General features: G+C 36.5%; 2 protein-coding genes and 1 long non-coding RNA gene across 3 annotated transcripts; all 3 read right to left on the minus strand.

Moving 5' to 3' along the window:
* Nucleotides 1-4,929: 4,929 nt before the first annotated feature.
* LOC147556441 (uncharacterized) lies at nucleotides 4,930-7,978 on the minus strand. Its single transcript, XM_086664337.1, has 3 exons — nucleotides 7,294-7,978; nucleotides 6,300-6,508; nucleotides 4,930-5,897 (listed from the first exon to the last, which is right to left on the minus strand). The coding sequence occupies exons 2-3, from the start codon at nucleotides 6,504-6,506 to the stop codon at nucleotides 5,226-5,228; spliced, it is 879 nt and encodes a 292-aa protein (XP_086520463.1). The 5' UTR covers nucleotides 6,507-6,508; nucleotides 7,294-7,978; the 3' UTR covers nucleotides 4,930-5,225.
* A 15,061-nt stretch (nucleotides 7,979-23,039) lies between these two features.
* Nucleotides 23,040-41,855, minus strand: LOC147556442 (uncharacterized). Its single transcript, XM_086658642.1, has 6 exons — nucleotides 41,628-41,855; nucleotides 41,400-41,522; nucleotides 41,081-41,318; nucleotides 40,717-40,955; nucleotides 24,129-24,365; nucleotides 23,040-24,011 (listed from the first exon to the last, which is right to left on the minus strand). The coding sequence occupies exons 1-6, from the start codon at nucleotides 41,853-41,855 to the stop codon at nucleotides 23,040-23,042; spliced, it is 2,037 nt and encodes a 678-aa protein (XP_086514768.1).
* Nucleotides 41,856-70,385: 28,530 nt separating this feature from the next.
* LOC147556443 (uncharacterized) lies at nucleotides 70,386-71,639 on the minus strand. The gene is made up of 2 exons (XR_015235075.1): nucleotides 71,580-71,639; nucleotides 70,386-70,780 (listed from the first exon to the last, which is right to left on the minus strand). It is a non-coding gene; the product is annotated as an uncharacterized LOC147556443 (long non-coding RNA).
* Between the last annotated feature and the right edge of the window lie 450 nt (nucleotides 71,640-72,089).

Here is a 72,089-nt window from a genome sequence, read left to right on the forward strand (position 1 = left end):
TTGAATTCCGTTTTCACCGTCGGACTCGTCATTAACTCCTCTTGTCATTTGATTTGGTTGAAGTCTTTTTCTCTCGTTTTCGACACATGAAATGATAGTGACAATTCGTTCCCTTTATTCCGATTTACATGTTTAACTCCAAAATAGGTACCTAACATGAAAAACACATAAAATATTATTTATAATACTCAAAACGAACTAACTAGGCTTAGTTAGGCTCTCCAAATGTGACATTTTCGTGTCACATCAGTAATCAGAAGTGTATAGTTAAGGATAAGTAACACAGTGATTCGAGTTTTCAAATATTAAGACTACAATCAAGGCACATTAATTGGTTTACCAAGAATGTTCTGTTGCATGTTTCTTTAGTGTTGCATTTTCATTTAGAAAATGCAATGTAAATTTTTACTTGCATTAAACTCAGAATCCTCTCTGATGCTCAAACATGCAAAGGTGTTATTGCAGTTAAGGTAATGAATATTGAGTGATCTAAGTTCAAGAATTGGACATCTGATTGATGGAATTCATTATTGATATCGTAGTTGTGGTTGTGCTTTGTTCATGGAAAGTTCATTACCTTCTTGTTTGGTTGACTGCGTCGAGCGACTGAGATGAGGCGGCTAAAATGAGACGGTTGAGATCCACCATCTTAGATTAAAACAACTATTTCATGGTCTTGAGATATTAGGATTATTCTTTCGTAGTATCTCGTTTAGTTTGATAAATGCAAGGTCCCTTATTCAAGGATATTTATTATTTTGGCTGGATCGAGTTTCCAATCTTTTTTTGTTTGGAAATTGACTACGATCAACGACAGTCATTACATTTGGCATTCATACATCAAAGATGTGAGAAGCTCGATAACCGCCCATTCAAACTGTTACAAAATCGAGCCTACAACCCAACTAAATTATGGCCTAAAGCCTAACTACATTATTTATACCCTTATAATCAAATAACCAAAGATTCCACCTTCTCTAGGATTCGAACCTGGGACCTCCAGGGCTTTTTGGAGTTTCTCAACACCTTGGAACAACTTGGGTTACCAACTATTGACAAATCGAGTTTTCAATTGCATTCATGTTGTGGGAAAAGTTTCCTCCCGCGAGACTCTTGTATCCCGAGTTATTTGAATACCTAACATCCTCGCTAATTGAGATCTTAGATAGGATCCGGGATCAGGGGCTTACCCACGTCGGGACCTGTGGAGGCACGTGCCCCCATGACCCAAAGTTAAACTCTAATACCGAATCGGAGTAAATAATATATAAAGTTGAAAACCAGTATGTAATATGCAATAAGGTTCGGGCGGGATGATGGGCTGAGACAGAGATGTTCGTGCGTAAGACCCATGTTCAAATTCCGACGTTCTCATTTTTTTTGTTAGTTTCTTTCATTTTCATTAAGTTTCTTTGGTTAAATTCGACTATGATCCTTCTTTTGTTATCAATTATTGTTCATCCCTTTTACTTTTTCCTTTCAACCCCTACTTATAAATCAGTTATTCTTAAAAAAAATCTCTGTATTAATTCGATGTTGACTCTCATTAACTTTGTAGAGTCATTTTTCTATATATTGTTACGTCTTCTTTTTTATTTCATTTTCGTATATATTTTGACTATTTTTTTCTAGATTCCATCTATTGTCTCTCTCTTTTTTTTTTCTACATTTTCACAAAGATAAGATGCGGTGATAATTATTCAAGACATAAAAGATTATCTTTTTTTTCAAATAAAATTGACACATTATATTTTTTTTAATTCGAATGGGTATAAAATTAATTCTTTATATTGAAACTATAGTAAATGCAACTCACAAGTTAACAGTAGTCGAGTTGGTCGGCAGCATAGTTATAAGATATAAAAAGCACTCGCTTGAACATTACATCTAGATATTTGGATAATTTAATTTTTTTTGTTATAACTAAAAGTGCCCCTACAATATAAATTCCTGAGCCCGCACTATCCCAGATTAAGTCAGTAAAGCATTAGGTATATATCTATCACCCCATATTTCGAGATTGAGGTACAACCTTACTTAAGCAGACACCTTTGTCTTCTCTGAAATCTCAAGACATACCTGGTTGTATTTGAACCAAAGCAGGGTTTAGGCGCCTAAGAGACTCGTAATGTCCCCCTGTTCTGGGCTTTAGTGGTATATCTCTTTCGACTTCTACCTCCTTGTTGATTTGTTACGGGTCGACCCGTTGGGCTCTCGATATGTCCTTGACTTATTGCCCTTAATCAACTTATGTCTATTTTCTGGACCATGATTCATTTATAACTCAAATTTATGGGCATTATATAACAAAACCATTATTAGTTTGTATGTGGATATAGATCGTGAATATCTGACTGAATCACATTAAATATCTGTGTTCATTACTTTTTGTTTATCTCTGCAATTATTACATAATCGTGAAATTTACCACTTCTTTATAGATTGTGAGACATACCATTCAAAAATCTAACTCTTTTAAAGTAAAATCCTACACTTCAACCCCGACAGAAAAGATAGAAGTGTCCAATTGGCGATAATAAAAACTGTGGTCTGATTTATTTGACTGCCTACTTAAACATAAAAGCTTGTTTTTTCTTACTAATGTTGTAGCATTATGCCTCGTATGGATCCAAATATGATTAAAAAAAAAAAATCATTTTACACTTCTTTACTAAACATGGTACCACCATCTTTTAAGGGATGCTTTAAAGGTGCCTCTTGACAGTGTTATTACCGCCCCTACACCCCTTTTGACTTGGTAAATCTAATTTGACTATATTTCATCAAAGGCCCCTCAAAATCAGTGGACTTCGGCCGAATTTGATCACAAGCTTTGGCCAAGGTCCACTTCATTCAACTCCGATTTTCTAGGGTGGAAATAGGTGGACTTGTGCCAAAACTTGTTAAAAATTTGGTCGGGATTCTCCAATTTGAGTTGTATTAAGTAGTGGTGGTATGGTTCAACCACATTATCGGTTCAAACCCCATCGAATTTGTTGACTTGAGTCGATTTTGTTACCAAACGCCTCAAGTCCACTGATTTGAAGTCAAAGAGAAATGGGGGAGTGCCTGTTTTGGCATGGGGACTTGTAACCATTTTTTAGAATATGGAGGGAGCCACTAACGGAGAGACGCCAATACCACAATTGGAAGGCGCAACTTTCCTCTTCTTTGCGCTTGTTTACTTTACATGGTACAAGTGTACAACCATCTTCTTAGGGAAAGTTTTAAAGTTGCCTCTAGCTAGATAGTGTTATTGTCACCCCCGCACCTCGTTTGACTTGGCGATCTAGTTTGACTGTATTTCGTTAAAAGCACCTCGAAATCAGTAGAGTGCGGTTCAAGGTCCATTGCACAATACTTATTACAAAATTAGGTTAGTAACAACAAAAGATTAGAGTGGATCTCTTATTTTTCTGAAAGAGAAAAAAAGGCACTATTAACTTGATTGTACAATCTCATCAAAAAACTTGATTGTACAGTATTTCTTATATGCAGTCTCATATTTGGGCATCAAAAAGACCATCGCTAAGCCCATAAAAAAGACCCAAGGTATCCATTATATTTATGGGCCATCGTAAATGTCACTGTTCTTCTAGGGTTATTCACTGACCAAGACAGTACAGCAAGTATTTGGGCGTCCCTTTCCAAATTTATTTTCAACCCACATACACAAACCTTCTTTTTTTTTTTGGAATTCGACTACGATCTACGTATGTCGTTACATTTGGCATTGATACATCAAAGATGTGATACGCTCAATAACTGCCCATTCAAACTGAAACCAGACCGGGCCTATAGCCCAACATGACAATGGCCTAAAGCCCAACTACATTATTTACACCCTAATAATCCCAAATCAAATAACCAAAGATTCCACCTTCTCTGGGATTCGAACCTGAGACCTCCAGGGATTTCTGGAGTTTATGTCAACACCTTGAAACCACTTGGGCTACCAACTGTTGACTACACAAACCTTCTAGTATATAGAGAAACAAGACTGGTTATGCATCGGTGTAATAATGTCATAAGCCGTGTGAGAGCTTCCAAAGCCTGGGCTATATGCCTATGACGGGCTTGTGGAGTTTTAGGCGGGAAATAAAATCTTGTATCATAGACTTAGATCTGGGTGTCAAAAGCAAAAAAGAAGATCGATAATTGTTAAGATTTAAGACATTACAATTAATACACAGTGCTGTTTGGCCCGAAAGTGGCCTAGATGCTCCAATATGACAATGGGTGATTTGAATAATTCCATTGTTTCATATTCTATAGTGCTATGCCATTTTTGTAGGGAGATGATACCATAGATCTCTTCTTCGATATGGATTATTATTATTATGATCTTTTTTTCAGTGGTTAAATATTTTGTATCAAATATGAAAGGTAAGGGTGCTACATTGTATTGATGTGTTTAAAGCATGAAATTTTAGAAGTCTCAAAACGAAAGTTGAAATCCTTTTTGACAACGTCAAGATTCGAGTCTTAATCTCTCCTGTGAATATATGTAACCACTCAACTAATGTTAGTTAACCAATACCAAATGCATGGATAGTAGCCCGAAAGATTGAACTCGCATACTTATATAACATGTTATCAAGATGATAGAGGAAGAAGAAGAAAATTCTAAACAAATTTCGTACATATGGTTATAGAGAGCTGGTTACATTGCTGGCCTAACAAGATTCCACACAATTTAGCAAGTTTGGTTATTGTAGTGGGTTTTCCGTAGGTTGGTTTGTGCATATGGTCAACTGTGATAACCATTACAAAGTAAAAAGAGATTAACGACCGTTAGTTTTTCATCGTTAAATCTTACTCTCATGCATCTAAGAGTTGAAATTTATCGAGATCTCTAAATATATGAAGTGCTGAAAACTAAGGAAAATAAGCATAGTATCTAGAGATACTCAGAAATTCCTAACTAAATTTAACACTTTAAACCATTTAATTCATATATTTCCAATGAAGTGAAAATAGTACCCAAAGAAAGGGATTGAATATCTAAATATGTACTTGAGTTGCAGAGAGCAGTGCATATAAATATTATGCTTAATCAAAATAACCGATGTATGTAACTTATTTTTCTAACCTTAAACATCAATGTATAACCCAATTTTCGCACGGAAAGTCAACAAAAAAGTTAAGTCAAAAGTCAACTCATGTTGTATAAGTAATTTTGATCTAGCATTTTGCAGGACACAAAATGGTTTACCTGAAAATTTTCAGATCTTTTTGGAGTTCAATACTGGAAGAAGCCAATGCGGTATTTGTATATTTCCACCCTTTAGCGTTGTACTGCCATTTCCCGATGCACTACTTCCTTCTCCACCACCTCTGTCCGATACAGATGAACCCATTTCTTGACTGCGGCGTGATTCTAGAGGAAAATTGGGCCCATTGCTTCTCATTTTCTTGTTACTACTAGTACTAGCAAACCCATTGCCTAATTTCAACTCTACATCAGTCTGTCCGTTAGTAAACGGACGTTGACCATTAGAGCTTGGAATACTCCTTTTATCTTTTGAAGATCTTACAGAGATTAAACCTACTTGGTCTTCCATGGGTCTGCGAAGATCAAAACCCTCAGGCATTAGGCTGTTGTGCCTTGAATAGTTAATGTCGGTCCGTTCTTGTGACCTCAAATCGGTTCTTAGACAATAGGGTAGTTCCCGATTATGGCCAGAGTAATTCTGGTTGGATTGGTTCCTGTTACCAAAAAGCGGAGAGGTGTTAGTTTCTAAGGCTATTCCTGTACCATGTGACCCGGTTCCGTTGCCCATCGCAACGGGTGCCTGGAGACTTGGATTGTTCATTTGGTGTAGCTCCGGTCTGTTGATTCTAAGCTCATCCATCAACACTTTCTGAACCCCGTATAGCCGGTGAAATTCCTGTACCTACATCATACAATTGGTACTCTTCTTGGATTAGGTTCATCCGTGATCGGATTAGTTTAGGATGATCTTAACAATATAATTCAGGATTATCAATGAAAGATTGGAAAAAGAAGTCCATCATAGAAATTTAAAATTATAGTAAATGCAGAGTATCTTTTTACAATCTAAAATCAACATGACAATTAGAAGGGTTTGAAATATCCTAATGCCTTCATTGATTGGATTTTAACGAAAGAAATCGGTGTTCCTATGAAGAATTAAAACTGAAAATCGAGAATTCGTCAAAGATATTTCAATCTCCTAGTATATCATTTGCATTGAAACAAAAATGAATATCACAGTCCTTCTAAAATAGACGAAAAAGTCGAATCGGAAACAAAAATAAACAACCTTATATCATACCTGTTTCTGGAAGATCTTATCTTGTCTTAGCATTGTTGTCCTTATTAATTCTTTGTCATTGCTGTTCAAGAATCTGTCCATTGAGTGATGTAGCAACTTCTGCTTGCAAATATCCCAAGATCTTGATTTTCTTATACCATCCCAAGTACTAACCCTTCCGGCGGAGTTTGCTAAGATATCAACTACGAATTCAAGTTTTGTTCCCATGCCTGTATAAATGGAAAAGAAGAAAATCTTTGCAATTAATGACCTACCGAAAATCATAATTGTGATAACAAGTGGAATAAGCACTAAATTTTTGAAGTTTATCGTTTGGGTGTTAGCGAATTTACGACACTTAAGACTTCCGAATGGAGATGTTTCGAAACAAAATTTGAAAGAATATTGACCAAAACAAAGATGTGAAAAAAGGAAATCTATTACTCACTTTTCAAATCATAAGAACTTCATCAACTTATGAATGGAAATGAGCTTCAATTCCTACCTTAATTAAGTGATAAATTTCAGTATAGAACGTAAAAAAGGCAAACCCGACTAACATAAAACTAGAAAAAGAAAAATCATAATTAGAAAAGAACTAACAAATTGGAGGTCGAGCAATGAAAATCGTTAACCCGAATAATATAATTGAGATCATTAAGATGCTACAAATTCATCAGGCCTAGTTTCTAGCTGTTCTTAACTTTAACAAATGAACTTGCTTTATTACAATTCAAAATCCACAGTTAGCTAAAATTGGTCCAAGTATGAAAAAAGTAAGAACAATTGAAGTACCCCAAAATAGAAAATCAAAACAAGCACAAAGCTATGGGAAATTCAAACAAATAAAGAAAAACTAACCAAATGATGTAAGTACAAAAAAAAGCAATCAAATAAGAAAAAAAAAAAAAACTGAACACCCCAATTGGAACAAGAACTCAAAATGATCAAAACACACAAAAAAGCAAGATTTCAAAGAGATGTAGCTAAACTGCACGAAATAACGGCCGGGTACCTTACTAATGTTGGGTTGTTCATACACCATCTTCTTCTTGTTCATCTTCTTTTTCTTCCTCCCTGTTCAAGCTGTCACCATCCATTCGAAGAACCCGAAAACAATTTACAACCAAAAGGTCTAAAATGATCAAATATATCATAATTTGTACTCATAACTCATCTTTTTTTACTAGAAAGTAGGCTTCATAAATGGAGCAATCCAAGCAATGGATATTGGTGATGAGTTTGATGTGAAGTTGAGTAATCTATTATCACTTAGAGAAGAAAGAAAGAAAAGGACTAATGGAAGGAAGTCTTTGAACTTGACTTTCCTTGGATAAACACCAATGAAGTGAAGGCTTAGAAGAGGGAGAAACTAATAATAATTTAAGCTTGACAGGCTGTTAAAATTGAAGAAGAGAAGCAAGAAAAGGTGGAGGAGAAGCTTATGGTGTTTTTTGTCTACAGAGAGAAAGATCAGAAGGGGACCCAAAAATGAAAAACAAAAACATGAAAAATTCAAAAAACAAATCTCTCTCTCTCTCTCTCTCTCTCTCTCTCTCTCTCTCTCTCTCTATACATCCAAATCTGTGAACAAGATATTCCAGACAGGTCTTCAAGGACATCAAGAAACAAAACACATGTTCAATCTTTTTATTTTATTTTTTTCTCTTACAGATTTTATCAAGTTAAATTCTACCCAATAAATTATGAGTTAATTCCTATATGGCCCCCTACTTTGTGACCAGCTTCCTTTATGGCCCCCTTTTTTTCGTAAATTCAAATATGGCCCCCTTTTTAGATGTAATTGTCCTAACTACCCTTCTAAATTCTAAATTTAAAACATTTAAAAAAACTTATTTCCACCTCACCCCTCTCTCTCTCTCCACCTCATCTCTCTCTACAACTCACCCCTCTCTCTCTCTCCAACTCACCTCTCTCTCTCTCCAACTCACCCCTCTCTCTCTCCAACTCACCTTCATCTTCTCCGATTGAAGTCGCCGGCCGGAGATTTTTCCGGCCGGCGACTTCCCAAAAAAAAAAAAAAAAATTTTCTCTCATCTCTCTCTCTCTCTAAAAATCCGGCGAAGGGGGTTTCCCTTCGCCGGAAGCCGTGAACAGACCGATCTGGTCTGTTCACGGCAGACCTTCAAAGGTCTGGCCGTGAACAGACCTTTGAAGGTCTGCCGTGAACAGACCAGATCGGTCTGTTCACGGCTTCCGGCGAAGGGAAACCCCCTTCGCCGGATTTTTAGAGAGAGAGAGAGATGAGAGAAAAAAAATTTTTTTTTTTTTAGGAAGTCGCCGGCCGGAAAAATCTCCGGCCGGCGACTTCAATCGGAGAAGATGAAGGTGAGTTGGAGAGAGAGAGGGGTGAGTTGGAGAGAGAGAGAGGTGAGTTGGAGAGAGAGAGAGGGGTGAGTTGTAGAGAGAGATGAGGTGGAGAGAGAGGGGTGAGGTGGAAATAAGTTTTTTTAAATGTTTTAAATTTAGAATTAAGAAGGGTAGTTAGGACAATTACATCAAAAAAGGGGGCCATATTTGAATTTACGAAAAAAAGGGGGCCATAAAAGAAGCTGGTCACAAAGTAGGGGGCCATATAGGAATTAACTCATAAATTATTCCAACTGTCCCATAAAAAGTGTTCAATGGAAAAAAATAGTACTCATCTTATCTCAGGTGGAAGATGATCTGTAATTTGTTGAAAAATAGGTTACTTCTTTTTTAAATTATTCAATGTTATTGGACTGAATGAAACTTTCAATTCAGGACCCTTTTCTTTTCATTCAACTTGAAAAGATAATGTTCAGGCAGTTCAGCTATATACAGAGAGAAGAGAGAGACTTGTTTTGAAATCCCAGCTTTACCCTTCAGTTATTGGTAAGAAATCTGTAATGTTGTTAAAAGGGCCTCCACTTTGTGTTATAGGCGCCTCTCCCACCCTTTGACTAAGAGCAACTCCAACCTAAGAGGGGCTTGGGCCTAAAATTTTTGCTTCTGCCGAACACGTGTGTGGGTTTTTTGTGGGTGTGGGAGAAATTAGCATTTCTGACATCCACTTGTTGTGTGTCGTCAAAATTTTGTAAACATGTTCAAATCTAAAGGCTTTCCCTTTGTTGTTTTTTTTAAACGCCAAAAGTGCTCTTTTGATCAGAAAGAAACAAAACTTATAAGTTTATATTATGAAGTAAAAAGTACAAATAAAGAAACTAAAAGTTTGAATAATTACCCAATCATAATCGTTTTTCCCGTTTTTCTGTACTTTATTTACTAGCCTCAAAATAGAATTAAAACTTCGACATTTAGAATTTACATCGCTGAAACGAGATTTACAAGTCCTTAATGTACGCTCTCGGACCGCCTTTGCATTATATTCATCGATTTTTTTTCCCAAAATACTTTATATTTTTTATTTCTTCGGTCACCGCATCATATGTGAGTTTCAAAAAACAATTAACAAGTAAAATATCTTCATCTTGTGCATGCAGTATCCTTGGAGCTTTTTTTTCAAATGTTGAGGGAATGTGTGATGTTTCTTCGGTATCATCATTCCCTAATTCAACATACGAGAAATTAGGAGACATTAATTCCATAAACCTTTCGGCGGACATTAGTTGGACATCTTAGGGATCCATTATATGAAGAGATAGATAAAATAAAAGAGAATGGAAAAATTATCGGAGAGATAAAAAGAAATTGCGGGAGAACGAAAAAAAATTAGGAGAATTGAGGGTGTGAGATTTTTGTCATTGGATGTGCTCTAACGGTCGAATATCCAGAGTGGACTGGCCACATGATCGTTCGAGCCCCCAACGATCATGTGACCAGGGCTTCAGTCGACTCTTGTTTAAGACTGGCCATAAGGTGGGTTTCGGGTTGAGCCTCAGCTCTGCCCCAAGCGATTGGGATTGGATTAGTTGGGTTGAGGCCCAATATTTGGGCTCTTAGAGCAACTCCAATTCTGGAGGGGCTGAGGCCCAATATTTGGGCTCTTAGAGCAACTCAAATTTTGGAGGGGCTTAGGCCCAAAAGCCACTTTTTCTTTAATATTATTAAATCAAAGGGTTCTAACTCAAAAATCATACCTACCCTTGAAGGAGCTTACGCAAAAAAAAATTTGCATATGGTAAAAACGTGAGTCGGTTTTTTGTTGGTGTGCGAAAAACGCGTGTGATCTTCTGTATGTGCAAAACACGTGTATGAACTAATTTCAATTTATTTTTTTTTAAATTCAAGTTTTTTGTTTTAAATTCAATTTTTTTAATTTATTTTTGAAATTATGGGTCAAATCCCTTTATATACGGAACCAACCCAATTTGGGTGGTTGGAGCTAATCCAACAACCATAGGACTTCCCACACATATGTAAGGAGTTTAACTGTATCAAGTAGTGGTGGTAGCGTTTTATCAATTTTACGAACCAAAATTGGTTCTAACCCAACGAATTTTTTAAGAATAAAAGTCTGAACCTATTGTATATTCCTAACCGATCATTATACAAACACTTACTCAAAATCATTAAAACTTGCCATCGTTATTGAATTTGGGTTATTAAAAGTATAAATAATGAAATAAGTTTGTCGCGTTGGACTTTAGGCCTCTTTACTTACTGATTTAACTTAGACAGATATCAATACCTTGTAATGACTAACGTAGATCCTAGTCGATTTCTCGAAAAAAAAAACACTAACTTGTTCCGATCAAGACCTCCAATAAGAACCATAGAGGGACATTTTTAGCCCATTCAAAATTGGTTCGAGTCCACCGGGATTGAGACAATTAAAAAATGGGGAGTGCCTCATTTGAGATGGGATGCTTTTAACAATTTTTCTAGAAATTAGTGGACATTTAACCGGGAGGCTAAGATAAAATGGGGGCGCCTAAACTTCCCACTCTAAAAAGAAATCAAAAAATAAAACCACCCAAAACTATCATTGGATTTCGGTTTCACAAGTCGAAAGACGATTTCCATCCCAAATAGGAGATAAAACTTTAAAATGAGAAGTAGGTCCAAAATCGTCTTTCTTTCCTCCCATGCCTAACTTAAAGTTTCATTATCTCCATTTTGCCCCTTGATATAGAAAACCTGCCTCCCTAAAAATCTTAAGGCCACGTTTGGCACGCGGAAATATTGTGGAAATGGAAAGTGATTCTTGGGAATCACAATCCACATAGTGTTTCGCTTGCGAAAATTGAGGGGGAATTGTGTTCCTCCGGGAATGAGCTATAACCCTAAAGAGGGTAATAGCAAACTCAGGGAGGGGTGGGTTTATTCCCATTTTCGGGAACAATTTGTTTAAATATATATGGACAAAATTATCCTTAATAAAATATTAGAATGACTCGTATTAAAATCGTCCTTAATATAATATCACAACAAAAAAATATTAAAAATTTAGGGTTTCAGCTATGGCCACCACCATAACAGCGCTCTCTATCCCTCTTACTCAAAGGTAACTCTAGGGGTGGCAATTTGGTCCGAACCGGTTGGTTTTTACCCGAACCCGCCCCTTATGGAACGGGTTTTACCGTCCCGTTTATTAAATGGGTTGGTAATGGTATGAAGATAAAACTATATACCGGATTCGGAGCGGGTTTGGGATTAGGTAGTAAAACCCGCTCCGCCCCGATTAAATATGTTATGTATTATATATACAATAGGTTTCTAAATCTTTTTATCTTATATCATAAATTTAACTATTTTATATTTTATATTATGTTATAAGTTGTAGTTTTTTTTTTTTTTTTTTTTGAATTAAACCTTGCATTCAAAAATAAAGTTACAACACCAGTCCACAAAAGTTTAAAAGAGGACTGAAATACCAGTCCACAAAAGTTTGAAAGAGGACTGAAAAGTAAAAGATGTTAACTAAAGGCTATAACAAGCATTTTGCTAATTATATGTACTTGATGATGTGGCCAAGGCATGGGCCAATTCATTGCATGATTTGTTACAAAATTTCACCCACACATGGCTCCGCATAATCCTCTCACGTGTATCCAGGATGGTGTCAAGCATTCTTCAAGGAGCCGAATCCAAACCGTCCGTATGTTGTAGTGTTTATAGTTAATAAAATCGAATTGTTATAAAATTTTGTTTATAATATCTATATTTTTTTTAATAATACTTATTTAAAATAAAAATATAAAATTTATATTTAAATCCGACCCGCTCCGCGCCGTTTCATGTTAAACGGGATGGACCGGTCGGTAATGGTTAAGTAATTTTTAATCGGGGCGGGTATGGTAATTAAATACCCGCCCCGATTAACTATTGGGGCGGGAACGGTAAAACTCATTTACTAACCGGGCGGGCTTGGGAAAGAGGTAGCCCGTCCCAAACCCGCCCCGTTGACATCCGTAGGTAAAATTCTCTATCTCCTTATCTCGGTGTCTTGCTCTAGTTATTTTTCTTTTCCCTCTCATTCTTTATTCATTCCAATCGATTTCACACCGTTTAAAAAGAAATATTTTTTAAATGAAAGCTTTAGTATGGAAGATGATGGAGTTAATAAATACTACTAATTAAAATATGTAACAAAGTTGACATGTAATTTATACAGTTTAAGTAAAAGGATATAACAGAGTTTGCACAAAAATTTAAATTCCTGTTCTTGTACGAACAAACACCAAGTTAGAACTTTGTCAGGAATCAAATTCTTATTCCTGGTAAAACCAAACATCGAACTAAAATAATCTGATTCCGAGGAATCACGTGAAGGGAATTTGATTCCCAAGAATCACATTCCATTCTCGCGCGTCAAACATGACCTAAGTGTTCTTGGAGCATCTCCACTGCAAGAAATTTACTTTAGATGTTTTCACGTTTTCTATTTTTAAATCTAGTTTGTTTAAGCTTTACATCTAGTTTGTAAACCTTCATATTTGGTGATGTGGAAAAAAAATGAAAAAGTAAAGGTTGATCTTTTCATATTCTCTCTGCAGAAATTTTGTCCAAATATTTTCGAAAAAAATGTGAAACCATTGAAACATAACAAGGTTTCTTAAAACATTTCATTTTCTTACATTTTTAAGAATTTTGGAGAAACCTGGTACTTCTTTTATTGTTTTGACGTGAGAAGACCTAATTCATGTCAGCGCATAAAATTCTCAACCGTCATATCATTTTTAACTTCCACTGAAATATTTTGTGATTTTTCAAAATCTTTCAAAGAACTATAGATATATTTATTCATGCTTCAATTGTTCAAATTACGTACCGACCTAAACATTTGTTTCAAACATACCTTAGATGTTCGAAATATATTTAACCTACTACTAGAATTTCAGTATTGCTACATGTTCTTTCTGTTTCTTCCTAAACTAGGGTATATCCCGTGCCCTAGGGCACGAACACTTGTATCAATCAAATGTTACGAAATATATTGTTATATTTTATTGAGAGAGAGAATTTTATTAGTTATTGTTTTTTGTATTACTTTTTTGTTTCTTTTCTCTTAAATTAGTTATTATTCTATTGAGAGAGAGAAAAAAAAAATCAATTTCCTTTTTTAACCCTTGAAATTTATTTTGTTTTTGTATTTCTTATATTAATTATTTTATTTTTAAGAAGGAATCGATTATTGTTTTTAAATAGGTAACTTTATTTCTACGAAGGACTATATTTTAAATTTTGAGAAGGGCTTCTAGACAATATCCTTTATTAAAAAAGGATGTTTGTCCCAGTCATCCTTTAAAGTGTTGTGGGTTTTGCCCTAGGGTACATCCCGTGCCCTAGGGCACGGACACTTGTATCAAGCAAATGTTACGAAATTTATTGTTATATTTTATTGAGAGAGAGACTTTATTAGTTATTATTTTTTGTATTATTTTTTTCTCTTAAATTAATTATTATTTTATTGAGAGAGAGAGGTTTTAATTTTTTTTAACCCTTAAAATTTATTTTGTTTCTTTTTTTCTTAAATTAGTTATTTTATTTCTAAGAAGGAAAGGATTATTGTTTTTTAAATAGGTAACTTTATTTCTACGAAGGACTATATTTTAAATTTTGGGAGGGACTCCTAAACAATATACATAATTAAATAAGGATGTTTGTCCCAGTCATCGTTTTCCCTTCTGTTTTATATAATAGATACTTTGTTTTCTATATTCGAATAATGATGGTTTTTGTTTGGTTTAGATTTTATCTTAAGAAATGAACGGGAGGAAAAATAAAGAGAAAATGCTCAAGTGATTGGGGTTTATATTACTTATATTATGGAAAAACAAGTTTTTGCTTGATAGTTTGCACTAATAATGTTTAGTTTTCTGTTTATTCAATTCTGAGTACTAAATCTTCTAGAGGTGTACCCATCTATCATTTCTTCTCAAACCTGAAGCATGAAATCAGAGAATAACCGGTAATAATCAGAAGAATGCTCTGAGTGGTAAAAGCTTAAGAGATGAAAAAGATTTCATTAACGAGAAAAAGGAAGACATACCGTTTCATTTCTAACATTTTTATTTTTCATCAATTTGTAAAGATGAACTAATGGTAGATGAGAAGAAGAAGATGTGGAGAGAGGATTTTTAAGAGATGAAGAAGATTATTAATGGGGAATATTGTAATATCCAATGTTTTTCGGTTAAACAAAACTTCTTCCAGGTAATCTTATTCGACTTGACTACATATCTAGCGGTTTAGAATTTTTTACTTATTTTGAATTTGATGATTTTATAATAGTTATTTCGATAACTATATAATTTGGTCTAATTTCTTTGAGTTCATAATTTAAAGTAGATATTCGTTAGTTTCTTCAGATGATTTATGTTCAGGATCATGTTTAGGATATTATGAGCTAGTTCGGGGTGTCCATATATAGACGGAGTGCTGCCGAATTATTTTAATGCTCGAATTTCATATTTAGATTAGTTTTGGAAATGAATTGAAATAGAGATGGTTACCCGAACTTTGTCATATTTCACGTGAATGAACAGTTTCAGTTATAGATTTATATTGTCTGGTTCATTATATGATTTGTCAGCTTATGAATACTCTGAAATGTAAAATAGAGTCTACGAGAAGTCGGTTGTTTGGTTTTTATACATTTCGAGTATTCAGTGGACATAGCTATGGAAGTTAGAGATCAATTCAGTTATTCGAAGTCTTCCAGCTACGGATTTTTTTTATGCTTTAAGTTTTCGTTGTTTACTTTTATCTATTCTTTTTGTTGTACGAAGGTTCTTAGTATAAAAACCTAATGTTTCTATTCAGTGTTTTTGGTTATTCTTCCTCAGTAGGTGAATACAAAATTTCATGAGTTTAGGTACCTTTGATGTACCTCAAAATTCTTTTTGCTGCCTGCAAATGTATCTGAATGGGTGTTTCATGAATCTACTTATCAATCCCACTCCAAACACAATATCAGGTCTAGTAGAAGTCAATAACGAAGACTACCAACTAAACTTCTATAATAAGTTGGTTTCACAAATTCACCCTTACCGTTATAGTCTAAACGCTGTCTTGATTCAATTGGAGTCTTAATTGCACTGCAATTCTCCATTTTGAAATGTTTCAACATATCTGCAGCATACTTTTTCTGTGATACAAAAAAAAATTTCCTGTTTGCAAGACTTCAAGACCGAGAAAATATGACATAAGTCCCAAATCAGTCATCTCAAATTTGTTAGTCATTGTCTCCTTGAATTCTTCAAACATCGTTGTATCACTCCCTGTAAATATTAAATCATCTACATACACACATACAGTAAGATATTTTTTCATGAGAATTAAATTTGATATAGACAATTGGCTCATAAGGACATTTTTCGACATCACTTTCTAAAAAATATGTATCAGTACGAGTGTACCAAGCCCTCGGTGCCTGTTTCAATCCATAAAGAACTTTTTTCAACCTTAATACCTTGTTTTCCTGTCCTCTTTTAACATAACAAGGATGTTAATCAATGTAGACTGCCTCCTCAAGTACCCCATTTAAAAAAAATAGATTTTACATCCATTTGATGTAATTTTCACTTATTTTGGCAGCCAAAGCAATAACCATACGAATAGTATCAAGTCCTACTACAGGTGCAAAAAACGATGAGATTCATGAGAAAAGTAGGTCAGACACTCATCAACAGCCTCGCATTCCTTCCTCAATTTGTGTTGTTTCTGGCTGACTATCTGACCTTCTCGTAACCTACTTACTTACTGTGGGTCCTCTCATCTCTCTCCCTCTCTCTAGAAAAATCAATACCTGGTTTTTGTTTGTACCCTTTCACCACCAATCTGGCTTTCAATCTGTCTACTTGACCATCTGACTTATACTTGGTTTTGAAAACCCATTTTACCCCAATGGATTTCTTTCCTACAAGAAGAGAAATTACTCCCAAGTATCATTTTTCTCAATTAAATGAATTTCATCATCCATAGCTAAAATTCATCCCACATTTTTTTACTGCTTCTTCAAAAGTGATAGTATAACAATCTGCAAAACTTGCAAAATCTTCGTCAGAATCATCATTATCATTGGTTACAACATAGTCATTAAACCGTGATGACATAACTCGAGTACGAGATGAAGTGACACACAACTCTACATTTGAAGTATCATGAGTATGGGGAGAAATTGGTGTATTCTCAATTAATTGAGAATCTGAAGGTACTGTCTCAGTATCAATATCGATACCCATTTGTTGTTTTTCTTCAACTGACCAATCCCACACTCCATCTTCAATAAGTTCTACACCCCTGCTTACAATAACTTTGTTTTTTGGGGATTAAACAATTTATATCCCCTACTAACATTACTGTAACTAACAAAAAATGCACTTTTCAACTTTTCATCAAATTTTTTTCTTCTCTCATCTGGTACATGGGCATACAATACACCCAAACACTCTTACCCCTTCCACATTTGGTTTAAAATCACTCCATGCCTCTTCAGGTGTTTTATGCAGAACACTTTTGGTGGGAGAACTGTTCAAAACATAAACAGAACAAGCAACAAATTCTGACTATAAAATTTTGGGTAAGTTCTTACCTTTAATCATACTCCTTGCCATCTCAACAATTGTCCTATTTTTCCTTTCTGAAATTCCATTTTGTTGAGGTAAGTAAGTTACAGTAAGCCGATGTTTAATTCCCTGTTCCTTACAAAAATCAAAAAATTGGTTAGAGGTATATTCACCACCTTATCTGTTCTGAGTACCTTAAAGAAAATATCCACTTTGTTTCTCAACATAAATTTTGAACTCCTTGAACACTTCAAATGCCTCTGACTTCTACTTCAAAAAATAAACCCAAATTTTTCTACTGAAATCATCAATGAAAGTGATTCCGCCTCAATAGGACCACAAATATCAGAGTGCACAAGTTCCAACTGCTTTGTAGCTCTGCCAGATTTTTTCCACTGGAAAAGTGTCCTTGTGTTGCTTTCCAAGAACACAACCCTCACAAAAACTATTAGAATTATCTAATACGAGTAATCAAATAACCATACTTTTCTGAGCCAATAACTTTAAACTATTAAAGTTAAGATGACCAAAACGAAAGTGTCATAATCAATTTACATCCATAAAAATTGTATTAAAAGAAAAACGCAATGGAGTCTGTAAAGATAATGGAAACATACGATATTTTGTCATTTTTACCATAGCAACAATCTCATTATCCTTGTTCTCTAGTTTACAAATTCCTTTATCAATTCTTATCTTGATTCCTTCCTCAGAAAGCTGTCCCAAACTCAATAAATTCTAGTGCAAACTAAGAACATAATAGACATTAAATATATAATCATATGAACCATCTTTCAAAGATATAACAATATTACCTTTACCCGTAATTGATACTTTGGATTTATTTCCAAATTTCATTTTTTCGAATTTTGATTCATCTAATTGGTGAAGTAATTCTTTCTTACCACTCATATGGTTACTGCACCCTGTATCCAAGTACCATTTGTCTGAATGATCATCTTCTTTAAGACTCTGGGTTAATGAAAATGTTCCTGAATCATCATCTGAATCGTCATCCGAATGTTCATCTGAATCTTCATCCGTATCTTCAACCGGATAATCATCTTCATTGATTTTGCAGGCTAATAAAAGAAATTCTCCCTCGTCTATATCATCTTGAACAAAGTTAGCATGCTCATAATATTTTTTATAAAGTTTAACTCTACAATCTTATTTATAATGACCCAATTTTTTGCAACGAAAACATCTAACTTTAGATTTTTCATACCTTCCAATTTTTTAGATTTCTTACCATGAATTTCTTCGCTTTTTGTCGGTGCTTCACCACTAGAACCACCTTTTTCAAATAGAGTCACTTTGCTTTGAAAAGCCTGTTCTATAGACCCTGCAGCAACTCTTTGGTTTATCCTATGTTAATGAGAACATAATGAACTCATCAGACCTTCAACTGACATAGTTGAAAGGTTATTTCTTTCCTCAATTGCAGCGACAACATAGTCAAAACGACTTGTCAATGATCTCATGATTTTCTCAATAACACGTAGATCAGTTAGTTGTTCACCATTAACCCGCAATTGGTTAACAATAGATTAAACTGTAGAAAAAATAATCAGAAATATTTTCAGAGCTAACATATTAAGAGATTCAAATTCACCTCTCAAAGTCTGCAACCTTACATTTTTTACTTTCTCATCACCCTTGTAGGATTTTGCAACAAATCCTACACTTCTGTAGCTGTTTCAGCTCTTGAGATTTTCTCGAAGACAATCTCATTATCATCTTGATAGAGAAAGAACAATGCATTCTTATCCTTCTGTCTGTTCTCTCTTTAACTATCTTTTTGGACCTGAGAGAGAGAGAGAGAGCTTTATATGCTACCTGATCAACTGGTTCTACATATCCAAATTCGACAACCTTCAAAATTTTCTGTAAGCCAAATAATGCTTTCATTTGAATACACCATTGATCAAAAATTTCTCACAAAATCGCGGAAGCTAAAGTTGGATTGACCTGTTCATTTTGCAATTCGATTAGTAATCACAAAATATTCCTAGCTCTGTTACCAAATGTTGGAAATTAAAAGTGTTTGATTTCCGAATGATAAAGGAAATTATAACTTGCACAAACAAAGAAGAATGAAGAAGATATTTAACTGAATTGAATTACTTGACTTAATTCGATGAAAATAAACTACAAAGAGTGGTCTATTTATAGACCTACATTCTACCCACTAATTATGACCACAACTAACATGATCCCACTAACTCCTAAATTAACCCACTAACTTAATCAACAAAAGAAAATAACTTCCCGCTAACCTACTAACTTAACTCTCTAATTAGTTAATTAATTAAATTTGAGTTTCTATTTTTTTTTTGTTAAGGAATTTGAGTTTCCATTAAATTTTACAAATATGTCATGTATCATGTACAAGAGAGCAGAATTACAGTTTTTTACTTTTCATGGTGGTAGCCAATAGGACAAAACACATGTACAACAAAATCAATTAATTATTGTCTTTTTAACGTAATAATAAAGAACCAGTACACAAACTAGAACTAAAATGGCATCTAGAATGGGAAATGATAGAGTGACTTAGAAATTGGTACTTAGAGGGTGACATATTTCCTCATTTAGAAACAAAAGCGGTCCCCACCGTAGTCAAACTTTGAAAAAACCTTGTCTTTTAGTGATTCCACACATCAGCTGGGCATTAAAATGCCAAAAAAATTGGGCACTCTAGCATCTCCCATCTAGAATAGTCAAGAATCGAATCTAAATCGATGATTATATTGTTGAAATCAGGCAAGGTACCGGTTATTGGCAATTAATTAATAGCACCCTATAAAATTATATTGATATAGAGATGAAACTTAGTTTACTTGATGGAGACGAGTAGTAACTCTTTTCTTAAGACAATCAGGTCCTGTTAATAGTGTTAACTATTCTACAGAAATTTGTCTCTCAAAATACAACAATCTACAGACATAAAAAAAAAACTCCTACGATTTACAAATATTTTGCATCTTCATTTGTTATTCTAGTATGGCTTATAGTTCAGGGGTTAGTGTCAGATTTGTCCATTAAAATTAGTTTTTTTTTTTTTTTTGTTGAAAGATCCATTAAAATTAGTTGATAAATCTTTGTATTCTCCACCAATCTCCTGGGTGCAGGAGTGGGGATATCATATGGAGTAGTAGGGGTGTACACGAGCCGAGCTCTTAACGAGCTACTCGAGCTCGGCTCGACTATTGCTCGTGCTCGACTCGAAGATTAACGAGCACGAGCTTAACACGAGCTCAAAATCGAGCTCGTTTATGTAAACGAGCCGAGCTTGATCATTCTTTAATGTATCACGAGCTACTCGTGAACAGCTCGTTTAACATACTCTTATAATTGTGTAGTACATAATTATGTATTAGTATTAAAACTCGTACATGAAATATTAACCATTAAAAAATTGTCGGAATATGAATTATTAATCATTATTATTGTATGTGACAAATGATCATTGACGTGTTTTGATAATTTAGAAAGTTTTAATTTGAAGTATTTTGATAAACGAACTTAAAACAATGCAAGCTCGAGCTCTTTCAAACTTATACGAACCGAGCTTGAACAAGTGGACAACTACTCGAACGAACTCGAGTTCGAGCTCGAGCTCGACAGTCAAATACACGAACCGAGCTTGAACATCTTACTACTCGGCTCGGCTCGGCTCGGCTCGAGTACACCCCTATGGAGTAGGAAGTAGCATTGTTTGTGACTAACTTTGTGTTAGATTATTGGTTAGAAGTAGATAGTGATGAGGAGACAAAACGGAGCAAGAAAGACAAAATACCTGACAGCATCTTTTGTTATTAAAAAAGCATTTCTTTTCAAAATGGATTAGATTTTGAGCACGCTTTGTAGGGCAAGCAAGGGACAGCCGTAAAAGTTAGGTTCAACCTTGATTTCAGCACCCCCACCACCACTACTCATCACCAACTAACCAGCATCAAACACCCAATCACTTGTATTTTCTTTTGCCCTACCACCACCGATCACCATTTTCAAATGCGATAATCTGTGAAGTATTACAAAAAAAAAACCCTAGTCAGGGAGTACTTCCAGAAATTGCTGTCCATAATGAAGTAATAAGGTGGTAGTCATGTTCCCAATGTATGTGTTATTAGCCGGAAACATTTGAAGTATCTTCAACTGTCTGTGTGTTTGACACGTTCAAATGTGTCGAAATATCTCTGTCATTCATTTGAGACATTTTAAATGCCCTGAGATGTCTTGTAATGTACGTGTTATTCGTTTGAGACATTTCTAATGTCTCTCAATGTCTATGTTATTCGTTTGAGACATTTCAAGTGTCTCTTAATGCCTCTGTTATTTGTTTGAGACATGAAATTATGGTCATTTCAAAACAAATTGATTTGAAGGACATCTGAAGATATTTTATTGTAAATTTTAGACTTTTGGAGAGAGAATGTTTTTTTTTGCATAAAATCAACAGGTTTTAAGGGACCTGAACCCGAGTACACAAGCAACAACAAAAAATATCTTACAACCAAATAAACCAACCAGCCATGTTATTAGGCATATACCTAATAGCACAAACTCAAGGGTAGCTAAACAACAAAACAACAATCAAGAACAAAAGACTTCAGCAACTGCAGCCTATCACACTCTTTGGCGCACAACTCATCGCTGCTCCTCAAGAATTAGCCTCTGAAACTCCATGCCAAGGTCTTGAGGCCAAGCTCCTCATCCCCATGAACAGCTCTAGTACTAGACAAAAGATCAACAAGTTGGTTGGTCTTACGAAAAACATGAATAACACTGCAGTAAGGCATCTGCCCCATCAATCTCCTAATCCTTGCAACCAAAATCTTGGATTGCCATGGGGGAATAAGGTTGCTACTAGATAACAGAGAACGGGCCATTTTAGAGTCAGTAACAACCACAAGCTTAGTACAACCATGCTTCTCAACAAGAACCAACCCTCTATCAACAACTGAAGCTCATGATGCGCCACAGACATAGGATCAACAGCACCATGAGCAGCAGTAATCACCTGACCTCTATGGTCTCTTAACACACATCCATAACCTGCTGAATTCCTGTAAAAATAGCAATCCACATTGAGCATAACAAAGCCAATGGCAAGTTTCTTCCATTCACATAAGGTTACTTTGGCAACAGCAAACTCAAACTTCAAATTGAAATGATGAGCAACCCTCCTGATTGTCTCTAGCCTTCACCTTCAGCCCAGAGCACTTCATTCTGACATCAGCCACAAATCTCCTCAGAACTTCCCTCTCTAGCTCAGCCTTACCAATGAAAGTCCTTAAGTTTCTCTCAAGCCAGATATGGTAGACATAGCAGTAAAAGCCAATTTGCCTACTAAAGCCACCATATCCCTCCCAACAAGGAGTTTGACTAACCAGGCCACTTCCTGATCCCAAACAAGGCTAGACACCTTATGAACAACAAGCATGTCTAAAATAGATCTCCAAAGAGCATAAGAGTAGCTACAAGAGAAAAGTAGATGGAAATCATCCTCCTCACAGTAGGCACACAACACACAAATGGCATCAGGAATCACAACCCACCTATGTAGCTTATCCTTAGTTTTCAAAGCTCTTCACATAGCTACCCAGGTCATAAAACTTTGATTAGGTATGTTGAGGGAACCAAACAATATCACATCAAGAAACAACATTATCAGTCCTTCTAAGAGCCTCATAAGTCTCCTTGAGAGTATAAGTACTAGACTGACCTGCTGTCCAGACCCTTTCATCAGCAAACTCAGCCTGAATGCCAACCTCATGCAATCTGTCAGTAACATCACTCATTACTCCAAGAAGCAAGGAGGAACAACCCATTCACTATTAGAAATGTAAACACTAACCTTACCTCTGGCATTGAGCTTTTTGTCATACCTGAAGAAGGGGCTCAAGTATGAATAGAGAACACCCATGGGATGCAACACATCAAACCAAAAGTCGGTGCTCTCACCATTGCCTATCAATACTTTGGCTAACTTAAGCCATTGCTTTCTACACTTCAAAATACATCTCCAGCTCCATGAAGAGTCATGAGGAATCTTCATGACCCAGATATTATTTCCGAAAATCAAATTGGCCTTGACCCAAGAGACCCAAAGAGTGTCCTTGCCAATGAACAATTCCCAAACATGTCTCAAATTTGCAGCAACATTAAGATTCCATAAATTCCTAAGATTTAAGCCACCCTCTTTATAAGGTAAACACACCACATCTTTACTAATTGTGGCCCTCTTAGCCTTCATATTAGTACCCACCCTAAGGAAATTCTGAATAATAGAAGAAAGTTCTTCAAAAACTCTCTTAGGAAGGACAAAGGAGCTAATCCAGAACAAAATCATGTCATTGATAATAGAACTAATAAGAGTGACTCTACCATCATATGAAAGAAACTTAGACTTCCAAGATTGTACCTTCTTAAGCGCCCTATCAATCAAGGGTTGACAATCAGCATATGCCACTCTTGAAGAAAGCAAGGGAACTCCAAGGTATTTAACTGGGAGAGCAGCAACATCAAAACCCAACATAACCTTAATAGCCTCCAAAGTTCCATCAGCAACACCAATATAAAAAATGGAGCTTTTCATTTTGTTAGCATTCAGACCAGTGCATAAAGAAAAACCCTCCAAAGCTTCAGCAAGAGTAGCAGTAGACTCCACATCTCCTTTTGGGAACACCAAAAGGTCATCTGCAAAACTAAGATGAGTAATAATAGGGGTAATGCACTTAGGATGCAGATGTAACCTGCCATCCCCAACCATCTAAAGCAAGAAAACATCGAGAACCTCTATGACCATCACAAAGAGATACGGGGACATAAGACACCCTTGCCTCAAGCCCCTCTATCCCTTGAAATAACCATAAGTATTCCCATTCACCATAATAGAAAACCTAGAAGTGGAAACACACATCCTAACCCACTGCACAAACTTCTCAGGGAACCCAAATAACTGCATAATCCTGAAAATAGCCTCCCACTTCATAGTGTCACAATCCTTCTGAAGGTCAATCTTTATAGCACACCTAGGAGCCCCTCTAGTCCAGTGATAGTTCCTAGTAAGCTCATGTGCTAAAAGAATGTTATCTTGAATAACTCTCTCTGCAATAAAAGCAGACTGGCAAGGACTAATCAACTCAAATATCACTCTCTTCATCTTTGTGCTGAAGGATATATCCGTTCGGTCTGAAGGAGATGTCCTTCCGAAGGAGTGTCCTTCGACCAAGGTGGCAATGTGATCAATTTGTCAGTTAGGATAACGATGACCACACGTAAAGATCATCCAGTCCGGTCCAATTAGGGGTCGTAATGCTTTGCTAGAAGCCAACTACGATCGTCGGATCAAGGAGTTGATTCGCGGCTAACATAGACCGGATCCTACAACGGGTTACACATAAGAGTGGTAGCTTGATCGGAGAGACTTGACTAGACGGGAACAGGCTAAAGATGGATGGGATCCAACTAGAAAGGCCGAAAGGGTTCAAATGGAGATTCGGATCAAGATAGAAAGAACCGGGCCTTAAAAGGGGTGCCCCGGGGAAGGCTCATAAGGCCGGCCATGTGATGGCCGACCAGAGCAAGTGGGCCGGCCATAGAAAGCCCATGGTGGGCTGTTCTGGCCGGCCACACTAAAGGGACTTGTCAAAATACCCCAAAAGGGTATTTTGGTAATTATCTTTTCTGTGACCCGAAAATAGAAAGACCTAATCTGAATGGGATTATAATTAGGGTTTGTCTATATATTGGGTCAGTTGAGAACAGAAAAGGTGTGGATTTTTCTCTAAGGAAAAATATACAGCTCTCTCTCTCTCTCTGAATATACAACTATTGGAGAGAGAGGAATATAGAGAAAAAGCTCCCGTTCTATCAATCTAGTCAAGAAGAAGAGTTCTTCTCAACCTTCTAATAAGTCCTAGCAGTCTGAAAGGAAGGGAGATCAAGTCTATTCACTCGGTGTCTCAAGTAGAGGAGCTACAATTAGAGCTCACGATCTTTACATGCGATTGGAATGGTTCGAGGGAAAAACGCGTTAAGGTATTTATCCCTCTTCTAGTTCATTGATTAGTTTATGCATATGATCCTGGGAAATCTAGTGTTAACATATGATGTTTGAGATTCCGCTTAGAACACTAGATAGTGTATAGGATACACAAAACCCTACAGTGGCATCACGAGCCGGTTGCATGAAACTATCTCTGACTAGTCGAATTAGATTCGAACTTGATTGATTAGATGGTTTTATGTTTAAATATGGATTTAGACATAAAATTGATTAGTTTAAATTAGATTTAGACGTAATCGGATAGAAATTGAAAGTGTTTCAATTGGGAGAACTTTAAATTTTCGATTTTGAAAAGAGTTTTCGAAAAGGGAATTTAAAAGTTAATGAGTTTTTTGAAAAAAGTTTTCAAAACCTACTGTTTTTTTTATGATTTTTCATAAAAAACAGCAAATTAGGGTTGAGAAAGGGAGAAGACAGCATGCTCGGATGGCAGTTTCTATTTTGGAAATAGAAACTGCCGGTCCGGACCAGCCAGGACGCGTCTGGCCAGTCCGGACATCTCGGGAAACAGAATCCCGAGATGTGGAAAGACCGGACTGGGATAGTCCCAGTCCGAGTCCTACTGGGAGTCCGAGACATGAAGTCTCGGACGCCCAGACGCGTGCAAGACGCGTCTGGAATCCCAGTCCGTCTCGGTCTAGGACCGAGACGGAATCCGAGTGGGACTGGGAATCCGAGACTGGGTCTCGGACATCCCAGACGCGTCTGGGACGCGTCTGGAATCCCAGTCCATATGCAACAAGGAGTCTGAGAAGGTCTTGGCCATAGGCCGAGACATAGTCTGACCGTCCAGACGCGTCTAGGACGCGTCTGATGCACCAAGACGCGTCTAGGACGCGTCTGTGGCCAAGGAGCACGTCTGGCCTAGGGCCAGGACGCGTCCAAATCGGGGTACCCGACATGTTTGGAACATGTTTTCTCGGTCCGGCCGGTGCTAAACACTTGTCCGAGCCAAGTTTTGGGTCAAACCGAGACTGGTCTGCGGGTGTTTGACCAAGTTTGACTTAAGTCTTTAGAGTTTGACTCGGGTTTTTTTTTTTGGGCCTTGACTTGAGTGGGAGGTTTTGACTTTTCTTCTTCCAACTTTAACCATATTTTTTCCGAAAGCGACCCGGGCCAATCAAAAGCCTAAAAACGGAGTTTTTCCAAAACGATTTCATAATCTTTTAGGATAAAACCAAAACGAGCTATTAGTCGGAATTTTGAGAAAATTAGACTTAAGGCACGTTAGACATAAAGATGTCGGTAGTATCTCCCGAATAGCTATCTAGAACATAGCAAACCTAGATTCGACCTAAGGAAGCGAATCTCATACATACTTGGGTGTTTTATGAGTGTCATATTATTATGTATGTATGAATGTGAATGCGGGTTCTAGTATGGCCATAGAATTGTTCTATCTTGTTTTCAAGCACGGATGGGTGCCCGATGTAATTAATTTAATTTCAAGTTTTATATACGATCTGCGAATCGTTGAGTCTTGTAATTAGAGTTAAGGGTCCAATAGAGTCCATTGAAGAGCCAAAGGATGAGATCGTGGTTCGAGTGGGAGAATTCAATGGAGGTTCGAGGATGGAGATCCAGGCGAACGGAGGAAAAACAAGCAAGAACCTAAGAAGATTAGATCTTTTAGGTTAGGGGTCATACTAGGATCATGTCTGCTTGATTTATTTTCTCGCGCGCATTTACTTATTTACGTTTTATGTGGTGTATGATTATGTTAGAGTTCACAGTAATGCATGCAAACAAAAACGTAAAAGTCCCCAAAAAGAATTTTGAGTAATGCCTACCCAGATTAAGACACCTGTTGAGCCCTTGTTCATCGATGGTGGGTCATGCCAAAGCAGGGTGCCATCTTTTACCTCGGGACAATACGGGTAGACCTATGAAGAGGTCTACATGTCTAAATGGTTATTCTCAACGAGTCAGCAAAAGAGTTTTGGATTTCGAGGCAAAAGGATGAATTGAACACATAAGTGTTATTCATCAACCAATAGTCATATGAGATATGATCAGTAAGGAGTTACTCACCCAGGAGGGTGAAGTTAAGGGCAGTGCCAAAGTACGCTTAACTTCACAGGAATGGGATCTTGGAATCGTATTATTCAAATGGGGACGGTTTTCATTGAATAATATGGCAAAAACTGTTTTTGCGTAAACATTGAATGTAGTACTTAGCAAAATCCTTATTATGTTTATGTAGGGTAGAGATGGCATATAGTATTAGTTCATGTTTAGATAGAGATCTATACGACTTTCTAGATTGGGAGGAAGATCAGAGAAGAATTCTCGATGCTTCAAATAAAGAAAGCGTAATAGAGCTACCAGAAAGGGAAGTGGAAGTCGGTGCCTATGTTATAGAGGTCAATTTGGCAGATATGGCTGACTCTCCTTCATGGGTATTTGATACCGGATGTGGAGCACATATAATTTCAGAATTAGATGAGCTCAAGGAGATCAGGTATCTGACAAAGAGCGAGATGGTTCTACGAGTCGCAAATAAGGCAAGAGTTGCTGTTGTGGCTGTAGGAACCTTTGAGCTCAGTTTAGAGACTGGATTGATATTAGTGCTGCATAATTGCTATTATGTACCCACTATATCAAGGAACATCATCTCTGTGTCAGTGTTAGACAAAGAGGGATATCATGCTATAATAAAGGACAAGTGTTGTTCTTTATACAAAGGTGAGATGTTCTATACCAGTGCTAAGCTACGTAATGGTCTTTATGTTGTGAACATAGAAGACGAAATCCTGAACATAGACGCGAAACGGCTTCGTACTCATGATTCTAACCAAAGCTATCTCTGGCATTGTCGTTTGGGTCACATTAACATGAAACGCATGCAGAAGCTTCATTCAGATGGACTTCTGGGATCGTGTGATTTGGAATTGTACGATACATGTGAGCCATGCTTAGTGGGCAAAATGACAAGATCGCCCTTCAAGGGGAAAGGAGATCGGGTGAGTGAACCATTAGGACTGATACATACAGATGTATGCAGACCTATGAGTACACTTGCGAGAGGTAACTATGGCTACTTCATAACGTTCACAGATGACTTCACTAGATATGGTTACGTATATCTTATGAAGCATAAGTCGGAATCGTTTGAAGTGTTCAAACAATTCCAGAATGAAGTAGAGAATCAACTTGGCAAGAAAATAAAAGCCATTCGATCGGATCGAGGTGGTGAATATTTTAGTCAAGAGTTTGAGGATCATCTTCGGAGTTGCGGAATAGTGTCCCAACTCACTCCTCCAGGAACACCTCAGATGAATGGTGTGTCCGAAAGGAGAAATCGAACCTTGATGGACATGGTTCGATCGATGATGAACTTAGCCGATCTTCCTAACACCTTCTGGGGGTATGCTCTAGAAACGGCTGCTTTCACACTAAACCGAGCTCCGTCAAAAGCTGTAGAAAAGACGCCATATGAGATATGGACTGGAAAGGTTCCAAAGTTGTCTTTTCTCAAAGTCTGGGGTTGCGATGTTTATGTAAAACGTTTACAAGGAGATAAACTAACACCAAGATCAGACAAGTGCCTCTTTGTTGGTTATCCAAAAGAGACGAAGGGGTATTACTTCTACAACCCATCAGAGAACAAAGTGTTTGTTGCTCGTGATGGTGTCTTCCTTGAAAAGGAGTTTCTTTCCAAGAAGACAAGTGGGAGAAATATAGAAATCGAAGAAGTTCGATCCGAGCAACAAACTGACACCGTTGTACCGATGTCAGAAGCCGCGATTCCTAACTATTCTGAACCGATAGAAAAGGAAAGAGAGGAAGAGATGGTAGATCCTCCCGCGCAGAGCGAATGTGATTCGCAGGAGAACCCTCAAGGAGTTGAGAGTGTCTCACCTGTTGTTCGAGCCCCGCGTAGGTCCGCAAGGCTGATGGAGTTATCTCAACGACAAGAGTTGTTGTTGATAGAGGATAATGAACCCAGCACCTACAAAGAAGCTATGACGAGCCCAGACTCCGAAAAATGGCTGGGAGCCATGAAATCCGAAATGGAATCCATGTTTGAGAATCAAGTTTGGAACTTGGTTGATTTGCCCGATGGAGTAAAACCCATCAGATGCAAATGGATTTTCAAGATGAAAACAGACAAGGATGGAAACGTGAGTGTTTTCAAAGCTAGACTCGTGGAAAAAGGTTACAGACAAGTCCAAGGAATAGACTACGAAGAAACCTTTTCCCCTGTCGCGATGCTTAAGTCCATTAGGATTGTTCTAGCAATTACAGCTCATTACGATTATGAGATTTGGCAAATGGATGTCAAAAACGCCTTCCTGAACGGTAAACTGGAAGAGGATGTGTACATGACACAGCCTGAGGGTTTTGAGGACTCCAAGAATGCTGGAAAGGTTTGCAAGCTTCAAAGGTCCATCTACGGGTTGAAGCAAGCAAGTCGGAGCTGGAATCTTCGATTCGACGAGAAAATCAAAGAGTTTGGTTTTCTGAAGAATGAAGAGGAATCTTGTGTATACAAGAAGGTTAGTGGGAGCAACCTAGTTTTCTTGGTCCTGTATGTGGATGACATACTGATTGTTGGAAATAACATTCTTATGCTTAACTCCGTAAAAGAGTGGCTAAGGAAGTGTTTTTCAATGAAAGACCTAGGAGATGCAGAATACATATTGGGCATCAAGATCTATAGAGATAGATCAAAGAGGATGATTGGACTCAGTCAAGAGACTTATATCGATAAGATTCTTGGGAGGTTCAAGATGGAAGACTCTAAAAGAGGATTCCTACCCATGACACATGGTACGACGCGAAGCAAGACTCAGTGTCCCCGAGATCCTGATGAGCTAGCACACATGAAGAAGGTGCCTTATGCTTCGGCAATAGGATCCATCATGTACGCCATGGTCTGCACTCGCCCAGACGTCTCATATGCTCTGAGCATGTGTAGTCGTTACCAATCTAATTCAGGTGAGAAACACTGGACCGCAGCCAAAAATATCCTGAAGTACTTGAGAAGGACAAAGGATCACTTCTTGGTATATGGCGGGAAAGATGAACTAATCGTAGAAGGCCATGTGGATGCGAGCTTCCAAACGGACAAAGATGATTTCCGATCGCAGTCGGGTTATGTCTTTTGTCTAAACGGAGGAGCAGTAAGCTGGAAAAGCTCAAAGCAGACTACTGTAGCAGACTCTACCACAGAAGCAGAATACCTTGCCGCTTCGGAAGCAGCCAAGGAATGAGTTTGGATAAAGAAGTTTATCACCGAACTTGGTGTAGTTCCTAGCATAGAAAATGGGGTTACTCTGTATTGTGACAACAATGGAGCTATCGCCCAGGCTAAGGAACCAAGAGCACACCAGAAATCCAAACATATCCTAAGAAAGTACCACGTGATTAGGGAAATCACTGAGCGAAAAGATGTGGTCATTTGCAAAGTCGATACGGATGACAATGTTGCCGATCCGTTAACTAAACCACTGCCTCAGCCCAAGTATAAGAGTCATAGAAGGGGCATAGGTATAAAGCGCATCGATGAATGGCTTTAAGTTGTAATTGGATTAATGAAAGGAGTTTCATGTAATCAATTAGCTACATTCAATAAAAGAAATAAATAAATTATTTCTGTCATTAAATAATAGTTTAGTGTTTAATTGACAGTCCAAACATAATGAAGCATTCCAGGTAGGTTTATCAGATACGTGATCTGGTAAATGGAACCCTACTAAGTGAACATGGAATAGATTCATTATTCAGTCCCTAGTCCAGGTCATTGCGTGGACAACAATGACTCAAGAAGACTAGCATGGGAATTGACTGATAGCGCAGTTCCATGGGCTATAGGAATATGGTATTTAAGTCAATTACATGGGTGTATGATTGGGGAATCTACACTGGATAACCCAAAGATGAGAGTTTTTTCAAGGAGTTGAAAAACGTCACAAACTCTCATAGGCGAGATTGGAGAGATTCCGTAAACATGAGTGCTGATGAGCCATGAAAATGTCTCATCTGAATCTCTTAACTCGGGTTAGTTAGTCCATTTTGAGCATTTACTCTCATGATTTGCTCGCTTCTTTTGTCCAGGTGCCTTTTACGAGATTGAGCGTGAAAAAACGGATTAAATCGGGAGAAAGACGTGTTCGGGGTATTCTGGTCATTTGGTGGTCATGGTGGTCTGACAATTTCGGCCCAGGATGATACTTCGATGAAAATAGAGTCGAAGACGAACCCAACGACGAAAACAGAAGTCAAATCAGAGTTCGGAAGTGAAAGACATAGCTAGTCAAAGTTTTGGTCCAAACCAGTTGACTAAAGTGGAGCAGAAACCATGCCGAGACACGTGGCGCACAAAGGTGAAGCCGATTTGATGGAATGGATGAGGCGAGGGATACCTTCTGTCAAGTGCGGGGTCATTTTGGGATTTGCAGGAGCCAATGATCTGGTACACCCGAGGCAAGATTCTAACAGGCAAATCCACCGTGACATCCAACGGACCTGATAAAACCGGGACACATTGGCTCAACTGAGATGTGAGATGTATTGCCTTCTAGTGGTGCGCGATACACCTTATCAAACTCACTTAACCACACGTCCTGATTTGATTCTGTCTCCTTCCTTATCTATTCCAACAAAACATCTCCTTCCTCTTTTAACAGTAGTGAGAGAAACCGAGAAGAAGAAATGTTGAGAGAGAATAATGAAGGAGATCGGCTTAAGTTTGGAAAGAGAGTGAAGAGAAGGAAAGAAGACTAACATAGATGGAAAGAGAGAGAGAGATTTATTTCTCTTTCTAACAGAAAAGGAAAGGAGATTGAAACGAGCTCTCGGCCGGATATATTTTCGAGAGCTAGAGAGAGAGACGGATTCCCTCGGCTATAAGAAACAGGAGGAGAACCAAGCATTAATCAACTCGGTTTTGGGGATTGATCCTCTCGAGCTCGACCTATAGCAAAATCAGAGAGAGAGAGAGACAGAGAAAGACAGAGAGAAAGAGGAGAATCATCTCTCCATTCGGCCATTAAAGTATAACCGAGAGCTAGAGTGAGAAAGAGTTTGAGAGTTTACTGTTAGGTTTCTTTTTCTTTTGATTCTTCTCTTTGTGAGAGAGAGAAGGAGAGATTGAAAGAGTTAGTAAGAGAGAAGCTCTTGAATTGTAGAGAGAGAAAGAGATTTAATTAAAGTTATAAAACTCCATTATTATTTTTTCTTCTTTCTTCATCATATTCGGTTATAAAGATTAAGAGAGAGTTTCTGTGTTCATTAGAGAGAAAAAGAGAGAAGATTGAAAGAAAAAGAAAGAGAAAACAGAGAAGGAGAAGAAAAACCAGGGAAGGAAAATTATTTTCTCACCTGGAAATCGTTTCCGGGAAGACGAGAAAATAGTTTTCCCTAAGGGTCTGTTTGGCGGAATTTTGGGAAAAACAGAAGGAAATCATTTCCCTAAGGCCCTGTTTGGTTTGGAAATAGCGAAAAAGATAAGTTTTCTTCCATTCTCTTTTATTATTCATATTTATTTAAATCTCGATCATGATTAGCTAAGACTCTCCATCTAGGGTTTTACGATGAAACCCATTTTTGACCTTTTAGAGATATAATTTTTATTGATTAACTCTTGATTAATGCTTCATAGTTTAATTCGTTTTAGTTTGATAAATAGATTTTCTTTTCACTATTTATACTTTTCGATTTGATGCATCGTGCTTATGTTAAATCATTTGACGGTTCATACTTATTAATTGATAAATAGTAGTTTAGAGATTTATTTATTTAAAATAAAATGATTACATTGTTATGTTTTATTCGGTTTTAACGAAAACATCTCCCGGAATTAGGATTGTTCATTATCCGAAATTCTGAGTTATAAAAAAGAGAATTAACCATTTTAAGTATTTGTTTCTAAAAGTGATTTTATGTGGTGGAATCCTAAACCCTAGACTCCTCTCCCCATTTGAGTTCATTTTCATTTCCGTTATTTTATTTCAATATTTTATTCATTTTAAAACCAAAATCAAAACAGTTGAAAATCTTATTACTTCCTAGTTTTAGAATAGGTTTCACTTAGTCTCTGAGGAACGAACCGGTCTTACCGGAATTTATTACAACTTGACACCCGTGCACTTGCGGGTGTAGACCTATTTAGGGTAACCTTTCTAGGCCCATCAAGTTTTTGGCGCCGCTGCCGGGGACTAAGTTCAAAATTTGTTCTAATCTTGGAAAGTTTTTATTTTTGGTAAGTTTTTATTTTTGGCCACTTTGACTTGCTTCTCTATTTTTGGTGTTTAGGGCATTAAGGAGCGAAAGAGAAGGCGCAAACAAGGAGGAGGAGTCGAAAAGAAGAAATTTACAGTTTTATTTTATTTTATTTTTGGTGAGAGAGAGACTTTAGACTTTCTAGACTTTATTTTTGGATTTAAGTTTTGACCCTAATTTAAAGGGCATAAATTGTAACCGAAAAACCAAAACGAAGCCTCGGGTTCGAACACTCGCGGGGAGAGTGGCCCGAGTCGTCTGCAAAGGTCGTCGCCCGTCTCGAACGGGAGGTAACTTTCTCTAATCACCCACGAATCCCCTGTTAGTGGGTACTTTTTATAAGATCTTAGTAGTGCTTCCTCGGTTTTCGTGTTAAAAAAAAAAAAAAAAAAAAAAAAAAAAAAAAAAAAAAAAAAATTCGGACCAAAAGAAAGGAGTAAAGTTTAGTTACATAAGTGTCAATTCTCATCTTGTGATCGTGCCTGACCATCATGGCGCATTTTTCTAATGGTTGGACGTACCCTGTTGATGATGATGACCTTGATCTAAAGGGACCCGTCATCAACCGAACTGATATAACCTTAAGAGAATACCAACAGTTGCGTAAAGACTGGCTTAACCAACGTGGTACGACTCTAAGAGATTGTCAACGACTTAACGAGGGGAATAGGCTAGTTGAGCCTAACCGAACTGGTATGACCCTAGGAGAGTACCAACAGATGTGTAGAGACGAGCCTAACCGACCGGGTATGACATTTCAGGATTATAAACGAATGTCTAGAAACAGTCCGATTAGTGAGTGGAGTAGACCATATGAGCCTGATCGATCTCATATGACATTAGGAGATTATCAGCAAATGTGTAGAGATGGTCCGATTAGCGATGGATATGGTCCGACGCCAAATATATATGAGAGACCTTATTGTCCACACTATTCTGAGACCAATGACTTTAGAGACAGGTATGATCCTAATATGTACGGAGGAAGTTATTATCAAGAGTCTACGTTTAATTACACTAGCGAACCTTATTATGAGGAGACTCTTGAAGATAGATCTCGATCAGAGTCCGAGAGTCGTCTTATTGAGATTATGTCACAATTTGCGACTCAAATACAGCAGGATACTGAGTCCTTGGCTCAACAGATGAAAATGTTTAAGTCACAGTTATTCGCCGACGAGGAAGGGGGTTCACCACCCCAAACTCAGGAAGGTACTAGGTACGATGACGAGGTTAATACGTCTAACCCTAGTACTAAGTTAAATGTCGATGAATTTACTGATAATACCCTAGAGCCTGAAAGGTCTGATGACCTTGTTGTCTTGCTTCCTCCACCTATGTCATCTCACCATGATAGGACTACACTAGACATTGATATTCAAGATGATGGCTCTATGAGCAAGTTTGGGAATGACACTATTCTGAACTTTCCGACATTTGAGATTTGTAAGGAGTCAGCCTTAGATGAAATTCTAGGAAGGCATGATATTATGAATGACTGCGAGACTCCAGATGTATTTGAGGACATTGATGACAGTAGAGACATGTTAGATAGTTTGTCAGACTGTTTACCTAAGGAAACCATGGACCTTGACGTGGTCCCCGAGCATATTGCCTTACCCTTAGAGTCTAGTTTGACCTTTCACATGGTCTCAGACTCGGTTGTTGATCCCTTTTGGGACACTTCAGATGTCTCCTCGGGAACGTCTATGGAAATAGTGGATATTCTATCCACTAAGCTTGCAGATGACTTTCTGCCTTCGACGGATATATTGACCCTTCATTGTTATGTCGATCCTTTTGATGACTTTCTAGTCATTGGTCCGAGTATTTATAGTTACTTAGTGGACTGTGCATCCACTAAGTTTGGGGATTGCCCCTCTTCTTTGATAGTCTCACATGCACTCTCTGCAATTCCCAAAAATGTGAGACTATCGTTCATTGAAAACTTTGTGTTTTGGGTGGACCCACAGATGTATCAAATATTGGTTTACAGTTAATCACATATCTGTAATCCAGTAGGTTAATTCTTTTTATTTTTTCGAATCATCTGTTTCGTCTGGCTGAAGACGTTAAACTTAGCGCTTTCTGGGAGGCAACCCACGCTTAGGACTTCCGAATCAGGTAATATCTCTCCCTTCATCCTGTTATTTTTGCATAGTCTTCAGAACATTGAGGACAATGTTCGGTTTAAGTTTGGGGATGTTATAGGGGAATGAATTTTTGCTAAGTCCTTATTTCAAAAACTCAAAAGGGTTCAAAATTTTAAAATTTTTTGGATTGAAAATGTGAGTCTAGTTGTTTTTGCTGGTTAATAGTTATAGAGTCTAGTTGGTTGTACTACACTTTTGCTAAAGGTTTTTCCACGAATTTCGAGTCTTGAAGTTGTCTGTGCACTAGCCATGTGAGTGTTAGATAGGTGAAGAGTGGACATTTCTAAGAGAACTTAATCGATCATTAGTGGAGACTTAACCTATGTGAGATTCTGAGCCTTTCTTTTTGTTTTGAGTGATCTCTTCTGAGCTAACTCTGAGTAGAATGAAGAGCTACTCAACCTCGCAATTAGAGCTCAGTTGATCTCTTGAGTTCAAATTTTACAACCACTAGGGATGTCATCAGGAAGTAAACCTTTCTCTTGTAGTCTGGGAAACTTGAAAACAGTGTCAACTAGAGGAAGTTGAAACTCGATCCACTATTTAGAACCCTGAGAATTAAGGCATGAAGCAAAAGGAAGAGAATATTACCGAGGAAAGAATAATGTCAAGAAAGTAGTATTTGTATTTTGAGTATAGTACTAGTGTACTAAAAAAAAAAAAAAAAAAAAAAAAAAAAAAAAAAAAAAAAAAAAAAAAAATCAAAGAAAAAGGTGTTTGTTTGTGTTTATCCCAAAGTAGTTCTTGAAGATTTGAAGACGTCGAGTTCTCAGGAGTTCTAGTTCATCCGTAGTCTATCGACCTCTAGGAAGCATTGTTAGAAAGTAGATCAGGTGAGAAGAGTTGGTTAGCTTCCCCATTCCGTATTAGTGGTTGTTTCCTTCCTATGAGATCAGTCGTTCATAAAGAAATTTAGTCCATCTTTTGTAATGTGTTGAGTTTTCTTTCATACTCATACTCACACATAGAGTGAACCATTCTTGAGTGACTTTAATTTTTGAGTGTATGACTGTGAGGCAGTAGTCGAGGCGAAATGTATCGAGACGGTAATCGAGGTTTTGTCTTTTCAGAACCGAAATGATACTCATATTGGCTGGTCACGTGCACTTCGGGTCTTGATTACTAGTGAAGGGATTTTTTTAGCATTTGTATGGTTTGGTCGACTTAGATTTCATTTCTATTAACTTTTGAAAATCTACCAGATAAACATTTTTTGTCCACATCATACTTAGACCCTTCTGCATTTTTGAGATTTTTGAATTTTGTGGGTATATTCACTGCAAACCCTCACGAGACAAAACTCGTCCTCTAGGGGCAACCTAGAGGTTTAACGGCTTGTTGCACGTGCTAAGTGCAATCGTGATTCCCTACGAAAGTGGCGAAATGGGTTTAGTTTTATTTTTCTGTTTTGCTCGAGGACTAGCAAAATCTAAGTTTGGGGATGTTTGATGAGCCATGAAAATGTCTCATCTGAATCTCTTAACTCGGGTTAGTTAGTCCATTTTGAGCATTTACTCTCATGATTTGCTCGCTTCTTTTGTCCAGGTGCCTTTTACGAGATTGAGCGTGAAAAAACGGATTAAATCGGGAGAAAGACGTGTTCGGGGTATTCTGGTCATTTGGTGGTCATGGTGGTCTGACAATTTCGGCCCAGGATGATACTTCGATGAAAATAGAGTCGAAGACGAACCCAACGACGAAAACAGAAGTCAAATCAGAGTTCGGAAGTGAAAGACATAGCTAGTCAAAGTTTTGGTCCAAACCAGTTGACTAAAGTGGAGCAGAAACCATGCCGAGACACGTGGCGCACAAAGGTGAAGCCGATTTGATGGAATGGATGAGGCGAGGGATACCTTCTGTCAAGTGCGGGGTCATTTTGGGATTTGCAGGAGCCAATGATCTGGTACACCCGAGGCAAGATTCTAACAGGCAAATCCACCGTGACATCCAACGGACCTGATAAAACCGGGACACATTGGCTCAACTGAGATGTGAGATGTATTGCCTTCTAGTGGTGCGCGATACACCTTATCAAACTCACTTAACCACACGTCCTGATTTGATTCTGTCTCCTTCCTTATCTATTCCAACAAAACATCTCCTTCCTCTTTTAACAGTAGTGAGAGAAACCGAGAAGAAGAAATGTTGAGAGAGAATAATGAAGGAGATCGGCTTAAGTTTGGAAAGAGAGTGAAGAGAAGGAAAGAAGACTAACATAGATGGAAAGAGAGAGAGAGATTTATTTCTCTTTCTAACAGAAAAGGAAAGGAGATTGAAACGAGCTCTCGGCCGGATATATTTTCGAGAGCTAGAGAGAGAGACGGATTCCCTCGGCTATAAGAAACAGGAGGAGAACCAAGCATTAATCAACTCGGTTTTGGGGATTGATCCTCTCGAGCTCGACCTATAGCAAAATCAGAGAGAGAGAGAGACAGAGAAAGACAGAGAGAAAGAGGAGAATCATCTCTCCATTCGGCCATTAAAGTATAACCGAGAGCTAGAGTGAGAAAGAGTTTGAGAGTTTACTGTTAGGTTTCTTTTTCTTTTGATTCTTCTCTTTGTGAGAGAGAGAAGGAGAGATTGAAAGAGTTAGTAAGAGAGAAGCTCTTGAATTGTAGAGAGAGAAAGAGATTTAATTAAAGTTATAAAACTCCATTATTATTTTTTCTTCTTTCTTCATCATATTCGGTTATAAAGATTAAGAGAGAGTTTCTGTGTTCATTAGAGAGAAAAAGAGAGAAGATTGAAAGAAAAAGAAAGAGAAAACAGAGAAGGAGAAGAAAAACCAGGGAAGGAAAATTATTTTCTCACCTGGAAATCGTTTCCGGGAAGACGAGAAAATAGTTTTCCCTAAGGGTCTGTTTGGCGGAATTTTGGGAAAAACAGAAGGAAATCATTTCCCTAAGGCCCTGTTTGGTTTGGAAATAGCGAAAAAGATAAGTTTTCTTCCATTCTCTTTTATTATTCATATTTATTTAAATCTCGATCATGATTAGCTAAGACTCTCCATCTAGGGTTTTACGATGAAACCCATTTTTGACCTTTTAGAGATATAATTTTTATTGATTAACTCTTGATTAATGCTTCATAGTTTAATTCGTTTTAGTTTGATAAATAGATTTTCTTTTCACTATTTATACTTTTCGATTTGATGCATCGTGCTTATGTTAAATCATTTGACGGTTCATACTTATTAATTGATAAATAGTAGTTTAGAGATTTATTTATTTAAAATAAAATGATTACATTGTTATGTTTTATTCGGTTTTAACGAAAACATCTCCCGGAATTAGGATTGTTCATTATCCGAAATTCTGAGTTATAAAAAAGAGAATTAACCATTTTAAGTATTTGTTTCTAAAAGTGATTTTATGTGGTGGAATCCTAAACCCTAGACTCCTCTCCCCATTTGAGTTCATTTTCATTTCCGTTATTTTATTTCAATATTTTATTCATTTTAAAACCAAAATCAAAACAGTTGAAAATCTTATTACTTCCTAGTTTTAGAATAGGTTTCACTTAGTCTCTGAGGAACGAACCGGTCTTACCGGAATTTATTACAACTTGACACCCGTGCACTTGCGGGTGTAGACCTATTTAGGGTAACCTTTCTAGGCCCATCAAGTGCTCCACTCATCTTATGTAAGGAATGTCGAACTTTGGTACCGTCAAACGCCGCGCCGTAAAAGGAGGTTATAAAGGCGGCATACTGGGGGAGACAGGATAGACATGAAGTTAAGTGGGAGTACAAGACTGGATGATGTCTTCCTATTAAGTTAGGATTAAGTATCTCCGGGCCACTTGAGGAGAAGCAACTGGAAAATGTGTGGCCACACTCAAATGGATTAAGAGTTAATCATTTGTATTGACAGTTGTTCTCCAGATCAAGAAAGTCTGAAGGATATGACGTATCAGATGAGATACTAAGAGACATGGGAATCGAGCATTGCACTTGTTCTAAGTACAAGTGGGAGACTGAAGGATATATCCGTTCAGTCTGAAGGAGATGTCCTTCCGAAGGAGTGTCCTTCGACCAAGGTGGCAATGCGATCAATTTGTCAGTTAGGATAACGATGACCACACGTAAAGATCATCCAGTCCGGTCCAATTAGGGGTCGTAATGCTTTGCTAGAAGCCAACTACGATCGTCGAATCAAGGAGTTGATTCGCGGCTAACATAGACCAGATCCTACAACGGGTTACACATAAGAGTGGTAGCTTGATCGGAGAGACTTGACTAGACGGGAACAGGCTAAAGATGGATGGGATCCAACTAGAAAGGCCGAAAGGGTTCGAATGGAGATTCGGATCAAGATAGAAAGAACCGGCCTTAAAAGGGGTGCCCCGGGGAAGGCTCATAAGGCCGGCCATGTGATGGCCGACCAGAGCAAGTGGGACGGCCATAGAAAGCCCATGGTGGGCTTTTCTGGCCGGCCACACTAAAGGGACTTGTCAAAATACCCCAAAAGGGTATTTTGGTAATTATCTTTTCTGTGACCCGAAAATAGAAAGACCTAATCTGAATGGGATTCTAATTAGGGTTTGTCTATATATTGGGTCAGTTGAGAACAGAAAAGGTGTGGATTTTTCTCTAAGGAAAAATATACAGCTCTCTCTCTCTCTCTGAATATACAGCTATTGGAGAGAGAGGAATATAGAGAAAAAGCTCCCGTTCTATCAATCTAGTCAAGAAGAAGAGTTCTTCTCAACCTTCTAATAAGTCTTAGCAGTCTGAAAGGAAGGGAGATCAAGTCTATTCACTCGGTGTCTCAAGTAGAGGAGCTACAATTGGAGCTCTCGATCTTTACATGCGATTGGAATGGTTCGAGGGAAAAACGCGTTAAGGTATTTATCCCTCTTCTAGTTCATTGATTAGTTTATGCATATGATCCTGGGAAATCTAGTGTTAACATATGATGTTTGAGATTCCGCTTAGAACACTAGATAGTGTATAGGATACACAAAACCCTACATGTGATGCGCTTGTAAATAACATTACAACAGGAGATATGCCTAAAATAAGTTACTCTAGAAGCATTAGGAACTTTAGGAACCAAAGTAGAATTGACCTCACTAAGCAACTTGCCAGAAGAAAAGACCCTGAACACGGCCTCACAAAAATCATCTCCCATAACACTCCAGCAAGACTTGAAGAAAAAAGAGGAAAAGCCATCTGGCTCAGAGGCTTTATCAGAACCAATAATGGAAAGAGCATAAACTATCTCTTCCTTAGTCACCTTACCAATCAAATCATCAGCCTGGTCACCTGAAAGTACATGAGCAAATCTAACCCTCTCCAGCCTCCCAGAGACATCCTCCCCAAGGGAACATCCAAACATATGATGATAGAACCCAACACACTCATCAACCACCTCCTGACACTGAACTAACTTCTCGCCAAAAACATTATTCTAAACCTTCTCTCCTTCATTGAACTGTGAAAGAACTTGGTATTCCCATCTCCAAGTTGAATCCTCTGGACTCTGGATTTCTGCTTGAGCATATCCTCCTTAGTCCTTGCCAATCTGACATAAGTACCAACTGCCTCTCTTTCAGCTGCCCTCACCTGAAAATATCCTGGCTCAGCATAAAGTAAGAACTGCATCATAATCATAGACTCTCTGGCCTCCTAAACTTGCAAAGAAAAATTGTGAAATTTATCTCTTTTCCATTCAGTCAGAACTAATTTCACCTTCTTAAGCTTACAAACCAACCTATACATAGGATTACCCATCACCTCCATACACCAAGCCTTCTTCACCAAATCTAGGAATCCCTCTTCCTCAATCCAACAATTAAAAAGTTTGAAAGGCCTAGGTCCAGTACCACCACTCTAAAAAAAAGACACAACACAAGGGCAATGGTCAGACACACCATGATTAAGAAACTCAACCCTTGCATTAGGGAAGCTAGACACTCACTTAATATTAACCCAGACCCTATCTAGCTTCTCACAAATATAGCCATCCTCAATTTGCCCATTTGACCAAGTAAGAAAATTACCAGAGAAAGGACAATCAAACAAATGAGAATTGCATAAGCATTCCCTGAAATCAATACTGTCACGAGGCCTAACAACAACCCCTTCAACTTTTTCTTCAGCCTCAAGCACAAAACTAAAGTCACCCATAACTAACCAAGCCATATCATAGTTCATTGCCACCATTCTCATCTCATTCCAAAACCTTTTCATAGATATACCATCATTATGAGCATACACAATGTTGATGTCAAAAAATGGCCTTCCGTTATATCAGCATGAAACAGGGGCTTGATGCATGACAGCGTCTGTTATGATAGAATATTCCATGAAGTTGAGTTAGATTCCTTCTTCCTTCTCCTTGCCTCCTGCTCCTGATTCCTGGGGGGGCACCTGCAAAGGGTTCGAAAACCGCTCCGACGCTCAAGACAGTCAGTTTGCTCTTTGCAGTAAAAGATTGAATATTGATTAAACCTTTTAGGGCGAGTTATGGGAACTTTGTGTGTGTTTCTTCGATGTCCTGTGGAAGACGATGGGTGCACTTTTATAGGCTTATGAGGCGGTTGTGATTCGTTGTCGAGGGAAGTTTTCCCTTAATGTTTATCTCATATCGAGGATAAATAGAAGTTTCTTAGTTCAAGGATCCTTCGCAGATATCATGCCGAGGTGATAGATCTTCTAGGAGATGTTCCCTCATTTGAGACTCTTAAAATCCAAGCTTGCTTAAACACTTAAGATCTTTAACCGACTGGGATCTTTTAGGGAGACTCCGGGATCGAGTCGGTAAGTGGTTGACGCGCTTCTGCCTCCCCAGTTTAGGGTGTGAGACATCGACCTAGCTTACGTGGACCCCCCTCCCTCATTCCTTTAGAGATTCCAGAGCTGATCTGTTCATGCCTGGGGCGAAACATGGCTGATACCTCTTAGCTGGTCCCAACCGACCTCTCAGTTTGGGGTGTAGGTGGCGGAGTGTTGAGGATTTAGCTGTTCTGTCACCTTAAGCCGGATTGACCCGTTGTACTTCAGGTCTGTTCTCGACTTCTTGACGTTAGTCAACGTCTGGAGAATTTATGCATCATCACACAATACTCAAAATAAAAGACGTACCATCCCTCATAGGCAACATAGCCGTAACCATTTGATCAGACATATAAACCAATATCTGAACCATCCCACAAGAGCCAAATTCTGTCTGTTCTATCCCACTCATGAATGGTTACCCAATCCCAAGTAGGCATCAATCTTCTCCTGATAACATCCTTATTATCAAAATCAACATGAGTCTCAACCACTCCACAAACACACAGATTATTCTTCCTAATAAGATGAATGATTTCTCTAGTCTTAAGGGCATCATTCAAGCCCCTAATATTCCAGCAAGCTAAATTATCCATGAGAGTCACTAGGAAATGAGGATTTACCTCTCCCTTTGTTGCCTCTCTTTCTACCACCAGCTTTTCTTCCAAAACCTCTAATACCACTTCCCACTTGACTAACCAATGCAGCTTCAGCCTTAGCTACAAACCCCTTGGTCTCCTTGGAACCCTTTGCTGAATATATCTAAACTCAATACCTATAACATAACCAATACTAGAAAAAGGTACAAGAGCAAGTAAACCATCAGAAAATAGACTGCCACCCCCTCTCAGCTCATTTTCAAATTCACTCCCTCTCATATGGCAAGCATCATAAACAACCTTTTTAAAATCAGGATTAGCACCCCTCTCCATAACTTTCCTTTTACCATGATTTCTTCCTTTCACTTCAGTCCACTGCTCCTCCACTATGATAGCATCAGTACTATCCTTAGTACCAGATGTCTCACCAGGACCCTCATCCATCTTCTCAATTGGGGCAGACTTAGTCTCCTTGGGCCTCCACTCCTGCTGAGCTGAAGCAGTAGCTTTAGAACATTTAGCAGTAGAATGTCCTAAAACAACATACAAAGAGCAAAAAACAGGCTTCCAGGTATACTCCACTACAACATCCACATCCCTCTCACCATTCACAAACACAGGAATAGACCTAGGAAACTCAACATCTAGGCTAACCTCAACACACACCCTAGCATATGCCATCCTAGATTGGGTGGCAGTAGGTCCATCAAGAAATAAAGGTTTACCTATCCAACTAGCCAAGGACTGTAACCCCTCCTCATCCCATAATACAATAGGTACATTCTTCAGATTTACCCAAATAAGAATGGTTTTAAAGCTACTCCATAGTCTGACAATGAAAATTCTGTTGGCAATGGTAATAGGATCATGTTCTAAAATACGAACCCTATCTTCCTCAAGATCAGGTTTAATAGTAAAAACATTCTCATCATGAATAGTAATAGACACAATACCCCTAGGCCTCCAAACCTTCATCAAATTTCTCCTCACAACTTCAAAAGATAGACTACCACCAATAAAACTACCCACAACCCACCTCTCACACTCACTGATACGAGTATGAAGATTAGCAGTAACAAAGATGAGACCTCTCTCACCATTAATCACAACAGGAGGAATGTAATGGAGATATTTTCTACCTTGTATATTGTGTCGAGCAAACAAACCAGCCCAATTATGAGTGTCTACTCCATCAGCTCCAACACCTTTTTGGTTTGAAGTGAACTCTGAGTGAGGACTACCTTCACACACCTTGCGTGCACCAAAGCTAAATAAAGAACCCAAACTATTGAGACCAGAAGCTTGATCCACAAAACCACCAAGAATCGAAGAAGAAGAAGAAGAAGAAGAAGCACCAGTAGGAGTAACCACACTCAAAGGCCCTCGCAACTTACTCAATCCACCTGCTCCATCAGACGAAGCAGCAACAAAACTCATCAATCCACTCGTATTTGATTTCCCTCACTAACCCCTGTTTGATAGATTCCCTCAACTAGGTTCATGGGAGTCATCTCCAGAGGGACGAAGAGGAACCTTCGTCTCCCTTTTCGCCAGATCTACTCAGATTGAGAATATGCAACAATTGGTGAAACAATCAGAAAGAAGAAATAAGAGGATGATGAGATTAACGAAAAAACTAACAGAGAACTATAACCAATAAGGATCAGATACTCGCCGAAAAATTAGGGTCGTCTCCACTCCAAGAAAGTCAGAAAAATCGCCCAGCCCTAGAGCTTTTCTCTCCTCCCTTTTTTTATTTAGAACCTTTTGGAGAGAAAATGTTTCTGAATATATAGAAAACACTTAGGGACATTTTTGATAATACAAATAATTATTTTTATCAAATTAGATTAATAATATATAAAATATAATATATAACAATATTAATTATTATAGAGTTAATTCCTATATGGCCCCCTACTTTGTGACCAGCTTCCTTTATGGCCCCCTTTTTTTCGTAAATTCAAATATGACCCCCTATTTTCAGGTAAATGTCATTACTACCCTTCCTAATTCTAAATTTAAAACATTAAAACAAAATTATTTCCACCTCACCCCTCTCTCCCTCCACCTCATCTCACCCTACACCTCACCTTTCTCTCTCTCTCTCCAATTCACCTCTCTCTCTCCAACTCACCTCTCTCTCTCTCCAACTCACCCCTTTCTTCTCCGGTAAGGTTGCCGGCCGGAAAATTCTCTCTCCTCTCTCTTTCTAATTTTTTTTTTTAAATCTCTCCATTTTCTCTCTCTCTCTAAAACGCCGGCCACCTTCACAAACAGATTTCTGTTCGTGAACAGAGAGCTATTCACGAACAGATCTCTGTTCGTGAACAGATCCTCCGGCGAAGGGAAACCCCCTTCGCCGGAGTTTTAGAGAGAGAGAGAATGGAGAGATTTTAAAAAAAAAAAAAATTAGAGAGAGAGAGGAGAGAGAAATATTTTTTTTTTTTTTTTTAAGTTTGAAGGTGGCCGGCCGAAAAATTTCCCGGCCGGCCACCTTACCGGAGAAGAAAGGGGTGAGTTGGAGAGAGAGAGGTGAATTGGAGAGAGAAGGGTGAGGTGTAGGGTGAGATGAGGTGGAGGGTGAGAGGGGTGAGGTGGAAATAATTTTGTTTTAATGTTTTAAATTTAGAATTAGGAAGGGTAGTAATGACATTTACCTGAAAATAGGGGCTCATATTTGAATTTACGAAAAAAATGGGGTCATAAAGGAAGCTGGTCACAAAGTAGGGGGCCATATAGGAATTAACTCATTATTATATTACTATTATAATACTATATTACATTATTATTATATTGCTATATATACTATTAGTATATTATTAATATATTATTCTTATATTACTATAGTATTACATTACTATATAATTATATTACTATATTATTATAATATCTTATTATACTAAATAATCACTAATTGCCCATCAATTTCCATAGATGTCTACAAAAGTAAAACAATTATAATTTTGAAATATTAATTAAAATTGGTTATTTCATACGATAAGACAATAATAATAATATTAAAATAATAAAATATTTTCCAAGTATTCATCGATGTCCACAGATATCCTCGAATGTTTAAGAAAAATATATATTTGAAATATTAATAAAAATATTTTATTTTATATGATAAGACAAGAATAATAATATTAAAATAATAAATATTTACCAAATATTCATCGATATCCACAGATATCCTCGAATGTTTAAGAAAGTCAAAAATATCTTTTTGAAATATTAATAAAATATGGGGGGATTGGGTGAAGGGTCCAAAAGGAGGCCCTTAATAGGATTCCCATCCTAGGTGGGCAAAAAATAAAAAGCAGGTCCAAAGTGTCAGGTTGGGAAAAAAAATGACGAAATGGCTCTTGGAAAACAAAGTATTTACGGTTCATGCCATCGAAAATTACAAAATTGCCATCGAAAAATTACAAAATTGCCATCGAAATTTCTCGGGAAACGATTTTTTTCTGAAAAAGAATCTGACAACCCATCCATCAGAATCTGTACTGTTCAGAAATTTACGGAACTGCCACCGAAAAATTCTCGGGAAACGAAATTTTTTTCGAGAAATTATTTTATTTACTGGAAATTTTTATCTGTACTAGACACTTTTGCTGGGCGGGAATTTGAAAATTCGTAAAAAAAATTGAAAATTTGGGCGGGAATTTGAAATTTCGTTTGAAAATTTCGAAAAAAAGATTTTGTGACCGGAAAATTATTTTATTTACTGAAAATTTGGGCGGGAATTTGAAATTTCGTCCAAAAAAATTTGAAATTTTAGACGGAAAATTGAAATTTCAAAAAAATTTGAAACTTGGAATTTTTTGTGTACGGAAAATTATTTTATTTACCGGGAAGAGTTGGTTTGCTGGGCGGGAATTTGAAATTTCGTTTGAAAGTTTTTTATTTACTAGTCAGTTTTTTTTCGTGTACTGGTAAATTATTTTATTTACCAGTCAGTTTTTTTTTTCAGGAAAACGTCAGCATGTCCCGTCCAAGGGCAAGAGGGGGATAAAAATAAAAAAAACTGACATTTGGACCTGCAACTAATTTTTGGGCAAGAGTGGATTTTTTTTGGGTTTACCCCCAGATTTTGGACCTTTGACTCAAAAATCCTAAAATATTTTATTTCATATTATAAGACAATAATAATAATAAATAATATTAACATAATAAATATTTACCAACGTCCATCAATGTGCACAGATATCCACGAAAGTCTACGAAAATCGAAAAATATATTTTTGAAATATTGATAAAAATATTTTATTTCATATATAAGACAATAATATTAAGAGTTAATTCCTATATGGCCCCCTACTTTGTGACCAGCTTCCTTTATGGCCCCCTTTTTTTCGTAAATTCAAATATGACCCCCTATTTTCAGGTAAATGTCATTACTACCCTTCCTAATTCTAAATTTAAAACATTAAAACAAAATTATTTCCACCTCACCCCTCTCTCCCTCCACCTCATCTCACCCTACACCTCACCCTTCTCTCTCTCTCTCTCTCCAACTCACCTCTCTCTCTCCAACTCACCTCTCTCTCCAACTCACCTCTCTCTCCAACTCACCCCTTTCTTCTTCGAAAATCAAAAATTGTAGTTTTGAAATGGTAATACAAATATATTATTTCATATGATTCGACAATAATGATAAAATTAAAATAATAAATGTCCACTAATTGTCCATCAATGTCTTACGAATGTCTACCAAAGTCGAACACTATATATTTGAAATGTTAGTACAAATATATTATTTTATATGACACGATAATGATGGATAATATTAAAATAATAAATTTCCATCAATTGTCCATTAATGAGATAATAGTATAATTATTAGTCATAACAATACAAATAGTAATAATAATAATAATAACATATTTTGTCTATGAATTCAATATCTTGAAATGTACCTATGATATTTTGTCTATGGACCAAATGTCTTAAAGACATTTTGTTTATGAACTAAATGTCTTGAAATGTCTCTAAGACATTTTTTCTACAAACTCAATGTCTTGAAATGTCTATAAAGACATTTTGTCTATGGTAAATGTTCTGAAACATCTTGAAATATCTATGAGACATTTTGTTAATGAATGTCTCCCAAATGAATGTCTCCCAAATGAATGTCTCCCAATATCCCGAACCACTACCACCCCCTAACTTTGGAACTGCCCATAGCATTGGCACTTCTCATCACATGTCAAATGATTGCAGCATGAAGGAGGATATTAGTTATTCTTTGTAAATATAAATATCATATTTCTATATTTGTAATTAGAATTTCTATTTGGTTAACATATCAATAAAGTTTGTATTTGATTCTCGATTGTTATCGTGCAAAAGTTTGAAGTTTTTTATACTGTAAAATTACTCCAAATTTTGAGATATTTTTGTCCTGCTATAAAATGATATATCTAAAAAGTTTAAGTGTCTTTTTTTCCAAGAACCTCGCAGAAGGAATGCTAAGACTTTTTTTTATGAATGGTAGGACTTTCTACGGTTTATCTAGTCGTTAACACTTTAAAGCTCACTTTAGATGGCTCTGGAACCGTCATCACTTTAAAGCTCACTTTAGTTTGCTCTAGATTTGACAAAATGTCTCTGCATTTGACAAAATAGCTCTAGATTTGTTTAGATCTCTCTATGTAGCTTTTGAAAATAGGTCATGGTATATGCGAGATTTTTTGCCGTGACTTTGGAGAATAAAGAAAAATCTCATGGCATAAAGACTTTGGTGAACAACATCTGACTTAAGGGGCATCTTCATTTTTAGTCCAAAACTTGAATTTTTTGTTTTCGCCCCTTAGTCTTCATCTCCTATTTCTCTCTCTCTCTCTCTCTCTCTCTCTCTCTCTCTCTCTCTCTCTCTCTCTCTCTCTCTCTCTCTCTCCATTGTTGATTAGTGATGGTTCTGCAACTAACCGGCACCTACCTTTTCTAATTGTTCTTCATTGAGTTCTTTCAACCATAAACGTTGTCCTCTTAATGATTTTGTAAACCCCAATCTTGGAAAGTTAACCTCACCGTTGACATGTCTCTCTATCATGAACTTCTTAGTGTTACAAGTAGTGCAGCTTACTAAGTCATACTAATATGGCCTTATTGATCAAGTCTTCCACGAATCTAGGATTTGAATTAGTCAATAAGTTTGTTATGAGTCCTAGCTTTTCAGAATTTTTAGGAGATAGTTATGGCACTAATAAAAGTAGTATAAATATGTTGCTACAAGTCAGTCGTAAGTAGAGAAGTGTGTGAAGTCAGTTGTTTGTTTCTTCCATTGTTATTAATAAAATTAACTCTTCTCCATATCTTGTTTGTTCTATTGACTGTACTTTGCTATAGTCATTTTTGTGTTATGGTACCAGAGCAAGGTTGCTGATAAGGTGTTTGAGTTTATTACTCAGTGAATATAGTTCTTATTATTAGTTGGTGAAAGAGTCATTTAGCCTCTCAAGATGAATGGTGGGAATGGTTCTTCTCAAGCTACTGTTGACAAATTGGTCGGGAACAACTACAACTATTGGAGGTTATGTATGGAAGCTTATTTACAAGGGCAAGACTTGTGGGAGCTTATCTCTGGTGCTGATTCGGTAATTCCAGAAGACACCCCACAAAATGCGGATCTACGACGAAAATGGAAGATTAAATGTGGCAAAGCTTTATTTGCTTTGCGAACTTCGATTAGTAAGGAATGCATTGAACATGTTCGTGATTTGAATTCACCAAAACAAATGTGGGAGACACTTGAACGGTTGTTCACTCAAAAGAACACGATGCGACTACAATTTTTAGAGAATGAACTTGCTGCAATGGTTCAAGGTAACCTTTCGATTTCAGAGTATTTTTTAAAAATGAAAAATTTGTGTTATGAAATTTCAGAACTGGATATGGAGGAACCCATCAGCGATGCACGTCAGCGTCGATATCTAATTCGTGGTCTACGGAAAGAGTTTATGCCATTTATTTCTTCAGTGCAAGGGTGGGTAAACCAACCTTCAATCGTTGAGCTAGAAAATTTACTCACCAATCAGGAAGCCTTGATGAAGCAGATGACCAACAAACCCCAGCCACAGGTGGATGATCTTCTCTACACAAGAGATCAAAGAAAAAATGATCATTCTTCAAAGCGTTACACAAATGATGGCAAGCTATTTAGAGGTGAAGATGATGGTAGCAGCAAAACCTGTTATAGATGTGGAAAGTTGGGACATTTCAGGCGTGACTGTCGAGTAAAAGTGACATGCTCCAGATGTGGCAAATCAGGTCACATAAAGAAGAATTGTCGGATTCAACTTGATAATGAGGAAGCAAATTTAATAAATGATCCTAAAGTATCCGACGAACCAGAATGGGAACAATGTTTCTCCATTGAGACTATTGATGTTGACAATGTAGCGTCTATTGTGCAATCGACCGACACAAATAAAGATGTGGCTGATTTTATAGATTACAAAAGTGAATGGATATGTGATTCAGGTTGCTCACATCATTCAACTGGAGATGTTAGCTTACTCTCAGATGTGCGTCCACATACAGGAAAACGAGTTATTGTGACAGCCGATAATTCATTACATCCTGTAATGAAAGAAGGAAACGTTAATCTCAATGTTGAAGGGAGTCATGTCAGTGATGAAGGTATTGCTCTCAAGGATGTTTATCATGTCCCTGGTTTAAAGAAGAATCTTGCCTCAGTTTCTCAGATAACTGATACAGGTAAATATGTTTTGTTTGGTCCTGGTGATGTAAAGATTCTTGCGAATTGTTCATATGCTACTGCAGATGTTCTTTTTACAGGAAAAAGAAAGAATTCTTTATATGTTTTAGCTGCAAGTGAAGAATATATTCGAAAGACAAGTCAGGGTACTAGTCCTTCAATTTGGCATGCTCGGTTAGGCCACATTGGCTATCAATTGCTACAACAGATCTCTACAAAGAATCTACTTGATGGTGTTCCTCTCTTTAAAGATATGAATATAAATGCAATATGTGCTGGCTGCCAATACGGGAAATCCCATCGACTCCCTTTTCCGAAATCGACGAATCGTGCTTCTTCCTTATTTCAGTTAGTTCATTCAGATTTGATGGGTCCTACAAAAACACCAAGCTATAGAGGTTTTCAATATGTGATGGTTATAGTAGATGATTTTTCACACTTTACGTGGGTCTATTTTCTAAAACAGAAAAGTGAAGCTCTTCCTCAATTCATCCAGTTCAAGATGCAAGTGGAGAGAGATTTTGGCTATAACATCAAGTGTTTGCGAACTGATAATGGAGGTGAATACATGGCTAATGATTTCTTTTCATACTGTGAGTCACATGGAATTCAACGGCAAATGACATGCCCGGATACGCCACAACAAAATGGTGTGGCGGAACGAAAATTAGCCCATCTCACTGTTGTTTGTCTCTCTTGGCTACACGACAAGAACCTCCCAAGGGAATTATGGGCAGAAGCTACTCAATGTGCATGTTATGTTATCAACAGATTGCCCTCATGGCCAGGTAAGGAATTATCTCCCTTTGAAATACTTTATGATATTAAACCAAATGTAAGTAACTTTCGAGTGTTCGGATCAATATGTTATGTTCATATACACAAATGTGACCGAACTAAACTTGATCCAAAGGCTCGAAAGTGCATTTTTGTTGGATATGATCTTCGTCGAAAAGGTTGGAGGTGTATGGATCCTGAAACAAAACAGTCAATTACTTCTCGTGATGTGATCTTTGATGAGGTATCAACGTATTATCCTGCTGTCCATATGAGAAGCAATTCGACCAATCTTGAGCCTTTTTCGAGCAACACAAATTGTGAAGAGTTAAGGAGGACGAGTTCTTTATTTGAAGCACCAATTCAGCAAGAAGCACCCCCTAATCAAAGACCAACAAGGGAAAGAAGACAACCTGATTATCTAAATGATTATGAGGTTCAACTGAACTATTCTTCGGTAACATCATGTTTCTTGATGGGATTAACATGTGAAGATGAACCGAGATGTTACAAAGAAGCTCAAGGGATAGTTGAATGGGAAGCTGCTATGATTGAAGAAATCAAAGCTCTTCATAAGAATGATACATGGGAATTAGTATCAAGGCCAAAAGATGTTGAGTTAGTATCTTGTAAGTGGGTTTACAAGTTAAAGAAGAAGGCAGATGGGACAATCGACAAACACAAAGCTCGTTTGGTTGCACGCGGTTTTTCACAACAATATGGGTTGGACTATGAAGAAACATTCAGCCCCGTTGCAAAGATGGTGACAGTTCGGACTGTTATTTCAATGGCAGCATCTAACAGTTGGAATATGTGGCAACTTGATGTAAAGAACGCATTCCTATACGGTGAGTTGGATCGTGAAATTTTTATGGAGCAGCCCCAAGGTTTTGTTTCGCATAAGCATCCTGATCATGTGTGCAGACTTAAGAAAGCTTTGTACGGTCTTAAGCAAGCTCCACGCGCCTGGTATGGTAAAATTGCACAATATTTATCGTTTTGTGGTTTTCGTTCCTCAAGTTCAGATCCGAGTTTATTTGTGAAGAGTAATTCATCCATGTGTATTATACTTCTTCTTTATGTCGACGATATGATTATCACCGGTGACAACAAGGATGAAATTTCACGTCTCCAAGACGATTTATCTATTCGATTTGAAATGAAGAACCTAGGAGAGGTCCATTCCTTTCTTGGTTTGGAAATTGTTAAAACAGATGGATATTTTATTTCTCAGGAATCTTATGCTACAAGGTTGTTGAGTCGCGTTGGCATGGCAGATTCAACACCAATCACCACACCAATGGAACCGCAACTCAAGTTACATAAAAATGAAGGAAAACTACTAGACGATGCAACAAAATATCGTCAACTTGTAGGTAGTCTGTTTTATTTGACTATTACAAGACCTGACTTAGCATACTCTGTTGGAATTGTATCTCAATTCATGGAAAACCCATGTGTTGGTCATCTAATAGCAGCAAAGCGGATTCTTCGTTACGTAAAGAGTACATTGCAGTTTGGTCTTTTATATAAATCAAAGATATGTTTCTCTTTACATGGTTACACAGATGTTGATTGGGCTGGTGATGTTATAGATCGACGTTCAACCACAGGATATTGCTTTAATATTGGTTCTGCTGCAGTTTCTTGGTGCAGTAAGAAGCAACAAACCATCTCTCTTTCAAGTACAGAAGCCGAATATGTTGCAGCCACCATGACAACACAAGAATGTATTTGGCTTAAGCGTTTACTTCAAGATATTGGGGTTATTATTAATTATCCAGTTCCTATAAGTTGTGATAATGAAAGTGCAATCAAAGCTAGCTGGTAACCCCGTGTTTCATGCTCGGACAAAACACATTGAGGTTCATCATCACTTTGTTCGTGAAAAGGTGTTAAATCAAGAAATTGTATTACAGAAAATTGATACAAATGACCAAGTTGCTGACATATTTACTAAAGCTCTTCCACGAACTAAGTTTGAAGTCTTCCGGGATGCTCTTGGCGTTAGTCATCGTAAGTTTGCACTAAGGGGGGGTGTTACAAGTAGTGCAGCTTACTAAGTCATACTAATATGGCCTTATTGATCAAGTCTTCCACGAATCTAGGATTTGAATTAGTCAATAAGTTTGTTATGAGTCCTAGCTTTTCAGAATTTTTAGGAGATAGTTATGGCACTAATAAAAGTAGTATAAATATGTTGCTACAAGTCAGTCGTAAGTAGAGAAGTGTGTGAAGTCAGTTGTTTGTTTCTTCCATTGTTATTAATAAAATTAACTCTTCTCCATATCTTGTTTGTTCTATTGACTGTACTTTGCTATAGTCATTTTTGTGTTACTTAGCTCTTCTTCCTCTGCTTCTACTCGTGAAATGCAAAACAACCATTTCCTCATTACAGTAATACTTCTCTTCAAAATCCGAATTTGATTCGCTACAACTAAATTTGGTACTGAGTTAAATCGCTTTGTTGATTCATCAAAGCCCAAATCTACTCTTTTATCTTCTTCCTCATTTGATATCCAATGGACGAAAGTTGCAATTCTGGGTATGGCCAAAAGGTAGCACTCATAATAAATCTTCATCATCAAGTACTCAAATTAATGAAATGAACTTTTTTTCAAACTGTGTTAAGTACTGATTCCGGGTAACTGGGAGAAGTGATTCATGGGTACATTCCAAAACCCAGTTCTACCAATCCTTTATCTTCTATTATTACTAGAGTTAGGGCACAGGACTCTGCTATATGGAATGCGCCATTTTTGACTAATCAAAGCTTGTTGAGTGAGATTGATGATTTTTACCATAGCTTATACTTTGATATCCCTAAGGCAAGAGAGATAGAGAGAGATACCTAGAGAGAGGGAGAGAGAAAAAATAGTGAGAGAGAGAATGTGAGGTGGTCGGTAGTCAGAAATGATGGTTGTTGAAAGTTGTGGTGGAGGAGAGGTGAAAATGAAGATTAGGGGACTAAAATCAATCAAGTGAATTATTGGGTTAAAAATAAGTGTCCCCTAAATCAACATTGAATGACTAAGTCTTTATGTCTGGAGATTTTTCTTTATGGTCCAAAGGATCCACCTTTCTTTATGTTGTTAAGCATTTTATTACTGTTTCAGTGTGAAAAAATAGGTAAAGTTTAAATAAATCCAGAACATACTTCATTACATAATATAGAGATGTGATGGTACACATTCCATGACTACATTGTCGTGAATGTTTCATATATAGTCTTCTACATAAGATATAGCATTAGCATAATCGAAAACCTCAATATAATTATAAGGACCACTAGACAAGTTATTGTTGTCTGAATTTCCACTCTATTAGACACTCAATCATGATGTGAAGGTATTTATTATAAAGACTCTCAAAGAAGAGTCTAAATTTAGAGTGTGTTTTCGAGTTTCTCCAAGCATATAACTTTAAAATGTAAACCAATAAGATACCTTTATTTTACAACTATTTTTTCTTCTGTTAGATATAGGATTGACATCAGTAACAAATGAATTTATTTTGGAGATCTCTCTACAAAAAATTTTTAGAAAGTCTGCACTTTGCCACCTAGGAAAAAGAGAATTAATTAGTTGACCCTTACACCTAGGACTTTAGAATTCTCATTTGAGTAATAGACTATCTTCTAAATTGTCAAATTGTCAAATAGAAAAGAGACAATTCAGAGATCTACTTTCACCTTTGACAACTAAATCTTTTTTAATCTGTCTCGAGTGTTGCATTGAAAATGATCTAAGCAATTGTTTAAATTTAATATTAGGGAGATTTGCTGTTTAGACCCCCTTTCTTATGATTGACTTGTTGTTTGGACTCCCTTTCTCCAGTGTTGCACTTTGGACTCCCTTTTTCAAAAAAAATGTTAAATATAACAGCCTCAAAACACATGAAGGAGGAAAATACTATATTACCCTTTGCTTCTTGACCTAATCCAACCTTCAACCCAAAAATCCCGAGCTAACCCGGCACTTCATTTTGTTGCAAATAGAGGAGAGAGAAAGAAATAAGGTTAGAGAGAGAAAGTGAAAGAACAAACAGATCATAGAGAAGGAAAAAAGCTTGATAAATCAACTGTGATTGTGATCACTGATCAAGGAGACGTTGAGACGACGATGATCATGATGATAATGAAATTAGGATGGTGGAGAAGAAGAAAAAGAAGATTAATATAAGGTTTGATTTTAGAAATCAGAGAGTTCATTTAAGGTTTGATTTTCGAAGATGATGATGATGATGAGTTTGGAGTTTCTATTTGTGTAATTGAGGTTTTGATTTAGTTTGTAAAATACAAGATTTGTGAATTATAAAGTGAAATTCTAATTTTGGGGTTTGATTACTTGATATGATTTTGGAACTGTTAGTGGTGGTGGAATTTTTGGGACTGTAATTGGATTCATTGTTTCACGACTTCAGGTTTTGGAACCGTTGGTGGTGGTGGGATTTTTTTCCCATATTGAATTTGATACCAAGTGTGTTACTGTTATTTCTAAATGTTGGGAAGTACCCATCTCTCTCTCTCTCTAAATTGGGTGATCGATCATGGGTGCATTAGCAAAATTAGTTCCCCGCCCAACAAAAGAAATTCCAACTACTGATGCCTAGATTACTCTACAGATGATAGTTCCATGAGAATTAAAAAAAACAACAATATGCAGACGAGAGAGAAACTTTAAAGCGGACTATTTGAGTGGGCATAAATTATCTCTCAATCTTCTTCTTCTTCTTCTTCTTCCTTGCTATACCTTCATCCACCATTACCATCACAATCTCTATTAAAACTTCAGTCCCAACTAAATTCTTCAATCCCCACCATTCTCTATTCTTTGTTCTCATTTTTTCCATAGTCGAACTTATCTTCCCACGAAGTATTCCTCGTTACTCCTCAAATTCTTTAATTATCTTAATGGTCAGTAGGATGGATTTGGGTTACTGTTTGGGTGGTGTGTTGCTAAATGGAAGAAGAAGGTGAATCTCAACTACTTGAGTTAAATAACCTAGGGGCTTCAAATTGCAATATCAATTACGTAAGGGCAGAGTGGGAATATTTTTAAGTATAACTTTGGAGACGGAATATTCTCGAATGATTCCGTCAAAAGGGAGTCCAAAGTGCAACACTGGAAAAAGGGAGTCCAAACAGCAAGCCAATTATACGAAAGGGGGTCCAAACAGCAAATCTCCCTTAATATTATCGAGTATTATAAGTTAGAATAATATTGTATATCATATTTGAGAACTGGAAACATATTAATGTAACAAAAATTTAAATAATAAACTATAATAATTAATTGGAATTAATGTTGGCATTATCGTTTTGGCCCCATAAAAGTGAAGCTCTAAATCCCTTATCATGGCCAACAACTTTTCCTAATCAAATATTCTAAATAGAAGCTGACATATCTTTTCATATGAAAATCAAAGTCTTTTCTGATTAAATTACAAAACCCTATCCACGCGTTTCTTTTTTCTTATTTTAATCAACCGACGGCCAAGCAATTTAAGAATAATAATAATAATTTGATATATATACATGTCTAAGTACTCCGCTTATTCGTGGGAATTTGGCAAAACCAAAAAAAACTAGTTTTCATCGGTCCAGACTCTAGGGAGTATTATGGAAGTTCTATGGACAATGTCCAAAAATGTTAAAGGCAATGTGCTTTTCATCCAAGACTTGGTCGAAACAAGTTGACAAAAATTGTTAGAGGCAATACTTATTTTCTTTTTTATCCGGTGAAAAGTCGTCGTCCGCCAACCTCCGACTGGCGACCTTAAACCAAAAAATAGTTATCTCTCCTGTTCCTTCTTCTCCTTCCTTGTCCTTCTTCTTTCTTCTTTAAAACGATAATGCATGATGTAGATTCTTGCGGAAGCGTAAAAGTAATAGTATTCATTGGTGAAACTTAAAGAACCTGAGTTAACCAAAAGCGAGAAGATGCGATCAAGGTAAATATTTATTGATGATGACTGAATTGATGAATGACAAGACGGACCAGACTCCCTTTTATAGGGTTTAGACTCTTCTAGATAAACTCCATTTAGGAAGAAGATAACTGTTAACTCTAGTTTCCTTGATTGCTACGAATCCCATTTAAAAATAACTAAATATTCAAACTTGGAAACCCTAAAATTTCTTCAATTAGAAACTACTCAATATGCACTCATATGACCTGGTCGTTCGACCCATTACTATTATGGCCGAGAGGCCCTTGTGGTTGATGGCCGCCATCATACTCCCCCTCTGCGGAAATACTTGCCCCAAGTTGTTGTCGATATAAATTGGATCGTCCGAGTGATATGGTTATGTATCCGCAACGTTGAAAGTGCTGGAAATGTTTAAGTCTGGAAGGAGATCGATAACATATGCATTATCGTTAATTCTGGCGAGGACGTTAATTTTGGCGAGGACGTTAAATCTGGCGAGGACTTTGAATGGGAGATCAATAATGTATGCATTATCGTTAGGTGCCGACCGACGTTCGCTGCTTGGAAATAAACACCATTACTGTAACACCCATATTTTCTATATATATCAAATTAGGTGGAAATAACAAAACTCTAGGTCAATTTGTGGTTGGGCCTAATATGAAGAGTAAGTTAGTGTGGGCTTCAGCATCATAAAATAGAAGTTGGTTAGAAGGAAAACTAGGGCTTGAGTTAATTATATATATAAAAAAGGGTCTAGCGCTCTTTTTGTAGATCTAGAACAAAACTTAGAGAGAGAAAGAGAAATGGGATTCTTTGGAGAAGATTTTGATGAACAAATTGAAGAAATCTATGTATTGCTTATGTTATAGTGGGTATATCTTCTTAATATTCAACTAGTCACTCCTTAGTGAAGGAAGAATGAATAAAGAAGAAAATAGGTAGAGATGGAGTTCTCTACAGAGAGAAAGAGGCATGATTGTGGTCTTGAAGTCATCTAAGGCAAAAGAAGTAGATTTCTTATCTCCTAATTCTTTTGTAGGCTTTTTCAATTTATTCCATGATAGGTTTAGTAGTTTTAATTACATAAATTCTATAAAGAATTATTGAATGATTTAGATATTAGTTATATCTTGAATTCCATAAAACATCTATATAGGATAATATTTTGATCTAATTTCAAATTAAATCTGGTATTGATTGATAACGAATCTCGGTGTGTATCTTATATAGTTGGAAAGGTTTGTTTGTCTACTTTCTAGTGGTTCAAACGGTGAGTTAATTGGAGTTCCGAGCGAGGAGTTACAATAGTTTTCGTACGAGGTGTCAGAGCAGTCCCTACTGTATTTCTGTCTAGATTAAAAGTAAATCTGGTATTGATTGATAATGAATCTCGGTGTTTATCTTATATGGTTAGAAAGATCTGTTTGTCTACTTTCTAGTGTTTCAAACGGTGAGTTAATTGGAGTTCCGAGCGAGGAGTTATAATAGTTTTCGTACGAGGTGACAGAGCAGTCCAGACTGTATTTCGGTCTAGATTAAAATTAGATCTGATATTGATTGATAATGAATCTCAGTGTGTATCTTATATGGTGAGAAAGGTCTATTTGCCTACTTTCTAGTGGTTAAAACGGTGCATTAATTGGATTTCCGAGTGAGGAGCCATAATAGTTTTCGTACTAGGTGTCGAGACAATCTCCAATGAGCGAATTTATTGAGATAATTCATATGGTTTCTATTCTTTAAGCAATGTATTTCCTAGGTAGATGATCCCTTATATTGGTGAGTCTATATTTGTTAACTATTATTGTTATTTGTTTGTTTGAGGTTGTGATCCACGTGAGCATCTATTATGAGCATCATCCATTTTGACTTGTTATGTGTTGTCGGCTTGAATGGTTTGGTGAACTTGTTTGTAATTCTTTATTAGAGCCAATACTTGTGGTGTAATTCTATTATGGGTGTGTGATGCTATTATGGATGTGTGATGCTATTATGGGTGTGTGATGTGATGGATTTGATGGAGGGTTGTATGAGTTCATGTGGTTGGTTCGACCCTCTCTACGGGATGCGATGTAGGTATGGAGCGTATGGGGTCGGCGCTAACACAATGGATGACCTTGTGGACCACACTCTCATTCAACTTATGTTTGTTGTATGATGCTATTATGTGTGTAATGTGATGGAGGGTTGTATGAGTTTATGTGGTTGGTTCGGCCCTCTCTACCGGATGCGATGTAGTTATGGAGCGTATGGTGGCGGCGCTAACACAATGGATGACCTTGTGGACCACACTCTCATTCAACTTATATTTGTTGTATGATGCTATTATGTGTGTGATGTGATGGAGGGTTGTATGAGTTTATGTGGTTGGTTCGGCCCTCTCTACCGGATGCGATGTAGGTATGAAGCGTATGGGGTCGGCGCTAACACAATGGATGACCTTGTGGACAACACTCTCATTCAACTTATGTTTGTTGTATGATGTTATTATGTGTGTGATGTGATGGAGTTGATGGAGGGTTGTATGAGTTTTGTGGTTGGTTCGACCCTCTCTACTGGATGCGATCTAGGTATGAAGCGTATGGGGTCGGCGCTAACACAATGGATGACCTTGTGGACCACACTCTCATTCAACGTGGACACCAACTTGTCATATCATTCGATGAGAGTTTGATGATTGTGTCTTTTGGCATAATGATTTGTCGACTTAATTGTCAAGTTTGGATTCTATAAAGGTCTATCTTGGTTAAAAGTGTGATCATTTGATATCTATTGAAAATAAGAAAGATTGTTGTACTACGAGAGTTAGTATTGGATTATAATACGAGGACGTTGAAAGCCTAATAATCAAGAACATAAATTATTAGTTTCTACATGCGTGAGGTAAATCTCGCTGTATTATGTTAATTGTCACGTTAAATTTCAGATAATGCCTATAATGAATATGGATGCAATGCCTCCTTGATTGGGGATTGAGCTTGCCTATCCGAGACTTAAGTTTGACGAAATCTACTGCAGCTGGGTTTTAACTCAACTATTTTGTTTTTCAGGTTTTGATTGTGCACTCATCGTAGGCGTTGCTCGTGGATCCAGTTTGAAGGTCTCAAATCTTCGATTTCAACGTGGTTAGCTTGAGATTTGGGATTTGGGTTTTGTAAAGAAATTCAGCATGGGGAAGGGCGATTTCCCAATTGGTACCCTTGTCCTTAGTAATACAACGTAGCAGATTGCCGAGGGAATGATTAACAACCTCGGTTTGACCATTGGTTTATGGGTGACAAGTGCTGCTAAAATTGAGCTTAGTATCAAATCTTTTTCATAAAAAACGCCAAAAACGACTTTGGAATTTAACATCACGATCAGACACAATGTTTTTTTGAAACCCATGTAAACGAACAATCTCCCAAAAGAATAAATTAGCAATATTAGATGCATCATCTGTCTTCTTGCAAGCTATGAAATGTCCCATTTTACTGAAACGGTCGACCACCATAAGGATCGAATCGCACCCTTTTTTAGAGCGAGGAAGTCCTAGTATGAAATCCATAGATAGATCCTCCCAGAGAGTGACAGGAGTCGGTAACGGTGTATACAACCCTGTATTTTGAGTCTTACCTTTACTAGTTTGGCAAGTGAAACAACGTTCAACGAGGCGAGAGATATCCCGTCGAATTTTAGGCCAGAAGAAACGACCAGACACCAAGGTGAACGTCTTATCACGACCAACGTGACCTTCGTTATGATATTCACGAATAATGTGCTCGCGGAGTGAAGAGGTGGGTATACAAAGTTGTTGGCCTCGAAATAAATAGATGTTAGAGAGGAAATACTCACCCGAGGATCGGTTGGCAGAACACTCGGCCCAAATAGTGGCAAAATCTAGATCATCTTTATATAAGTCCACAATGACGTCGAAACTCGGTAGACGGAGAATTTTCTTTCGAAGCCAAAAGAATTCGAATGTGTTGTCGCGGCATCTTTGAATGGCGTCCACATAAAAAATCCGCGGTCTTCCTAAATTATATGACAATTATCCATATCAACAACATCGCAACAGAGAGAACCATTACAATGTGATCCAATAGAGAATGAAAACGTGCACTGTTGGTGAACTTCCAATTCTCCCCCTTTGGAAATCCATTTGATTTTGTAAGGACATGGATGGTTGTGGGTTGTGAGACCGAGTGCCTTAACGAGTCGAAGGGATATCATGTTTTCTTCGCTACCACTGTCGATAATAAAGTCACAAACTTTATTATTGATGGTGAGTCGTGATTTGAACACTTCGTTTCTTTCCGAATGATCCGGTGGTTTGGGAAGGATGGAGGAGGAATGGAGTGGTGGTGTGGACAAATTGAAGGGTTAAGAAAAAAATTACAATGTTTTGTATCAGGATTTTGCGGGCTCTGATACGAGCTGATGTAGATTCTTGCGGAAGCCTAAAAGTAATAGTATTCATTAGTGAAACTTAAAGAAACTGAATTAAACATACGTCAGAAGATGCAATCAAGGTAAATACTATTGATGATAGCTGAATTGATGAATAACAAGACGGAGCTGACTCCTTTTTATAGGATTTAGACTCTTCTAGTTATACTCAAATTAAGAAGAAGATAACTGTTAACTTCTAGTTTCCTTGATTGCTACTAATCCTATTTAGAAACAGCTAAACACTCAAACTTAGAAACCCTAAAACTTCTTTAATTAGAATTACTAATATGGACTTATGTGACCTGGTTGTTGAGCCCATTACTATTATGGTTGAGAGGCCCTTATGGTTGATGGTCGCCATCAATGCATATCATCAAATATCAATATGACAGAGAGCTCAGTGCCTATCTAACATCATCAAAATCAAGAACATAAATTTCATTAACATTACTAAAAACAACATAACAAAGAAAAATTGCACATACTTTTGATCTAATCAAATTTCAAGAACCAAGATTATGAAAAGAACAAGTAAAATTTTGTCCAGAGTCATATTTTCATTTAAAATGTGACTACGTATGACTCGAAAACAACAATTCTTTGATATTCACTTCTCTTAGTTCAAATAACACACGTTCAGTTTCATCAAATGTTGTTGATTGAGCATCATCTTGATCAACGATTTGATTCACCAATGTTTTTAATTCTTCTTGAATTTTATAACTCTTTTCAGACTTCTCGGATTAGTATCGGAAAATTGAGTTTCTTCTATTGTTATAATCCAATTGAAAGATCAAACCAGAATGAAAATTCAACAATCGAAGCCCTAAACTCCCGTTCTTCTTCTCTCTTTCTCTTTCTAAACCTCTCTTTCTCTCTATAAAACTATCTCTCTCTAGAGTTTTGTTGTTTGAAACACATATCCAGATGATATGGAACCCCAGATTCAAGTCGCGCTCCGGTAAACAAGACTTCCATCGAAGGGTGGGGTTCCTCTCCTTCACAAGCAAAGTAAAGAGCAAGAAGATAGAGAAGATTAGCAAAAAATAAAAACAAATAAAGAACAGGAAGTCATGAAGAAGAAGGAATAAGAGAGAAATATTTTATTTTGATTTAAGGTTGTCGGCCGGTGACTTTTCGCCGAAGAAGAAGGAAGTTGGACATCGCCCCGAAGATCACATTGCCTCTAACCATTTGCTGGATTGCCTTTAGCGAGATTGTCTTTAACCGTTTCCTCTCTTCTCTCTCTCTCAAACTTTTTTTCAGATCTTGGTTTTCTCTGGAGGAGGGATCCCTCCTCCGGATCTTCCTGTTTTAGTTTATATGTTAGATCTATAATAAGATCTTGTAGGTTTTTAGAGAGAGAGAGAATATGGAATCTAAATCCATCTTACACAATGTTTCTCATTCTCTCTTAACTCTAGTAATATCATTTGCAAGATCGTCAATTCTCTCTTCTTCTTGTATTCTTCTTGTTCTTCTTTCTCCAACATGGATCGCCTTACAACAATTAAATTTGGATGAAGGATACAATCCACTTTTTGGTGATTTTATATGGTTATAGAATGGAAGAATAGATATAGAGGTCATGAGAAAAGAAGAGTTAATGTTGCCGATTCTACGATGAACATCTCAAGAAGATTGCAGATGAATTTACAAAACAAGAGAAAGGCCGATCAAGATTTCACTTTTATTAGTTTAATTTTTATTGATGTAATTTTATTATTGTTTGGTTATTTTCATTTTTGTTGACCTTTAGGGTCTTTAATCCGTGATCTTTAGGATCCTTTCATCTTTCGACCTTTAGGGTCATTTTATTGAGTCGGTGTCTAGTCCCATTTCTTTCTCTTCATGAGGCACTTTGCATTTAAAGGTATGTAATTCTCGTGAAGTTTTCAGAGGAGAGAAATAATTATGATCATCCATGTAACATTGTGATTTAATCACTTATGAATGAAAAATTGTTTCGCGTGATTTCAAAAAAAAATAAAAATAAATAAATCAAATAATGACCTTAAAATTTATGAATAGATTGAGTGAGGACGGATCTGGGAGCTATATATATGCCGTCCTTTCAAATTTCATGTGCTTATCTAGGATTTCAGTTGGCAGTGCACCTGCCAGGTTTTGCTAGCATGATACTTCTCTTTTGAAGTTGAAATGATAATACCATAAGATATTTCTCATAAGATTCTCCCTAAACCTTGAGATTCATCAAGCTGTTGTTGATTAAAAAATAAATAAATTTAGAAGTGATATCTCAACTAAAAAACAATGTGGTTTTAGATACTTCTTAAGTTTAGTAAAGTTTAATTAGTTGTACAACTTAATCATGACCGACATAATAAGAGTATTATATAGACCGTGTAATCGCTTCAACCATCCACTGTAGTCCGTGTTGGCGTGTTGTCACGTAGGTGGTTGAATTCTACGGGATAACGAAATGTATCTTACCGATTCGGATTCATATTTGCTGCCATTTTTTTTTTGTTGAAAGATATTTGCTACCATTTGGTATGAACTTATCTCATGAAAATATTTACTTTCAATAGTTTGGAAAATAAGATACTGTAGATTTTATTTATTGATGCAAACAAAAGATGTTACAGGTGTTTATGTTTTAGTTGATTGATGTAAAAACCATTACATGAGAATTTAGTGTACAAGTAAAATGCTCAAATTCAAGCTAGTTGCTAGAATGGTTGGTGTTATTATGAACTTGTGTTCACATTCTTTTTTATTCCTTGAACACCTTAGCATTAGCCAGGCATTTGAAGTTTGAACAAAAAATTCTCTACAAAATGGACAATCAAGTCAAAATATTGGAAGATATTATAAGCCAAAAAAAAAAAGGTAATGATCACTTTTTAAAATAAGTAAAAAAATAAGGTTAATTTATTAGTGTAACTGTGACTTATGCGTGAAATAATATATTTATTAATCAGGAAATTTGTCGCAAGGCGTTGCAAACTTGTCGCAAGGCGTTGCAAACTTGTCGCAAGGCGTTGCAAACTTGTCGCAAGTATTTACAAATTAAAAAAGTTCTCAGGGAGCTGAAGACTAAAAAAAATTGACTGATTCATTTTCACCAAATCAAAAAATTTATAAGGAGTTTTGACCTAATTTCCCTTTATCAATTAAGTCATGTTTTCTCTTTTTTCTTTTTAAAATAACCCTTCCAGATATTGAGGTTAAAATAGGCTTATTTTCTCATTTAATTAACAAAATCAGCGGATTCATGCTCTCCCCCTCTTCCATTCTTTGTGTCCTACATCACTACCTCCTTAATTTCGTCCCTTTCTTGATGATTTAAGCTTCTTGTTGCTGCAATACTAAAATCTGATCTAGAAACATGAAACTCAAAAAATTGATCTAGTCTTTTAGGATTTATGATGAATCATAAGAGGATGTATGAAGATTGTAAAACAGAAAGATGGAGAATTTGAAAGCCTAAATCTAAATCATTTAGGTATTTAGGCGATGAACAGAGAACACTTACAAAGTACTTGATTTATTGATGTTCAAGAACACTTACAATCAAATTTCGTTGAAGAAAAATCTTTTAGAAACGTATAGGAAGACGAAGCTCCATCAAAATCTGGAAAAAAAAGCTTCATTGATCTCCTTCAACTCTCTCTAACTTGTTTACTGCATTAAAGTTTGTATATCTGATCAGATTTTGATCACGAATTATAAGATATTACATTTTCAGAGGCCACTGCTTCGATTTGTTTCACTATTTTTTTTCTGTTCGATTATAGACGAAGACTTTGATTTATTTTCATTGTTCATTAACATCTGATTATGAAGAAGAAGAACAACGCTTCATCAGATTTGAAGAAGATGGAAATTTAAATCGTTATGTTTGTTCCAGATCTGCAAACTGAGTTTGCAATTTACAACCGAGTTTCTCAGATATACGAACCGAGTATGCAAACTGAGTTTGTAAGATTTCCAAACCTAATTTATATACTACAAACCCACTTTGCAAGATACGCAAACGGAGTTTGATTTCTGTGAACTAACTTTGCAAAATCAGTAGGCCAGGTTTTGCATTATGCTAACCAACTTTTGCAAAATCAGCAGGTCTGGCTTTGAATTATGCAAAACAAGTTAGCCAAATCTGTAAACTGAGATTGCGAGATTTATAGACCTAGATTGCATAATTGATAACTATTTTGCAAAAAAAAATGTAAAACACAACATCATTTGTTTTCTTGGGGGTTTTTTGAGAAAAATGTATTGATGAAAGTGGATCAAGTTAGAAAGATAGTGAAAAATATTTTCTAAATACATATATTTTATCAAAATATGTAGTGAAAAAGTTATATATATACATTTAAATTTTGATGAGAAAATTAAAGAATTAGGTACACAAAGGGGTAGTTTAATCTTTATTACTCCCTCTGTCCCAAATTAAGAGTCCACTATTCTTTTTTTAGATGTCTCAAATTAAGAGTCTCATTCCTTATACATCACATAAAATCCCTTAATTTTTCATAAATACCCTTTCTTATATATTTCCAATATATGGTGCATTAATTAAGCAATTAAGACATTTGATTATTTTCAATAAAAAATTTGTTTTTCTAGTAAACAAATTCATTCTTTTAGATTATTATTATTACTCTAAATTATCAATAATGAAATTTGATTGACTCACCACTAGAAATTTGGTTGCAATCAAGTGAGAAACTAAATTAGCAATAAATGGTTACATGTATTTCTAGAATGAAAATTGTAATTTTTGAATTATTTCAAGAAAAGTTATCAAATAAAAAAGAGTAAACGTGGAAGAAGAAAAATATGAAAATAAGTTGGAATCCCAATGTGAGACTCTTAATTTTGAGACGAGGGAGTAATATGTGTACATGAATTATAATTATATATCTTTATATTATAATTAAAGATCAAGTAGCTATCATATGTAGTTTTAGTGAAGTGACACCCAGATTCCCACAAAAGAGAATTATTTCCGAAATGTGTTTTTGTTTGTTAACCAATTTTGGACATTCGATTCAAATAATTAAGGCCGCAACTTTGGGGAATAAAAAAATCTCCGAGGAATAAATTCTCTGGAGAATCCATGTTTCTTTGTAAAATTTTCAGGGCATATTTTTCTATGGAGAATACAGAAAATATTTACAATTTACAAAATTAACTTTACGTAAAAAAAATTTAAATTAGAGAGATAACGAGGAAAAAAACATCAGAAAGAAAGTTAGAGAGATAAAGAGGGGAAAAACATTCTAAACCTAGAAATCATCAAGCAAAATCTCTAGAAGCTCTTAATACATCTTTCATGGGACGTCCAAGACAACTCTTTCATCCATTAATCCTGCCTAAGAGAGGTAAACCATTTTAAACCCTAGAAATTAGTTAAATTTGATCTCTAAAACATATTTTTCATCACTTCTAAACACAACAAAGTTTTGGAAAAGAAGATGGAGAAAAGAAAAAACACTCGGAAGGAGTTTAGGGTTTAGATCCCTAGAAAGATTTTGTTTAAGTTTATAGATTCCTTCTAAATTCTTTTATGGGATTTTCTAAATGTGATTCATGTTCCTAAATAAAATATCACGAAGAGATATGTCTGGAAAGAGAAAATGACCCTTAGTGAGGAATGTGGCACCCGAATGGGAAAGCTCATTGTAATATATGCACGTTGTGGAAATTTATGAGATCAAATAAATCGTTTCGGACGATGTATTTTCTGAAAGTAGTAGCTACTTAGACCGTATTTATCTTAAATTACTCTATACATATGATCATATTGATCCTAAATCATTTTATTATAATAGGTCAACTTTTGACGAAATAATTCATTACATATGACTTTGTCAAGGTTTTAATGAGACAACTATGTGTAATATATTGTTCTAATTTTTAAAAAGTTGTAGCATTTTTTTCTTTCGTTCAGGTTTTACGCGACTGAATTTTTCTGACAAGATTTTAGCGAGACAACTCTACCGTAAAACGGTAGTCATTAAAAAATGAATTTTAACACCTATTATGTGTGTCGGGTGGATTGTGCATACAATTTATACTGAACCATAAGAAAATGTGATAAGTACATCAAATTCACAAGATGTTATAATTATCATATCGATGTACATGTTGCACAAATATTAATCACTAGAGAGCAAGTTCAACTGAATCCCTCAAGAATTTTAAAAAGCTGAATCTAAAGTTCGCATAAACTTGAAGCATTATATTTCTTTATTGAGAGAGAGACTTAAAACATTATATTAGGCCGCGGCTTTGGGGAATAAAGAAAATTCTCCGGGGAATAAATTCTCGAGGGAATCTAGATTTTTTTGAAAATTCTCCGGGGAATAAATTTTTTTGGGAATACAGAATACATTTGTTTGAAAGTTCTCCTCCATCTCATCTGTTCTCTATGCCACTTCATCTTCTCGACACCTCATCATCTTCTCCGGCGAAAGTCTTCGGCCGGCCAATTTTCCGGCCGGCGACCTTCAAACATAAAAAAAAAAAATTATTTTCTCTCTCCTCTCTCTCTCTCTAATTTTTTTTTCTTACCTCTCTCTCTAGAACTGTTCTAGAGAGAGAGGTTTGTTCGTGATGGAACACAGCATTGCTCACTTCAAGTTTGTTTGCTTTATCTGGAGATAATGGAAGAAAGAACGAATAAGATCATTTCCATTGTTGTTGTTCTTGAGTAAAGCTGTGAACTAATAACGGCTTAATCACTTACAGGCAAGCCAAGCCCATCCAGACCCAAATTGTGTGGAGGAGATTCTGGTTCTTAAAGTTCTCCAGATGGTTTTCCACCTCCACCTGGTTTCATGGATTCCCAGAAGAAATCATGATTCCATATCTGCCAATAAAACAAACAAAATGAGTATTGAGTGTTACTGTTAACTAATTAATAACCGGGCTTTCTCATCCAATTCAATAGACCACTGTATCATTAGAGGCAAGTTCAAAAACCAAGTGTGAAATGGGACTTTCATTCCTCATCATTTTCTTACTGTATAGGTAAAAGCTATGTAACACGAACATCAATAAGGGTATTGGTATCTGACACTAATACAAGGTGTTGGATATTTGTGATAAGAAAAAGGTGTTCAGTTTATGCAGTCACATATTTTCTGTCTTCGTTATTACAGTGATTCGTGTTCCATCACGAACAGACCTCTCTCTCTCTCTAGATCTGTTCTAGAGAGAGAGAGGTAAGAAAAAAAAATTTAGAGAGAGAGAGGAGAGAGAAATTTTTTATTTTCTTTTATGTTTGAAGGTCGTCGGCCGGCGACTTTCGCCGAAGAAGATGATGAGGTGTCGAGAAGATGAAGTGGCAGAGAGAGGTGATGAGATGGAGGAGCCTTTTTTATTGCATCTTCTAAAATTAGAAGCCCCTTAGCAATAAAAAGAAACATAAAAAGTCAATCTTATTTGACTAGTTTTAAGAAAAGTCTTTATTACCCGGAGAATTTTCTTTATTCCCCAAAGTCGCGACCTTATATTAATGCAACTTGAAATGCCGAATATCACTGTAATATTTTTGTGTATATGTACCAACAATAAATGTCGACGAAAAATTTAATAATACACTGAACTTACATGAAGGGGAACAAGTTTATGAAGACACTAAATACTGCATTCACATATTGTACTATTTTTTCTTCGTTAAGATTTTTTTTCTACAGGGTTTCTCTTAACACGGTTTTCTTGAGGCAGATTATATGTTCCTTCCAAGATTTACAAAAATACAGAATGTGTACTCTTTTCCCTTCACTATGATTTTGTTCCATTAGGTTTTCTTGGTAAAGTTTTAATGAGACAATTTTTGATTTGGTGGACATCCAAGGAGAGTATTGTAAATATTTGATTTATGGTGGATGACCACCACATCATTACTATATATTCAAGCACTATTAATTGTGTATATCAATTAGATATGTAACTCCTCAAAAAAACCTACTAAAACATGTTTCCAGCTAATGAACGCCATATACCAAATTAGAGAAAGCATCTACAAAAATCTGATATATAAAAACAGGTCAGTTTATTATTTTGGATACCATTTTTGTTGGGAGCTTGATAGAGATCACATCCGACCGCTAGTATCAATCCCTCTTTATGTAAATAAATTCAAAAGGGAAGGGTAATAGTGTCATTAGTTAAAAAAAATTAAATACAGTTAGGATATCCCTAAAATAACTACCGCCCCACTAAATTAGTCTGTTTGGAATCTTTCCACTAAATAAGTTACAATATCCATAGGATTATTTTTCTCTCTGTATATTATACTAGGCATAATCCCCGCCCTACGGGCGGGGAAATGCCCTTTACGTAGCACGAAGAAGTTAACATACAAAGTAAATCTAATTTTTTTAAATAATTTAATTAAAAATTATTGAACCAAGTAATAACTTAAATAAAAACAAAACATTATGTTGACCACCAATTAGATATGCGAAAATCATAAATGAAACCAATTTAAGATATTACTCGCATAATATTTGTGTAAATTCAGGAAATAATTTTCACTTGCAGAAGAATTTCAAGAAATCCATACGAAAATACCCTTTAATGAGGAAAGAAAATAACTTTTAGAAGAAGGCATCCTGAACATTCGCCTAAAATCTTCTCCATTATGTCCATATTCCTTCAAAATCTTCACAATTATGCGATACAATTCTTGTGGATGTCAGCAACTTGTGAAGAAATTTGATCGTTGTTATATTGATATCCTCTATAAAAGGAGCTTCCTCGTGATACTCTTCTGGTGTGACTTCTGCATGCCCCACAATAGGATTGTAGTTCACCTGAGTTTTTCTACCAACAATTTCCCCACTGTCGTTGTTTCTCACTTCCTCTTCCTATACAAATGGAAAATAAAGAAATAACTTAAAATTCTTTATTAAATACTAAGAAACAAGTAAACTAAAAAAGTTATTAAAACTAACTTCCAGTAGAATCAGCATTCCTGTTTCAAAAAATTAGAGCATACATTACTCGTTGAAAATTTGACTGAATAATAAAACATGGATTCTAGTTTATTAGAAATTACTACATTACAAATAAAGGATAGTTTTGAAATCAACAAATCAAACCATTGCGTCATCTTTTAACAAAAAAAAATAAAAAACATTGCGCCATATTGTGTCATGACATAAAGATCAAGTGAAGATGTAACCATCAATCCCTTATGCTAAAGCCTCATTTAACTTGATCAAAGAGATCTAAAATGAATTGATCATGACTATGTGGCTTTAAATGGACTAATGTGAATATATTTAGTAAGAAAGAAGTTCTTGTGTTTTTCAAAGTGTTGAAAATGAAGCCAGTAATCTCCACATTATTTTTTGTAGATGGATTCTACTATCTCACCATTTTCCAATGATTGAAATTATTGATTCCCCCATAAGTGTTTGTCAATTTATTGTAAAGTAATTGCTTAAATAACTATCCAACGATAATGTGAACAAGAGTTGAATACATATCAAGGGCAATCTATAAGCAAAATTATCATTTGAGCAGAAAAGGACAACATAAATAACAAATAAGAAATTTAAAATTTTTGAATACTGAGAAGTAGCGATAAACCTTTTGAAAGGACAATATAAATAACAAATAAGAAACTTAAAAATTTCTGAATATTGAGGATTAGAGATGAACCTGTTGAACAGGAGCGGCCTGCCAATCCTCAGTGTGTCTCTTCTCACTCGCATTAGCTTCCTACACAAGAATATATACTCAACTTAACCCAATAGAATAAAAAATTACTTAATCATCAAAAATGAACTGACCAAGCAGAGAGTACCCACAAATCAAAATTAAAGAAACTAACAATGAAGGGACCTTTCAGTTCGTGTTCTGATTCTAATCCTTCTTATTATCATGGTTTTTTTCCTGGTCCCCTGAAACTACCTGCAAATTTCATGAAAATCCTCACTAAGAATACAACAAAAATGAGGAATGGTTGAATCAAATGAGATCCGAAAACATAAAATATTAACTTCAGACGAAGTGGATTTGCCTATCTCATCTTGAAACCGTGCATTTGATTCCTCTTCCTCCTCATTGTTGTTTGACAGGCTTCTCAAAGCATTGCTCGAATAGATCTAGCATGATTTTTTTTTTCAATATGTTGGCATATAACATCCAGCAAGTCAAGACGAGACATGC

Source organism: Eschscholzia californica, unplaced genomic scaffold, assembly GCF_041429995.1.
Source record: "Eschscholzia californica isolate CP2 unplaced genomic scaffold, dmEscCali1.0.p SCAF_2, whole genome shotgun sequence".
Classification (NCBI taxonomy): domain Eukaryota; kingdom Viridiplantae; phylum Streptophyta; class Magnoliopsida; order Ranunculales; family Papaveraceae; genus Eschscholzia; species Eschscholzia californica.

What these genes read in the sequence shown, in the direction of transcription:
- LOC147556441 (XM_086664337.1), bottom strand. Translation starts at nt 6,506, where the DNA reads ATGGGAACAAAACTTGAATTCGTAGTTGATATCTTAGCAAACTCCGCC. An exon ending in ATAAGATCTTCCAGAAACAG is followed by an intron (nt 5,898 to 6,299) that starts GTATGATATAAG and finishes TGTATGATGTAG; the next exon opens with GTACAGGAATTTCACCGGCT.
- LOC147556442 (XM_086658642.1), bottom strand. Translation starts at nt 41,855, where the DNA reads ATGGTGGCAATGAACTATGATATGGCTTGGTTAGTTATGGGTGACTTT. An exon ending in TTTGTGAGAAGCTAGATAGG is followed by an intron (nt 41,523 to 41,627) that starts GTCTGGGTTAAT and finishes TCTTTTTTTTAG; the next exon opens with AGTGGTGGTACTGGACCTAG. An exon ending in CTTCTAGGTTTTCTATTATG is followed by an intron (nt 24,012 to 24,128) that starts GTGAATGGGAAT and finishes TTCTTGCTTTAG; the next exon opens with ATGGTTGGGGATGGCAGGTT.